The sequence below is a fragment of the Dasypus novemcinctus genome, chromosome 28 (genome assembly GCF_030445035.2).
Source record: "Dasypus novemcinctus isolate mDasNov1 chromosome 28, mDasNov1.1.hap2, whole genome shotgun sequence".
NCBI lineage: Eukaryota > Metazoa > Chordata > Mammalia > Cingulata > Dasypodidae > Dasypus > Dasypus novemcinctus.
This window is the reverse complement of record NC_080700.1, coordinates 26,165,277-26,237,365: the sequence shown is the minus strand read 5'-3', so window position 1 is coordinate 26,237,365 and position 72,089 is coordinate 26,165,277. Positions and strand designations below refer to the sequence as shown.

The window sequence follows — 72,089 nt, the reverse complement described above, 5'->3', positions numbered from 1 at the left end:
GTGAGCCTGAGATAAAAAGAAAAATCTTATAAAGATGAGTGAAGAAAGGTCCATAGCTATCTATTGCTTGAGTTGTTGGTAATGTTACATTATGGATTCATTTCATTTGTTGATTGTTTTCAATTATTCTCCCCATCAGAACACTTTTTTTGGGGGTAGATTTAAATGGAATGGAAAGTGGTATATTGAAAAATGCACTGAACTAGGAGTCATGGTGTTCACATTCTAATCCTCCATTGTTTATGGGGAAATTGCTTAAACTGTCCCAAGTTCTACAAAGGTTTTGTTTGCTTTTAACAAAATAAGTGATGGGGATAAATTAGATAGACTTCGGATCCTCTTTTAGTGCTAGTATTTTATGATCTTGAGGAACTCTGTATGGTTATATAAACAATTTAATTATAGAGATATTTTTTATTATTCAGCCCAAATTCATAAGCTATGGGAATATATTTCCATGATCTCTGCACACAGTGGAAGACAGAAAGATATATTATGTACCTTAGTGAAAGAAAAAAATATATTACTAATTTACTTATTCCAGTTGTAACTTTCTTTCCAAAGTCACAACTCCGTCTGAGAGCAATCACAAGCCCACACTTCCTCGTGCATTTTCTTTGAGGAAAGACAGCTTAACCAAGTAACATGGTAACCTGAATTGTGAAAAATGAAGAGCCTTCAAATTTTATGAATGACCCTGACTTACAGTTCCAAAAGCAAGAGAGTTTTCTATCTTTGAGTAATTAATGTATAGTAACCACGGAGCATGTTTACTTGTTACACATGCATTGCTCCAAATTATAAGGACATTGGAAATCTTTGTTATTACTTTGATTCTGAGTTGTTTCTTTAAATACATGCCTTTTCAGTTTCCAACAATACAGAATGATGGAATGTCATGAAGCTGCCTTACCATAAAAATATTCTCAAATATACTTTTCCTAGATGAATATGGGTCTTGTCTATTTGAACAGAGACATGAGGCAATAATATAAAAATGATTGAAATCATCTAAAATCAACTTATCACACTAAACTCTTACATGGGCTTAATGCATTTATTCATATGAACCAGTTTATCATATTGGGGGGTAAGTGGCTCAACATGGCTGAAGGGACATTCCAATAGAATTTTTTAGGTGTATCTGCAGCCCCTGGAGAAAGATGAGAGTGGAGTGGTAAAGAAAGGTCATAGAGACCACACAGCGCAGCTTCCTTTACCACCACACAGTTTGCCTTCTTTCCTTATCCCTGAACATTCAGTATGTAATGATAACATCATGCAAGAGAGACTCAGCGTGGTTGGGCTGATTCTTTCCTCCTGTGACAGTCAGGTCTGGACAAGGTACATTTACTCTACAGTCAGTTCTGTTCTGGGTCCTGTAGGAAGACAGCCAGTACACACAGACACACACATGCACAAACACACTCACAGATGTACAAACATGCATGGAAAAGGGTTTATTCCTCAGGTGGCTTCTATTGAAGATGTGGAGACATCTCAAAATACTTGGTAGTATGAATAGTAAAGACGAGTTCTGGGTCTCCTCGAAGGTGGGTACATTCACTTGTTTGTTGGGCAGTAAGCCCTGAAAGAAAGGTAATCTGAAAAGTTGTGCCAGGCAAAACATTTAGTTCAGGGATTTATTTCACTCTAAACCTTTGTTTTCCTCACATGGTGTAAAAAAAAGATCATGGCACTTAGGTTGAGAGGTTGAATTTCTTGTGCAATCAAGGGAGTTAAAACATTAGCTTTTTATGTTGTTTTTCTTTCATAATGTAATCTTTTATTTTTTCCATCTCAAAATTGGATTACTGTTCAGGTAAAATACTTTTCTATAGTAATCATTATTGTTGCCTGGGAACAAGAAGTTTGATGACAAAATTGTAATATCTTAAACATAAAATAAAAATTTTAATGCATACACATATAAACCACTTGAAGACAAATTTATTCTCTGTGTTGCAATATCACATATTCTTTCCTTCATGGATTGCTGCCTTATGTATGCCATCGTATGGCCCTGTTGCAGTCCTTAAAATTTGCACCCACAGATGTGCCCAACAGTAGACATCATGATCCAAAGTCAGTTGATAAAGCTGATAATGGAAGTTATAGGAAATAGCTACTGTGTAAGGTGGAAAGCAGCAGGTTTTGATTTTCAGCTGAACTACTATCTTTCTTTGTAGGATTCTTTTTCTTTCCCTTCCCATCTAAGATTCAATTATTCTTCTCATCTGTGTTGCACACACTATGATTGCTTCCGTTTAGAGCATTGCTTTGTGTGAGATTGAATGCAGTTGTGCAGTGATATTTTGACTCCGCACTCGATCTGCCTTGCTTGCTTATTTGAAAACTGCTGCTGTATGGTATTGGCATTCTCTCTCTGGAACTGTAAGAGTTATCAAAGTTAAAGTGAATGGGATTGTAAATCATTGCTGCTGTATTTGCTTACATAGTGAGAAAGATAACGGTCCTGACTGACAAGCGACATTAAGATGCACAATTCTTAATTGTTGACGTCTTCTTCCACAATGCTTTTCTAATCAAAATGATATTACACCTCTTTCATGGAAGTTTATGTTTGATTCCAAAGTTTTCTGACAAATACCACAAAAGCATATTAAGAACTTATTTTTAAATATGAGAAAATGTGAAGATTTCTTCTCCAGTTGCAATTTCTATCTTTTTGGAAAACAATGTGAAATGAGTTATTTAAAATGCCTCAGATTTTCATCCTTTCTCTTACTTTTCTGAACCCACAAGTATACACACACACACAAAGAACTTCGGGTATTTAAAGATGCATATATATGCCTATTTCTGAAGATATGCAAAATGTGTAAATGGTTTGGGGAAAGTTAGGGGCCATGGCGCTCAGAAAGTATGAAGATGCCCAGGACTAATTGATAAGCACATGAAACAATCATTGCTCCAGAAGGCAACTTTTTTGCTTAACATTTCTCAGTACTGGTTTCTTTCTTTTCTTTCCAAGACAGATGCTAGAGCTCTTGTCATATCTGGTCATGAAGGAGGAAAGGGAGAAGGATAAAACAGTATCTATCAATCGAGTAGTGAAATCCTAAAAAGCCTTTGCTACTTTACTCTATAGCTACATTATATATATAATTAGAATTTTTTGGCAATCCCAATTTAAAGGTGGGTTTGCAATATTTTTTTTAGTTTAGTTTGGCCATTATCACACATACATTTTGAATAAAAAATATGCTTATAATTCATTTAAAATAGTACCTCTAAAAAACTATTGTTCAAAGGCAGTAGAAAAATTGCCACCCAAGAATTCTATCTCCAGCAAAACCGTTCTTCAAAAAATGATGAAGAGATTCAGAAACATTCCCAGATAAAGAGAAGATGGGTTTCATCACCAATAGACTTACCTACAAAAAATGCTAAAGGGATTTCTTGAGGTTCAAAGGAAACAATATTGGACAGTAGCTAGAGGTAGTATGAAGAAATACTCTAGTAAATGTGACTATAAATGCCAATATTGGGAAACGGATGTGGCTCAACCAATTGGGCTCCTGTCTACCATATGGGAGGTCCAGGGTTTGATGCCCAGGGCCTCCTGGTGAGGGCAAACTGGCCCATGTGGAGTGCCGGCCCATGATGTAATGCGGCCTGTGCAGGAGAGCTGCTCTGCATGGGAATGCCGCCTTGAGTGGGAAAAGCTGCCCTGCAGAGGAGTGCCGGCTGACAGGGAGAGCTGGTGTAGCAAGAGGATGCAACAAGAGACACAGAGGAAAGAAAATAAGAAGACATAGCAGAACAGGGGATCTGAGGTGGCACAAGAGAGTGATCACCTCTCTCCCACTCCAGAAGGTCCCAAGATTGGTTCCTGGAGCCACCTAATGAGAATTCAAGCAGACACAGAAGAACACACATGAATGGACACAGAGAGCAGGGAAAGAGGGAGAAATAAATAAAGTAAATCTTTTTTAAAAAATGCCAATATTACTGTGTTCTCAAGTATGTAACTTCCCTATTTATTTCTTACATGATGTAAAATACATATGCATAAATCTTATTTTTGTTATTAGACACTCAAAATATAAAGAGGTCATTTGTGACGGGAATCTATAAAGGGGAATGAGAGGAGGGGCACAGGAGAAGATATTGTGCATACTATTGTAGTTAGGTTATCAATTCAAATTAGGGTTTTATAGATTTAGGTTATTAAATATAAGTCCTATGGTAATTGCAAAGAAAATGTCAAGAATAATATAGAGAATAGGAAATAAGAATGGGATCAAACTGTTTCAGTACAAAAGATAAATTATACACAAAAGAAGGCAGCAATGGAGGAAATTAGGAGTCAAATTTGTATAAGAACAAAAAACAAGTGATAAAATGGCTGAAGTAAACCCTACCTTATCAATAATTACTTTGACTATAAATTTATTTAAATATTCAAAGACAAAGACTAGTAGAATAGATTTTTAAAAAGATAAGCATGATCCAACTATGTAAGAGAACAAAGACACACATAAGTTGAAAGTGAAGGGATGGAAAAAATAATCCAGGAAAATAGCAACAAAAATAGAATTATGTAGTCGGTGCTGGGTTTAAGATATATGTAGGGGATTTGAATCTCTGGACTGATAATATGACACCCAGGCCCAGAGCCTCAACAGACTTCAGCTCCTACACTTTGATTTATTGGACTTACTCCACTCAGCTAACATGGAGTTGAAGAAGGTCAACCACCACAACATGGAGCCTAGAGTGTCTACAACTGGAAGCGGGAGGAGTGCATCCAGTACCCATATGGAATCTAAGCCCTCACTTGACATAGATGTGCAATGGACACAACCAATCCAATGTCCACAGAGAAAATGTGGAATGGGTGTGGGAACGGTAGCCATGGGGGCTGCTGGGTGTGGGGAACGGGAGGAAGAGATGAGATGTGGAGGCGTTTTCGGGACGTGGAGTTGTCCTGGATAGTGCTTCACGGACAATTATGGGACATTATAGACCCCCCCAGGGCCCACTGGATGGAACGTGAGAGAGTCTGGGCTATGATGTGGACCATTGACTATGGGGTGCAGTGATGCTCAGAGATGAACTTACCAGGTGCAATGGATGTATCATGATGATGGGAGAGAGTGTTGCTGTGGGGGGAGGGGGGGCGGGGGCGGTGGGGTTGAATGGGACCTCATATTTTTCATAATGTAATTAAAAAATAAATAAATAAATAATTAAAAAAAAAAGAATTATGGTGGCTACATTAATATCATACAAAATTGACTTTAAATCAAAATCTGTTACAAGAGAAAAAGAAGAACACTACTAATAAAAGGGTCAATCTGACAAAAAGATTTCATAAGTATAAACATTTAGGCACCCAATAACAGAGTCCCAAAATAAATGAAGGAAACACTGATAAAATTGGAGAGAGAAGTAAAAATTTCTACAGTAATACCTGGAGACTAGAAAGAAAATCAATGAAGAAACAGGAGTTAATAATATAATAAAGTAACTAGTCCTATCAGTCGTATATATAGAACATTACACCCCAAAACAACAGAATACACATTCTTCTCAAGTACATATGGATCATTCTACAGGACATGTTAGGCAACAAATTTAAGTGATTTAATCATACAAGTATCTTTTCTGAACACAAGAGGATGAAGTCAGAAATCAATAAGAGAAGGAAAATTGCAACATTCACGATTAGGTAGAAATAGCCAATGAACCATAGGAGAAATCATACGAGAAACTAGACAATTCAGAGACAAATTAAAATAAAAATGCAACATACCAAAGTGCATGGTGTTCAGCAAAACCAGTGTTCAGAGGGAAATTTGTAGCTGTACACATCTACATTAAAAAAAGAAAGATCTCAAGTCAATTACCTAACATGTTGAGGAACTGGAAAAGGAGGAGCAAACAAACCTAAAATTAGCAGAGGGAAAGAAATAATAAAGATAAGTACGGGAGTAAATGAAATGAAGAACAAAGGAATCAAGATAATAAACTAAGCAAAAGTTGGTTCTTAAAAAGATAAACAAAATTAACAGACTTTAGCTAGACTGACAAGGAAAAAAAGAGAGAAGATACAAATACCTAAAATCAGAAAGTGAAAACAAGAGGAGCAGATGTAGCTCCGTGGTTTGAGTGCCTGCTTCCCATGTATAAGGTCCTGGGTTCAATCCCTGGTACTGTCTTAAAAAAAAAAAAAAGTGAATAAAAACAAAAAGTGAAAACAGGAACATTACTATCAATATTGCCACAAATAAAAGGCTTATAAGAGAATGCTATGACAATTGTATGTCAACATATGAGATATTCTAGAGAAAATGGACACATTCCTAGAAACTCACAGCTTGCGTAAACTGACTAAAGTATAAATAGGAGATCTCATCAGACCTATAGCAAATAAAGAGATTGATTCAGTCATAAAAAACCTCCCCAAAATAAAAGCATATAAGCAGATGAATTGATTGGTGAATTCTATCAAACTTTCAAATAACAAACCTCCTGAAACCCCTTAAAAAATTGAAGAGGAAAGGACTGTTCCTAACTCATTCTATGATACTAGCACTATCTGATACCAAAGCCAGATAAAGACATCACAAGAAAAGAAAACTGTAGACAAAATGTTCTTATGACTACAAATGCAAAATCCCCCATAATATGCTGATAAATAAAATTCAGTACACATTAAAATAATTATACACCATGACCACATTGGATTTATCCCAGGAGTGCAAACATGATTCAACATAAGAAAATCAGTAAAGTAATACACCATATTAATAGAATGACAGAACATATCCATGAGCTACTTAACTGACACAGAAAAAGCATTTGGCAAAATCCAAACTCTTTCATGTTAAAAAAAATCTCAGGAAAACAGGATCAAAGGGTATTTTCCTCAACCTGGTAAATTGCATATATAAAAATTTCACATCTGACATTATAACCAATAGTGTAAGACTAAAAACCTTACCTGTAAGCTCAGGAACAATATAAGGATACCTTCTTTCAGCTCTGCTGTTCAGCATGGTACTAGAAATTCTAGCCAGAGCAATTAGGCAAGAAAAAGAAATAAAAGGTATCCAATTGGAAAGGAAGAAATAAAACTATCTCTATTTACAGATGACAAGATCATTTATATAGAAATTATCAAATAATAGACAAGAAAACTAACAGAGCTAATAAGAAAAATTCAGCAAAGTTGAAGGTCACAAGATTATCATGCAAAATCAGTTGAGTTTTATATAAAAGCTAATAAGAATCTGAAATGGGAATTAAAAACAATTCCATTCACAATAGCACCTAAAAGAATAAAATATCTTTGAATAAATTTAACCAAAGAGATGATGGCCTTGTATGTTGGAAACTACAAAACACTGCTGAAAGAAATTAAAGAAGACCTCAATAAAAGACAAGGCATTCTATTCTCATGGATAAGAAAACTTAATTTGTTAAGATGTCAATACTACCCAAAGTGATCTACATAGTCAAAGCAAACACTACCAAATTCCTGAATAAATGGAAAAGCCAAACTTTAAATGAGTATGGGATTGCAAATCATTCCTGAAAAAGAATCCCCAAAAAGTTGGATGTCTCACACTTCCTGATTTTAAAACTTATTACAAAGCCACAGTAGTCAAAATAGTGTGGCAGTAGCATAAAGATAGACATGCAGACAAATGGTATTGAATTGAGATTCCAGAAATGAACTCACACATCTTTGGCCAATTGATTTTTGACAAGAATGCCAAGTATATTAAATAGGAAAAGATTAGTCTCTCCAACAAATTGTATTGGGAAAATTGCATTTTGATATGCAAAAGAGTGAAGTTGGACCCCTACTTTTCACCATACACAAAAATTAACTCTAATGGATCAAAGATTTCAACATTAGAGCTAAAACCACAAATGTCTTGGAAGAAAATATAGGGAGAAACCTTCATAACCTTGGATTTGGCACTGATTTCTTGGATGTGATACCAAAAGCATGAGAAACAAAAGAAAAAAATAGATAAAATGAACTTTATCAAAATTAAAATAATTTTGTACATCAAAGGATATAATCATACAAGTGAAAAGAAAACCTACAGCATGAAAGCAAACAAACAATTGCTATCCATATATTTGGTAAGGGTTAAATATCCAGAATATGTTAAGAACCACTACAGTTCAACATCAAAAAAAGACAAATAACCTTAGGACTTGAGTAGACATTTATAAAAGAAGATGTACAAACAGCCAATAAAAACATGAAACCATGCTCAAACTGATTGGTCATCAGGGAAATGCAAATCAAAACCACAATGAGATACTGCTTCATACTCATTAGGGTTACTAATATTTAAAAAACAATCAGGAAATAACAAGCTTCAGTGAAGATGCAGGGATGGTAGAACTCTTGTACATTTTTGGTGGAATTGTAACATGGTGCAGCTGTTGTAGAAATCCCTTTGGCAGTTTCTAAGAAAGGCAAATGTAGAATTACCGCATGAGCTAGCATGGAAATGCTCCACTTTTGGCACACTAATTAACAATTAAAATGCATGGTCTAAAAGATATTTGTACACCAATAATCATACCAAAATTAACCATAATAACTAAAAGGTGGAAGTTCTAACAGATGAATGGATAAATAAAATGTGGTATATACATTCAATGAAATATTATTCAGCCATAAAAATGAATGAAGTTCTGTTGCATGTGACAATATGGATGAACCTGGAAGACATCAACCTGAGTGAGGTAAACCAGACACACAAGCACAAATGTTTCATCTCATTAATCTGAAATATTTCGAATCAGAAAACTCATGGAGTTAGAATCTAGTATATTGGTTACCAGGGCCTGGGCTGGGGGTAGAGAATGGAGAGTTAATGCTTAATTTTCACAGAATTTCCATTTAGTTTGGTTGGAATGTTTTGGAAATGGGTGGTAGTGATGGTAGTATATTATTGTGGATGTAATTAACATCTCTGAATTATACATGTGAATGAGGTTAAAAGAAGAAATCTTACAAAAATATATTCTACTAGAATAAAAATTTAAGGATAAAACATAGGACTGTATAACACAGTGAAACTTACTGCAAACTATGGACTAGAGTTAACAGTACAAGTATAAAAATGATCTTTCTTGAATTATACTGAATGTACCACACTAATACAAGGTGTTAATAATAGGGTGGCATATGAACTATAGTTAGTAGTACAATTTTAATATTCTTTCATCAGTTGTAACCAAAGTACCACACCAAGGCAAAGTGTCAACAATCGGGGTTATGTAGGTATACTGTAATTTTTACATGAATATTCTGTAAACCTACAACTTAATTTAAAAATATGACTATTTTTTAAGAGGAACAATCTACAGAGGAAACAAAAATTGGCCCTTATTGCTATACCCAGAAAATTTCTATGTACTTTTAAAAATAATTGTGTAAAAACAATACAGTGCTACAATTAGAAAAGTAAAAAGTGTCAACATCATTTTCTTGCACTTTAACATAATTTTCTAACTGGTTATTACTGGCATATAGAGAAATATTAATTTTTATATAATTTTTAACTATGTTACTTTTATAGTTTCTCTAACATTTTTTAATAGTTTTGGTTTATTCTCTCAGGTTCCTTGACATATATTTTTCATAAATTTACTGTAATGTAAATTTTGCTTTCTTCAATCAGTTAGCTATGTTTTTAAAATTTCTGCCTGTTGTCTCAAAATATTGACTATTACATTCAGAACTAAGTTAAATAATATGGTAATAATGACTATTCTTGTATTGACCCAAATGTCAATGGGAATGCTTCCAGTGTTTTACCATTAAACATATTTGTAGATTTTAATATTTTTATGTCCATATTTATGAGCATGTATGAGAGAAACAGAAAGAGAGACAAGGAAGGGAAGAGTTTAAGAAAAAGACAGAGAGGAAGAGAGGGAGGAGAAAGAGAGATTAAGAGAGAACAGAGTATGAAACTATCAATTTTAATTTTACTAAATGATTTGGTTGTTTATTTGTATATTCTTATTTTTGTTAATGGTCTTTAAGAATTTTCTCAAATGCTTTTACAGTTTCTACCATATTTCTTTTATCATTTGACCTAGTAATAAAGCATATTAACCAATTTTCTAAAAATAAAGCTTCCCCAAATTTCAGGAATCCATTTCCTTTGGCAATAATGAATTCACTTTAAGTAATTTTGACTTCATTACATTGCATTCATATTTTTTCCTAAGCAATCCAATTGAGATTGGTTGTAGTATTCTATTGATCTGTAATTTTCTGGAATCAATGGTTGCTGGCTTCTTAAAGAACTGTCAAAAATGAAAAGTGGTTTTCCGTATTAGGGGACATGGGGTGCTGTCTATATTTCTTTCTTTACAGTTTTAGATCTTTTGAATTTAATATTTGGGAAGAAAATGAGGTCTTTTCAGGTGGGTGACCATTCTTTCTATATCAAAGTATGTGGCTACACATATATTAGAAGTGGAAAATTACATTCTGAAATCTATTTCCAAGATTATTAATGTTAGGCTTTACTAATCATATTGTGCACTCTAAAAAAATTATGAGTAATGGCCAAAAATTAGTTACTGAGAGTGGTAACAGAAGTGAAAAAAATCTGTTAATTCTACAAGTAATTTGTGGTGCTTTGGGCAATTCATAGAAATTTCTTATTATTAAGTACTAATTAATTTGTCAGTTTGTTTGCTTTATGGACTTGCTGGATGTTCTCTCTTCTCATAAATATTTTATTACTTTGGTTAAGTAATTAAAGTGTCCTAAATGGTTTGTGTTTTGCTGTGTATGTAGCTAATCTATGAATTTCAATGAACTTGTTGTTAGTCTCTTTCAGGCAATCTATTTCTGAACACAGCAAGCTGAGCATTGGAAATGGCTTATAACTCTCCAAAGTCCTGTTTACGCCTATCACCCCACATTCCTGCCAATGAAACGGGAAACTCAGGGCAATTGTACCTCCTGTTGCTGCAGCTGCAATGAGATCGCCTTCCCTAATTCCTGAGTGCCTTTTATCTCAGGGAACCCCTCAGGAAACTGGTGCTCCATGCAGACTGAGCTCCTATAATTTCAGGGGCGTGAACACACAGAATTTGGGAGATCCTTCTGCTGTCAAGGAGCTGAATCACACATCATCCGGTGTTGTACTGACACGACTCCCAGGCTGATTCGTCTTAAAATGGGCTTTTGATTAATTTCCTTGATCCTTTATTTGAATTTTGCAATTACATTTGAGAGAATTAGAACAAGTTCTATAGATAAATATCATTGCCGGAACAAAGCTCATGGTGGGGGAGTTCTCGTTTTTCTGAAAAAACACATTCCAGAAAGGATGAAAAATGCCAGGCCTTGATGTAAAGAGCTAAAACATCTTGTAGACGACTGTATCCTACAACTAAGAACAAACACAGAAGAAACGCAATGATAATCTAAAGTATTTGTCACTCAGTGATTGCAGTTGTCTCTGGACTGTCCTTCAGCAAACAGGAAAGTGTCATCTCCATAATTCTGAAGGTCATTTCATCAGTTCTCTGTTGAGGAAATGATGGTTTCCTTTGCATGTAGGATTTATCCAAACCCTTTAGCAAGTCCAACATCATTCACAATTTATCCCTCCTTCCTCTTCCCTGCTTGGTTCTCTGCTCCTATCAAATGATCCTATTGATTTTTTATAGAGTAAAGAAGGTTTCCTTGCTCTCAGCCAGAGATTGGTTTATAAGTTTGTGTGTGCTTATTTTCCTTCATCGCATTTAGATTAGTCTGATATACTCCCACAGTAATTTCTTCCTTTCCTGAAAACTTTCATTTGTAACACCATTACAAATGCACTGTCACTCTTTGTCACTCCAGCTTCCAGTTAAAATGCATACAAGGTCAAATCGTATAATAGCATTAGCAGCGTGGCATTTTGTTGTTGTTTTAAATTTGCAATTAGAAGTAACACCCTGCATTTGGTTTTCACCTCCAGCAGCTCTATTAAATGACTTGTAAGTGGCAAAGATACTTATTTTTATTTTTTTATTAAAATTTTTTTGAAGATACGTAAATCACAATAAATGTAACATTAAATAATAAGAGGTTCCCATATACCCCACACCCCACCCCCACACTCCTGCCACATCAACAACTTCTTTCATGATTGTGGCACATTCATTGCATTAGGTAAATACATCTTGGAGCACTGCTGCACTGCAATGGATTATAGTTTACATTGCAGTTTACACTCTCCCCCAGTACATTCAGTGGGTTATGGTTGGATATATAATGTTCAGCATCTGCCCCTGCAATATCATTCAGGACAACTCCAAGTCCAAAAATGCTCCATATCACACCCCTTCTTCCCTCTTCCTGCCCTCAGCAACTACCGTGGCCATTTTCTCCACATCAATGCTACAGTTTCACCCACTGCTAGTCACAATAGTTCTATAGTAGAATACCAGTAAGTTCATTCTAATCCATATTTTATTCTTCCATCCTGTGGACCCTGGGATGGTGATGTCCTCTCCATCTCTATATTGAGATGGGGCTTAGATCCCACATGGTTGATGGATGGGATTCTCCTGCTTGGAGCTGGTTCCCTGGTGTGGTGGTTGACCATCTTCACTTCCTTGTTAGCTGACCTGGGTAAGTCCAATGAAGCAGAGGGCAGGAGTTGCAAACTCTGCTGAGGCTCAGGGCCCAGCTGGCACATGGACTGTCCAGAGATTCAAGTCTCCTGAGCATACACCAATTCCAGGGCCAACCACAGGTTCAGTGCAAGTGACAGAAGAGGCATGTGTAGAGAGGTTACATCTGAGTCCAATCCCATCACACTCAGGAACACAAATTACAATTTTTTCCTGTGCATTTTTGTGGAAAGTTCAAGGAAGAATATTTAAAACTGATAAAGTTGACAGACCTTGATGTATCTGTGCCTTTGTTCTTGGAAAACCATAATAAGGATGGCTGCAGCAGACTTCTTAGTGGTGCCAGCACCACCTGCAGGGTGATTTTTCACCACATTGATGTCTCAAGTGTGTGAGACTTGTGTTCTTGTGTATAAGCGCATGGGCAGTGTAATCTACAGCATTGCTCAATAGCAGCCAGAAAAGGAGATATATATTCCCGATACTTGTCTGGTCACTTCACCTCTGTATTATTATGGAAGTTATTTTTAGTGATGTATGAAACTTGTGTTTTTTCATATATAAATGAGTACAGTTAAATTAGCGTTGTGATAATGCCTTTTTTCATGTGTAAATAGTTAACTAGGCATACAAGGCAATACTTCTGGTTTATTGCAATGTTCAGTCCTAGTTTTAACTTTTATTCTTATAGCATTAATTTTGCCATCAATTTTATGTACCTTAGCTCTCAGTTAGATTTGCAGATTTGTACTGATAGCTTATATTTATGTACGCATATAATCATGGTATTCAGCATTGATGCTATATTATTTTATGTAAATGATAAAAAGATGTATGGAGGAAAAAATGCAGTGGGGCTTGATTTGTTCCTTCTGTTATTGAGATATGTTGTGTTGCTTTCTTCCCCTTCTCTGTTTCTAGTTTCTCATCCATAAATTAATGTCATCAGAGCAAATGACATATCAGCTTCCAGGTCTAGTATCTATGTGCCTTATTTCTGTGAATCAAAATCTAGCCAGGATTCTTTTGGGAAACAGAACCAACAGGAGATGCACATAAATATTATGAGATTTTAGTAAGAATTGTGTTAAGCAGTTGTGGGGATGAGCAAGACCAAATTCGGTAGGGCAGGCCACAGGCTGGGAACTCCACTGAAAGTTTTTGATGAATTCTTCAGGAGAACCTGGCTGGCTGAAATAGAGATGGGAACTCTCTCTTCTGAATGTGGCTGGAAATCAACACTTCTTCCTTTAAGGCCCTCTGTTGATTGGATGGGACTTCTCTCATTGTTGAAGGCAGTCTCCTCAGTTGATTATGAAAGAATCAGCCACAGATGTAATCAACTTACTGATGATTTAAATCCATGAAATATCCTCATAGTAACAATCAGGCCAGTGCTTGACCGAACAACTAGATACTGTCAGCTGGTCAAGTTGACACATGAACTTAACCATCACTTTCCAGCTTTTGTCATCTTGACACCCATGCACATTTCCTTAAACCATACTTAATCTCTAGATAAAATCAGCAACATCACAATTCTGCCTAACAGTACTCAACTGTCCTGTGCACAATCATAAATACACTTAACTTTCCTCAGAACTGCCCTTGGATAACATTTGCTCTTAAACTTGATATCCCATAACTTAAATACTACAATGTACACTTAATACAACTTTTGTCATATGATAAGGGGACAAATTATGGAAGAACCCAAAGATATTTGCCTTCTTGATATATACCAACATGTGCAAACTCATAACAAAACAAAGAAGAATTTTTCATAACCATTACTGTCCTCATTTCTGTAATTGGTCAGATGGGCATGGCTCATGTTTATAACTACCCTCCTCCTTCCAATTGTGAGGGCTTGACAGAAAAGACCTAGGTTCCTTTGAAGAGACAGTTCGGAGAAATATGGATATGCTAAAGGAGCTTCTCATGAGGACTTAGAAGGAAATGATGGATGTATTATGGGAAACCGGAGGAAAGACAACTCTGATTTTCAAATTGAGTTCTAATGTTGGTTTCATTGTTTCTGCATTAGACATCTAACAAATATGAAATTATAAAATGCTGAAATATACTTAATATTATAATGGCATTAAGCATACTTTAAAACTTCTTTCAAAAATCAAATAAAGTAGGCACCTCACACAACAGGAGTTCAATCATTGAAACTGATCAAGTTACTGAAGATCTTTCCCAGTTAAAAATTCATAAATTGAACATGAGTGTTAATAGAAATGATCTTATTTATATAAATACATTACTATTTTTATGAATGTATATGAATATTTGATGAAAATGACTGTAAAGGGTTGGAATAAAATTTTCTTAAAATGTCACTGTTTTTAATTATGACCAATTCATTCCTACACATAATTACAAACCTTGAAAACACATTTATCTCAAGATTGTTTTTATTTTCTTTCTAATTGCCCCTTTGTAAATTTTTGTTAACTTATCCTTCCATTGAATTCTTAGAACAATGGACACCCTGCTTAAATTAAGATTTAGTTAAGATATTTCAAACAAGAGGATGATGTGTAGCTATTTATTTTGTTGATCCTGTCATCTTTCATAAATATTCGACATATAAAATAAAGAAAAATCTTATTTGTTAGCTCTAGAATTATTCTAGAGCACCATTTTTCTTTGGTCTTTAGGTAATTTTCTTGTGGGAAAACTATGACTTCTGATCTTTCTTGGCAGCCTTATTTTTATATTTATTTATAAAAACCTGAAAATTTCTTGAAAAGGTGAAATCATCTATTCCAGAAAGAACTAAGGAATTTCCAGGTAAAGTGATATTCTGTCAGCTCAGCTTACAAAAAGACAGATTTAAAAATAAACATGAGAATTTACGTATTAAAATGGTTGTTACTTTATTTAGGGATGATTTCTGAATCTGCCTGTCTTGCTCCCATTTTGCTGCCATTATACATGGCGTGTTTAGAAGAGCTCCAATTTTTCCTTTGGAGCCTGGAACACATTTCTCTGAATAATCTAAGTAGTGGCAAGCTTTTTCCTTTTCTTCTTCTTTTTTTTTTTTTTTTTTTTTTTTTGTGTGTATATCCTTTAGAGCAAAAGGTGCTGTGGAACCTGTACAATATTATATGAGAGTGGACATTATATGTGTTACTTCATATATGTCTTATAAACTGTTCTGGAAGTTGGCCATTTCCCTCTAAAATGTTATAAAATTACTTTAAATGGCAGCTTCATTGTTAACAAGTATATAATCTTTGAAAATAAATAGTCTAAATTGTGTTGTAAATTATAGAAAATACTCAGTTTGGCTTAAATCATAGGAAACTTCATGGAATCCAATGACCATAGGGATTGGCTGAAGGCATGGCTCAATGTAAGGATTCAGATGTTACTATCTGGAATTGTTTCTATCGCTCAGCATACCTTCAAATCCATTGACTTTAGTCTTAAACACCACTTAAGCCTACAGTTTAAAGTTCAGTTCCAGCCGAGAAGAATGTGCCTCTACCTGGTAGCTTCAGACAAATTCTGGGATTCACTCTTCCGGAATCAAATTGGGTCCAGAGGAATGGAATTACACTATTTGACAGAGTGTGGGTCATGTATCTATCACTAAATCAATTTCTCTAGGGGAATTTAATATTCAATTGACCAGAACTGTGTCACATTCACCTTCCACAGGCGGCATTGGAATTCTACCCCAACAATGGGACCAGAAAATCAGGTTACTCTTGTTCCCTCAAAGCAAGGATCACTATTAACTATTAAGGGAAGTGGGGTGGCAAGAGCAACTGCGGCTGGGGCGGCTTGCACCCCGACGCTGACGGGGGGGTTTGGAGGGGTCAGCTGGCTGCAAAGGCGTCTGAGGCTGCGGCAGACAGCCTCAGAGGGGCTCTCAGGCGTGGAGGACGCGCGGCGAGGGGAGAAAGAATGCCGCGGAGACCAGGTCTGGTACGCAAGTCCGGTTTATTGCGGAAGGGGACATAGCTTTATAGGGTTAGGGACTGCGTGGAAGGATTTGATAGGTGTGGGCGGGTACTGCTTCCTGATAGGTGATTGTAAGCGGTTGCTAGGCAGAGGGCTGGCGGAGAGGTTTGGAATAGGAGAGGGGAAAGGGGGCGTGAGAGCTGGCCGGATGTTGGGCTAGGCGGGAGATAAAAAGGGGGAGGGCAGCACCAGCCAGCCGTTAGCAGCAAAGGCCTAGTCAGGCGTGGTCACCTTATCTAGGCCCAGTGGGCAGAGGCGGTATCACTTCTTGCCGCACCGTTTGCTACTGTGGCAAGCCGGGCGCCCTTCCTCCCACAAGCAACCACATATCCTACCAAGTGGTGCATTTGAAACCAAATTTCTTCAGCTTATATTGCTTCAAAACAGCCTTCCGTTATTGGATAGTAACAAATTATACGTAAACTTAGATATATAACATTCTGTAAAGTAGATCTAGTTTTGAAACTAGTTTTATTGAAGCAATCGAGGAATATGTGGATTCAAATTCATACTCATAATAAAATATCGTCTCCTCTCTGTTCATCATGTGCAGTAGAACAACTACACATAGAGTTTTTCTCATATTTTTCATTTTAGGAAAATCACACTCATTTGTTAGGCACAGCTCAGGGTTTAGAGACTCACCAAATATGATTTGCAAGTTTGGTAAATGGCATTAGCTTTGAAAAATATAATCTTAATTTTGTTCATTAGTCTCAATATATTTACAATCTCTAGGACACTCCTTGTATTTTCATACGTTTATTTTAAATGTTTCACTGTTTAGGGCCTTCATTTATCCTTGCATTTTCACCATGGACACAGGTTATTAACTTGGGAAATTTATTTCTATATAAATGACAATTTAGTGTCCATTTCTGTTTCCTATACGCTACACTTAGATTAATTCCCCAACCATTCTATAACTTAGGGAAATCATTAAACTACTCCCTATTTCTCCTTTTTCATTATATTACCACTTAATTTCAAATATTCTACTTTACTTAAATATTCAACCCATCATCTCACAAAGGTGTCTTAAGGGGATATATAGAAATGAATTAAGGAGATAGAAGAGGATAGTTTGGCCTTGTTTAACAATGAAGCAAGTGTCAGGTTTTGGGGAATTTTTTTCATAGTTGTATTTTTTAGTGGGTAGATTTATATCTAATGCCTCAAAATGTGCATCACATTTCTCCAGATTTTTAATATTAATATATAAAAATATACTTAAATATAATAAGATGTATCTGCTTGGGTAAAATAAGTTAGTATGTTCTTCCTCTAATAGTTTTTATTTTGTTGTTGTTGTTGTTCTCTCTTTATTTCTTTTTTAAATGTTACATTAAAAATATATAAGAAGTCCCCATATACTCCCTACCCCCCTCACCCCACTCCTCCCACATCAACAACCTCTTTCATCATCGTGGCACATTCATTGTCTAATAGTTTTTGAAAAAAATACAAACTGCTGGATATAAAATAGAAAGCCAATTTTTAATTTTGTTGTTATTTCATTGAGTACATTTTTTTAGCCTTTCACATTATTTACATACTTTAAGTCCTACTTAAAAGTTTTATATTAGTAGATAAATAAAAACAGAGAAGAGGAAAGTTATTGCTGTTGTATGCAATTTGTTTTCATTACTATAACAGTTAAACCTGTAAAACATGCATTAGTTACTGCTAATGTACAAAATAGGAAAAATTCTGTTTCTACAATGTAAAACTTTTTTAAAAAGTTGCTTCAGATAAGGAGAGAGGAAATATATTTTATAATAATATACCATTGTTATTTCCTTTCAGTACTTTGAAAAGTAACCAGTCATCAATTATGGGAGAGATAGAAAATTCTCACCAAAGACCCACATGATCCTCTACATTTCCCGGGTTTTTGTGTGATACCTGGAACCCTTGGAGCAGTCTCTGGCCAATGAAGTATGAAAGGTACAAGAGGGTAAAGAAGAGGATATTTCTTCTATATTTCTCTTCCTCTCCCACAAAGACGTTGGGGGCCATGTTTGACGTATGGCATAGCCATAAGATAGAGAAAAGCTGGTGGCCTAAACATATTGTACTTCACTTGAGTGAGAAATACACTTTTATTTGTTAAACTGTTAAGGTTTAAATATTTGAGTACCCCAGCTGCTAAAATTAATCTAGATATATATATCAAATTTTACTTTAAAGTATTTTTCTATTTGTAATCATAAGACTATTCTATAAATAGATATACAAAAATACTTAAATGCCTTATATAATTGTAAAAACAGAAGAAAGAAGCATTTGACAACCACTTTATGCCATCTGGAGTTCGTATGTTGTACTTTTGGTGTCCCCCAAAAATTGCCTGGGTAATTTCCCAGGGGCTGTCAAGTCTATGAGATTGCTTCTCCAAGTAAATGCGCCAGCCCTATTATTATTGCAGAAATCTTTGCTAATACAAAAGGTGTAAATGTTACCTGACATTGCATTATTTGCACTGATTAAGAGTGATCAAATTTTGTCTTAAGTTCATAAGGGAATTGCATTTTATACTCTATCATTTTTGTTCTTTTGCTTATCTCTATAATAGGCTAGTGCTTTTCTCTGAATTATTTTTTAATATATTTTTATTAGAGATGATGTGAAGTTATAAAACAATCATGCATATTGTGGAATTCCCATACAACACCCTTCAACCAACACACTACATTGTTGTCGAACATTTGTTACAGATTATGAGATAATATCATCAGATTATTTCCACTAACCATGATCTATAGCATACTGAATTATTTTTAATTAAGGAACTTTCCAGATGTATGAAATATTATGAAAAGAAAGTAAATTGGTTAACCCATTACCTAGGTTAAAACATTGTAAAGAATTACAAAGTTCGAAACAGTAGTTTTAAAAGTTCTCATGTTTTCAAATTTTTCAATATTAAACCTTGTGACTATGAAAGTGTGAAAATAGTATATATAGTTTTGCCTCTAAAGTTTTAGCATTTTGATTTTCAATTTCAGGTTTTCTTCCAGTCTTTTGTTTTTAATTTTGGTATGGATCTGATTTTCTTTTTTCAGAGGTATAATCCATTTCCCTAGAAGTTAGTGGTTATCCAATATTAACCTATCATTTTTATAACCTCCTCTGATACATATCATTTCATATAAACTTATCTGATTTCACATGTTTACCTGTTTGCATTCTATAGCCTATACTTGTCTTCAGAGACTAATACTACTGCTGCACACTGATCTTCTAAATCTTATAGATAGAAGCTTCTCTTGCAACCAAACATAACTTAGAATAATACCAGGAATAGAATTCTGGAAAACATAGTTGCAGCATAGCTAAGATGACACAGGACAAAGCGCCTCAGCCTATATTTTTCCTTTCTTATCTGTGATGTGGCTATCGAGATTATTCAAGCCTCAAAGAATCTATGAAGTATTTAAGAATGGGGAAGTTTATGAATTTTATTTAAATATTTGGAACTATATTTCTGTTAACTTCAGATAGAAATGAATATTTTGAAAGAGAAGAGAAATCTTGAATCACATTTTACAATTAAAATTTTTAGATTCATTGCCCTCTTAAATGAGTGCTGTTGAGAATTCTTACATTGGCATGTTTGGACATCTCCACTTGAATATACAATAAATAAATAAATAAACATCTCAGACTTAACAGTTTCAAATCCAACCAAATGATCTGCTTTCATGTTCTTCCATGTATTGGTAAATAATCATTTTTTTCAATTGCTTGGGCCAAAATCTTTGGTGTAGTGGTTGTTTCCTAACCAATTCCTCATACCCAAATGCAAATTATTTTGGAAGTACCTTCAAAATATTAAACAACTGGATCACGCTGTACCACATCTACCTCTGTAACACTGGCCCATGAAATTATCACCACTTAATTGAATTGTTTTAAGTATTTCCTAAATAGTCATTCTTAAAAACTAATTCAGGGCATCATCAACAGGGCCACATACCCTGGAAAAATCTCCCTCAGAATCAGCTAATAAAAGGACAAATCCCACTTGCTTAGAAATTTGGGGGACTGTAGAGACTGGAGAAGGACGCTACAAAAGCTGAATTGAGGAAGAAAAATCTACAAAAGCATGTAGAATATTTTCATATTGGACCTGCCAGTCTGTTCTCTTCCCCCTCAGTGCAGCAGTGGCCTGGGACCCTACTGCTCCAGACACAGACTATAGAGCCCCTCTTAGCAGAACTTTAGAATCCCATGCATATCCAAGCTCAGAGACCTAAGTTTGCAGAGATCCAGGGCTGAAAACAAGCTCCGAAGCCCTGCTGCATATAAAAGGGCCCTGGGAGCGGGGAGGGGAGAGTGATTGCAGCAGAACTGTTGGCAAGAGGGGTGCTTACTAAATCCAGTTTCTGTTGGCTGGACTACCCAAATGCAAAACAAACTTTTCTGTCCTGACCCACCTTTTCTGGATTGACTCCAGCTGGCTTCCCAGGTGGAATACCCTAACAGAGAAGAAGAAACCAGAGACAGAAAGTCATTGCGAGGAAAGATAAACTAAGCAAACCTAAAAGGGGATAAACTGAACTACTCTTAAGAAAGGATATTCCCAGAACTGAAAAGTGTAAGGGAAAGGGGAAAATCAGAGAGTGGGAGAATTTAAACAAATCATAAGAACTGGAGAGAAAATTCTACATAAAAACAAACAGTAAATCAAGATCTGCAGGGAAGGAATAGAGTAAAAGGAAGTTTTCTCCTGGAGGCAAAATTATTCCACAAAATTGTAGTCATAAAAATTGTACCACATAATCAAGGTAAAAATCAGGTGAAGAAGAGCCGAGAAAAGCTGAATATTTAAATATAGGCTGCTCTAAAGGTCTAGAATAAGTTGGACAAAGAATCAAAGAAGAGCCTTAACACAAAGCCAATTAACAATAAAACCTTAGACGAGAGGGAGACACTGACCTTCAGAGTTATCTCACCAAGATAATCAGATGCCTACATATCAGCAAAAAATTGTGAGCCATACTAAGAAACAGGAAGATGTGGCTTAGTCAAGGGAACAAATTAAAGCTTCAGCGTAGACTCAGAATTTGGAACAAATAATAAGAATTTCAAACAAATCTCCTAAATTGATTCAAGGAGATGAAGGAAAATATGGATAAAGAACTAAAGCATATCAAGAAGAAATAGTGTGAATAAAAAATAATTTGAAAATATAAAGAGATATATAACAGAAATTATGAGGATAAAAGGCAAATGAGTAGAGATTAAAATTTTGAAATGCTGTGTTCTCATTTTCATTCATCTTAAGATATTTAGTGATTTCTCTTGCAATTTATTGTTTGACCAACTGATTGTTCATGAGTGTGTTATTTGTCTTCCTGTTATTGATTTCCAAACTTTATTCCATTATGGTCAGAGAAGATGCTTTTTAGAATTTCAATCTTTTTAAATTTATTGAGATTTGTTTTGTGACCCAACATGTGGTCTATGCTGGAGAATGACCCATGTGCACTCGAGAAGAATGTTAACCCTGATGTTTTGGGGTGCAATAGTCTATATATGTCTGTTAGGTCTAGTACACTTATAATATCATTAAAGTACTCTGTTTTAATATTGATTATTTTTCTAAATGTTGTCTCTATTTATGAGAGTGGTCTATTAAAATCTCCAACTATTATTGTCAAAATACGTATTTCTCCCTTCAGTTTTGTCTCATGCATTTTGGGGCACCTGGTTAGGTGTATAAATATTTATGATTGTTATGTATTCCTGGTGAAATTGACTTTTGTATTAATATATAGTTTCTTTCTTGGTCTTTTATAATAGCTTTTGACTTAAAGTCTATACTGTTTGATATTAAAATAGTTACCCCAGCTCTTTTGGGTTACTATTCGCATGGAATATATTTTTCCATCCTTTCACTGTCAACCTGTTTGTGTTTTTAGGTCTAAGTAGATCCTCTTGTTTAAAAACTTAATATTTTCAATTTATATTTACATCTATATTCATAAGAGAAATAAGGGAAATTGATTTGTAATTTTCTTTTTCGTAGTATCTTTATCAGGTATTAGGCTTCATAGAATGATTTAGGTAATGTATCCTCCTGTTCAGTTTTTTTTGGAAGAGTTTGAGTAGGATTGGTATTAATTCTTAGAAGGTTTTTGATGACCAATTCAATTTCTTTACTTGTAACTGGTCTTTTGATAACTTCTTGTTCTTTCTGGAGTTAGTGTAGTTTGTTCATGTGTTTCCAGGAAACTGTCAAGTTCATCTAGCTAGTATAACTTATTGGCATACTGTTGTCCACAGTATTATTTTATGATCACTTTTATTTCTGTGGAGTCAGTAGTAATTCCCACCTTCATTTCTTGATTTTAATTTATTTGAGTCTTCTCTCTTTTTCTTATCATCATAGCTAAGGGTTTGTTAATTTTATTGATCTTTTAAAAGAATCAACTTTTGGTTTTCTTAATGCTCCTTTTTTTTTCATTATCAATTTCACTTTATTTTTGCTCTAATCTTTGTTACTTTTTTCCTTCTGTTTGCCTTGGGATTAGTATGCTGTTCTTTTTCCGGTTCCTCCAGGTGTACAGTGAAGTCTTTGAGTTTAGCTCTTTTTCCTTTTATCATGTAAGCATTATATGGCCATAAATTTATATGGCTATACATTTCCTTCTCAGCACTGCCTTTGTTACCAGGAGCTGGGTTGGGCATAGAGAATGGAGAGTTAATGCTTACTTTGTACAGAATTTCTATTTAGGTTGACTGGAAAGTTTTGAAAATTGGTGGTATGAGATGGTGGCACCTTATTCTGGGTGTACTTAACAGCACTGAATTATATATGAGAAAAGAGGAAATTTTAGGTCATATGTATGTTATTAGAATAACAATTAAAAGATTCAACGTAGGACTGTATAACACAGTGAACCCTATTATAAAGGATGTACTATAATTAATGGAACAAGTATTAAAATGTTCTTTCATGAATTATAACAAATGTACCACATGAATACAAAGTGATAATAATAAAATGGTATATGGGAAAAACAACCTAATCAAAACTATGGACCATTATAGTTGGTAGTACAGCTTTAATACTCTTCCATAAATTATAACAGAGGTATCACACTAATATAAACTGTCAACCATCGGGGTATATTGGAATGTTGCAATTTTTAAATGATTTTTCTGTAAACATACTTCTCTAATTAAAATATAATTAAATACATAGATAGAAACTAATTCAGTCACTTCTCTGGTCAAATCCTTCCTGATATTTCCCGCTCACTTTAAGTGAAAACACTATACTTCACAACATTCTAAAAATACTGTGCATTATGGCCTTCTATTATCTTTATGATTTTTTACCATGACTTTTACCATTACCTGGCCCATTACCTTTCTGATCTTAACTACTTTCTTCCATCTTTATTCCATTGCAAAGTGGACTCTGAAGATTATCTTCAAACCCTGTGATGATCCTCCCTCAGGGCCTTTGCTTTAGATGTCACCATCACTTATTTTCTCCCAAATAATCATGATATTCTCCCATTCACATCTTTCAGGTTTTTGAATACTTTGTCATGTTCCCTTTTGCATTTATGGTATATGTAATTGGTATTCTCTTTTTTTCTTGGTTGGTCTGGACAGAAGTTTTTCAGTTTAGTTGATAAAAGTCCCAAAGGCTATGCAAAACATTACTAAAACTAATAACTTCGTTTACCATTTTTGTAGGATTGGAGGTGTCCAGCAGACCTTCTTTAAAGGAAATGTTGCAAGAAGTTTTACAGGCTGAAGTAAAACAATGCTAATTGGAAACCCAGATATACAAAGAATGCTGGAGAAGGTAAAATTATATGTAAAATTACCAGAAAAAATATCATTTGATAATTTCTTTGAATTATAATTGACATTTTAAAGCAAAAATAATAACAATCAGTTGTGATGCCTTTGAGATACCTAAAAGTACAATTTACAACACCCATGGAAAATTGATGGAAGGAGAAGAATAAGGTACACTATTTCAATGTCTTTACATTATACATGAAGTAGTATTTAAGGTGGACTGTGATAAGAAAAGATGTACATTAAAAACTCAAGGGTAGCCGTTAAAAAAGAGAGTTAATAAGCCAGTACTGAAGATAAAATGAAACTAATACAAATATATAATTAATCAAAAAAGAATGTAGAAAAAGAGAAAAAACAAGTAAAGAACAGATGAGACAAATAGACCAATAGTAATATAGTCAAATTAAGCCCAAATATAAAATAATTACATTAAATTTGAATGAATTAAACCCTTCAATGAAAAGACAGAGGATACACAAAATAGTAGTTAAACTAAATGTTGCTTGCCAAAACAAAGTCACTTTTAATATCAAGACACAGATAAAAGGTAAAATAATATGAAGTTATATGACTTGTATTAACTAAAAATCAGAAATCTGAGTTGGCCATGTTAATACATATAACTTTATATTTAATGGTGAAAGTCTGAGTGTTTTTGCTTTACTGTTAAGAAAAAGACAAGTCCGTGGTCATCATTTTATGCTTGGAATTAAACTAGAGCTCTGGGCCAGAGCAATAAGACAAGGCAAATAAATAAATGACATATTTCTTAGAAAAAAAATCCATCTTTATTCAGAGGCGACATGTGCATCTACATAAACAATTTACAAAATATACTATAATAAATAAGTATATTTAGCAGGATTACAATATGCAAGGTCAATACATAAAATTTAATTATAATTCTATGTAGTAACAATGGACAATAGAAAAAGTTTAAGAAATACCATTTCAGTTGTTTCAAATATTATGAACTGCTTAGTGTTAAATTTAGCAAAATATGTAAAAAACCCATCCACTGAAAGTTACAAATCACTGCCAAGTGGCATCAATGAAGAGCTAAATAGGGAGATATATCATGTTCAGTGATGATAAGACTCCATAATGTAAATGTCATTTTTCTTGAAATTGGTCTCCAGAGTCAACATGATCCCATCCAAACTCTCCACTGCACTTCCTTTTTTTTTTGTCCTTTCTTCATTTTTTAAAATAAAGTGTAAGCTCTTTCTAAATTTAGAAGTGCAAATGATATAGACTAGACAAAATAATTTTGAAAATTATTAATTTGGAGTAAATATCAGTATATTTCTTGAGCTAAGTAATAGTAATTAAGAGAGCAATATTTTGGAACAGAAATAGAAAAATAGACCAATTGAACACAGTGCAGAAACAGAATGATATATACATGAAATTTTGTTATATGAATGAAGTGGAACTGAAAACAGGAAAAATTTTTGTGGAAAATTGGGTCTATCCAACAAATACATACAAAGGAAAACTTGCAAATAGATCCATAACTCCAAACAAAGTTTCTATGAAGGTCTTAGTTATCAAAGGAAAAACTTTAAAAATTTCAATAGAAAACATGAATGTGTATCTTTCTGACCATGAGATAAACACTAGCTATAAAAGAATAACCTCTGTTTATTAAATAACCTCAATATTATAAAAAATGCAAGTTGTCATCTGGCAAAGGATTAATATCTGGACTATTACAGATATTACACTAATACAGATTGACTGTCAACAAGGGCCAATAGAACAATTTAAAATGGACAAAATACTGAGGAGGAATTTTACAAAAAGGAATCATAAATTCCTAATAAATACAAAAAACAGATAAATAAATATCCCAAAGAAACAGTACTTTAAATGCATTTTATTGTCAAAAATTAAGAAATTTGACAATATTTTTGTGTCATGGCGAATGTGGATCAGCAGAATATCTCATACTTTGCTGATGGAAGAATAAGCTCATACAATTACATTGGCTACAATTTAATTCTAACTTGTAAGTCACATTCATTCATCATGGACTCTACTTCTGTAAACATACCAAAGAATATTTGTTGCACATAAGTACCATGAAAATAGTACAAGTATGTTTGAAGCAACTCTGTCCATAATAGAAAAAGAAAACTTGCAGCTACAGAAATGCAAATCAAATGGAAAATAAATAAGGAAATGGTGATTTATTATACAACAGTGGAAACTAACCTCTTTCTAAACACAAAAAGTTGACACCTACTAATATAATGCAGAATGAAAAAAAGGCAATATAATTTCCAGTGTCTTTTTCCCTTTCATTTTTAAATCTCTTAAAAATAATCTAAAGCCCATCTCAAAGTCCTCAAGATTGGGGAATGAACAATGGACTTAAGTAGACTTATTATTATTTTGATGTAAATCAGTGGCCACCAGAGGTTCTGAGGGATGGAAGAGGGAAGAATAGGTGTAATATGGGGGCATTTTTGGGATATTGGAATTGTCCTGGATGACATTGCAATGATGGATACAGGCCACTGTTTATTTTGTCATAACTTACAAAATTGTGGTGGTCCAAATGTAAACTATAATGTACACTGTAGTCCACGGTTAGTAGCAATGCTTCAATTTGAGTTCATTAATTTTAACAAATGTACCACACTAATAAAGGATGTTGTTAATGTGGGAAAGTATGGGAAGGGATAGAAGTGGGGCATACGGGAATCCCTTATATTTTTTATGTAACATTTATGTAATCTAAAGCTTCATTAAAAATAATTATTATTAAAAAAATAATCTAAAGCTTCTTTAAAAATTAAAAAAAATATTAAAAATACACAGACCATGTAATGATTTTTAGTTGCCTTAATTGAATTAGATTGAAGTTCATGATTCAATAAAAATTAAATAAGTTTAATAGCAAAAATGTTAAGAGCATAGACCTCTGGGAAAGAAATACTTGTATTCTATTGACATTTTCAAATTCTTATCTGTGGGAACCTTTGCTATGTATTTAATATCTCTATGCCTCAGTTTCCTCATCTAAGACTGAAAAGAATAATTGTAACTACACTGTGCTTGGCATGATATTCACTATCATATTAACTCCAAGTGGCGACCATACCTTGTCAACTATATGGATTCAAATGAGAATTTAACTCAGGGTATGTAATTTCAATATCAAATGTTAAAATATTTAATATAGTTTAAAATATGTGACCAGCTTTGTGCCATTTTATGTCATTTATATTTATCACTGCAAATATTTTAGAAAATAATCTCTGCCATTTTATGAAGAGAGATTGGCTTACTATTGTAACTTCTGTTTAAGAAAAGAGACATCTGATTTTATTGATAGAGTTGCCCTACAGACCATCTCAAAACATGTATTCATATTTTTAGCATAATAACCAGTAATCAAAATCAACTTCACTGATTTTCTAAGGTAAGATACGGATAGGTAAACCCTTTCATGAACCATACGCTGTCTTATATATTGTAGACAATTTAGAGGAAAATCATAGAAAATTTTGTTGATTGGCTGAAGATAACATGGTACTTTAAATGTATATTTATGGACAACTCATCTACTACTTTAACACTTTCAAAAATACTAAGATATTCAATACTTCATTGGAGGTACTTCCACTTGAATAAGAAGTGTCCCTAAGCTTACATTTTTATCACAAATCTTCTGTTTGGTATTTTACAAAATTGAATTAGAGCTAGTCCATGAGTTGCTTATTACTGAGATTCATTAAAGCTCCTAGGCTTCCACTGGTAGTCTGGGAATTAGCTGAAAACTGGACGCTGTGGTTCTGGATGAACCTTGGCGGTGGACTCTGGGCTCTGAGGGATGGAATGGTCTAAGACACTCAGCAGCATCATGCAGGTGAGCTTCATGTGCCAGCACTGCAGTCAGCCCCTGGAACTGGACACATGCTTTAAGATCCTGGACCATGTCACCACCCAGGAGCTCACAGCTCCACCATGTGCCACAGCCCGGGTGAAACAAGGAGCGACCCAGGAAGAAGGGGTAACACAGGAGAGGAACCACTTATTGAAACTCACCAGGATGGTGTCTCTCGCCGATTCATCCCCCCAGCCAGGATGATGTCTACAGAAAGTGCCAACAGCTTCACTCTGATTGGGGAGGCATCCGATGGTGGCACCATAAAGAACCTCAGCTTAAGAGTGAAGGTCCCTGGGAACCTTTTGACATCATGTTGGGTCGGACAGATGTGGATCACCCCCTGTGTGAGGAATGCCCTTTTAGACCAGTGGGACACCCAGCTCAATGTCACTGAAAAACGAGTGTCAGAACTACAAACGCTGTTTGGATGATAGTGAACAACTGCAGATGGAGCTAAAGGAGCTGGCACAGGAGGAGGAGAGAGGCTGATGCAGCAGTTGGAAGACATGCAAAAGAGCTGCAAGGGAGTGGCAGAATATCTCGAGAAGGTCCAGTCTGAGATTGAGAATCTGGATTCCTGTGGGATGGAATGAGATTGACCCTGTTTGGGACCAGACAATGATGTTGCTTCATGCCCTGGCCAATCTGAAATTTCAGAGGTAACGCCTAGCTCCCTAGGAAACCAAGCCTATCCGGAGGCTCTAAGGAGCTGCCATTACACTGCTCTGGGGGGTTGTGGTTTTGGGGACAAATTTGATCATGCGATGGTGGCTTTCCTGGACTATGAGCAGCAATTCAAAGGAGAAGCTGAGAAAGACAAGACACATTTTTGTCTTTCTTACAGGATGGATGTGGGGAAAGGCAAGATTGCTCCAAAATGTGTTCATCAGTTGTAACAAATGTACCACACTAATGAAGGATGTTGTTAATGTGGGACATGTGGGAGGGACAGGGAGCGGGGCATATGGGAATGCCCTATATTTTTTATGCAGTCTAAAGAAATTAAAAAAAATAAATTCTATAACAAAATAAAAAAGATGGAAGACACAGGAGGCAGCAGCGGCTCCTATTCCATCAAAAGCAGTTTAAATCTGAGAAACAGTGGACCAAAGCTCTCAAGTTCACGCTGACAAATCTTAAGTGGGGTCTTGTTTGGGTATCCTCACAGCTTTGTAACAAATTACTTTTTTCTTTAGGGAGAAGTTCTCTTTTAAAGGTTTTACATTTTGCTTTGTTTGCAAAATAAAAAAGTGTTAAATTGCAATTCAGGTAATATTAAAGAGCACATGTTTATAGTCCAAAATAACAAAACAAAACAAAACACCACAAAAGCTACTTTATTTAAAATATCACTTGACAGTTTCCAGAGCTGCAACATGCCATATATTGTCATAGTTTTGATTCTTAATTACATGCCTTTCTTGCCTTCCTTTCCCTCAAAATAACTAATTTAAGTTTGTTTTTTAACTAAGAGTTGAATTGAGATCAGTGCTTTCTCACTGGATTTTATCTCTCTCATCTTCATGCATTTACAATATGAAATAGATGTGTGAGAGACACACTTGGAAAACATGGAAAAATGACATATAAGCTTTGCCTTGTCACCATGTGATGTGATCAGAAGCTTGAAACTTAATATTTCTCACTCAGTTCTACAACTGAATGCATACTCTGCTCTGTGTTAGAGCTATCAGATGGTGCTTGATACTGTTTGAGACATTCTGGAGAGATTTAATTATTTGTAATAAAAATTTTCTGCAGTCTGGGGGAAAAAAAGCACCTAAAATATTTCTAAATTTTTTCATCAAAGTATTTCTCTTTCTCTATTAGTTTTCCCCTGTGAAATTCACTTTCAAATTGCTTAAGTGTTCTATCTTTATATAGCAAAATGGACAATTTTCACTTTTTAACAAAAGGTAAAAATTAGCATAAAGGCAGTTAAATATGTAAAATTTTTAATTGATAAAATGGCCAGCACATAAATATCAGCCACATTCTGCTGTCTTTCAGCACCTTCAATGTATCAGAGAATATTGTCGAATGTTGCAATTTGACACCTTACAGTTTTCTGTAAAACAAAATATGCTGAATGGATCTGAATCTGCTGAATATTTTTGTTTATGCTATATTACAAAGGTCTGCAAGGATTTCCAAAATTTTTTCAACAGGCAAAGTATAATGTAGGATTTTGAGATAAAAATTACAATCACAAACTTACATCAATAATAAATGTTAATAAGTACAAAAGAGAAAATAATATCAAGAATGAAAAGTGTTTTAAAATGAAGCCATGGTGGAAGCAGCTGTAGCTCAATCAGATGAGCTCCCATCTACTATATGGGAGGCCCTAGGTTCACGTCCCAAGGCCTCCTTTTAAAGGCAGTCTTGCCCGCAAGCTGCAGAGTGCTGCCCAGCCCACAGATGCCATGGAGTGCCACCTGGCCACAGGCACTGCAGAGAGCTGACTCAGCAAGATGATGTAACAAAAAAGGGAGACAAGCAAGAACACAGAAGAGCCCGCAGTGAATGACAATGGAGATCAGACAGCAAGCAAGCTGCAAAGGGGGAGGGAAAATAAAATAAACAATAAAAAAAAATGAAGCCATGGTACAACCAGTAAGATGACAGCAGCGTAAGGAGCTGCTAGAGTCAGCTCCTGCTACAGGGCAGTTAGTAAACACCCAGAGCTATCTAGAGCTAGCTGGAGAACATATTTGGGGACTCCAGGAGCAGAGGAGCACCCTGCTACATCCTTGAATGAATGGAAGGAGGAGACTGTCCATCTGCAGGGAAGTAGAGTGCTCCATGTCCCAGAGGCCAGTGCCCATACTGCACTGGAGGCACAATCCACCTCGGGAGCTGTTCTGCAGCTGGAACTGAAAGCTCAACTTCCCAACAATGGTGGAGGAAGAGATGGTTGGACATCAAGATCAGCTACTGCTGAGTAAATTCAGTGGGCTAGAGTATAATCCTGAGAACAGCTAAAGTTTGAACCTGTCCAAGTCAGAAAGAGACTGGAAGTCTCCATCTTCACTCCATACCTCACATGAGGGGAAGTGGAGTGGACTGAAAATCACAGTGCTGGAGGGACCGGCATCCAGGTCAGATTGCAGATCTAACTTAAGGTCCAGCCCCACTGCCAGCAGGGAGGAAGCTGTGGGAACCTGCACCAACCTCTCCAAGAAATTACCTGCCAAGCCTCGGTGTCCTACTTTGGTAGCACAAGTCACCCCAGAGCTATTCTGTGACTGGAATTGGAAGCTGCATTTCCCAAAAATGGGAGGAGAAAATGGTTGGCCACTAATTTTGGCTACTGATTAGTAGAATTGGCTAACTAAGATATAACCCTAGGAACAGCTGGGGTGTGAATCTGCCCAAGTCAGAAAGAGGTCAGTAGATACCATTTTGACTCTGCCCCCAACCTGAGAGGAAGCCAGGACCAAAAGTCACAGTGATGGTAGGAACCAGTTTCTTTCACCCAGATCAGCCTCCAGCCCTAGCTTAGGCTTCAGCCCCACCTCTGGCAGGGAAGAGGCTGGTGGGCCCTGCACTAACCTATCCAGGTAATAGCAGGTAACTTTGGCTGGCACAGACTGAATAATTGGAAGTCTACAGGGGCAACTGTGGTCATCTTGGACCCACCCTGCATAGACTGCTACCCACACCTGTAGCTCCATCCCTGCCCCAAGCAGGGGAATAAGGAGTGTGAAGCCTCATCAGTTTCTCTGGATAACTACAGTCTAGGCCTGCAAGACATGGATTATTCCACACAGGTATGACTCTGTCCTACCCCTGGCAAAGGAGAAAATTGGGAGAAGCTTCCTCAATCCCTGAAGCAATGAGGGCAGCTTGAGCCTCCACATCTTGTAGCACCAACTACATCCTTATAGCACCTACTACATGACCAGTAAGGGAGAAAGGGCAGGAAGCCCTAAACTAAAGAAAAAACTGCACCAAGAATAAATACTCTAAAACCAGATGCCAAGACGCCAACAAAAAATTACAATCTACACCAAGAAACAGGAAGACATGGCCCAGTTAAAGGAACAAGATAAGTCTCCAGATGACATAAAGAAGTTCAGAAAACTAATCATAGATATTCAGACAAATCTCCTTGATAAATTCAATGAGATGGCTAAAGAGATTAAGGGCATTAAGAAGACATTGGATGAACACAAAGAAGAATTTGAAAGCACAGATAGAAAAACAGCAGATCTTATGAGAATGAAAGGCACAATAACTGAAATTTTAAAAAAAACATTGGAGTCATATAATAGCAGATTTGAGGAGGCAGAAGAGATGATTGGTGAGCTTGAAGAAATGGCCTCTGAAAGTGAGCATGCAAAAGAAGAGATGAAGGAAAGAATGGAAGAAGTTGAACAAGGTCTCAGGGAACTAAATGACAGCAAAAATGTGCAAATATACATGCCCTGGGTGTCCCAGAAGGAGAAGAGAAAGGAAAGAGGGCAGAAGGAATACTGGAAAAAAAAATAGTAGAAAATTTCCCAATCCTATTGAAGGACATAGACATCCATGTCCAAGAAGCACAACGTACTCCCATGCAAAAAAATCCAAATAGACCAGCTCTGAGACACATACTTATCAGAATGTCAAATACCAAAGACAAAGATCGAATTCTGAGAACAGCAAGAAAAAAGCAATGCATGACATATAAGGGATACCCAATAAGATTAAGTGCTGATTTCTCAACAGAGACCTTGGAGTCAAGAAGACAGTGGTATGATATATTTAAGATACTACAAGAGAAGAACCTCCAGCCAAGAATCTTATATTCATCAAGATTTTCTTTCAGAAATGAGGGTGAGATTAGAATATTCACAGATAAACAGAAACTGAAAGAATTTTTAACCAAGAGACCATATTTTCAGGAAATGCTAAAGGGTGTGCCTGAAAAGGAGGCTGAAAAGAAAAGACAGGAGTGAAAGGACTGGAAAAGAGTCTACAAACAAAGATTATATCAATAAAAGTAACCAAAATCAAAAGAGTGATGAAAATAAAATATTACAGTTAAAACTCAAATAGGAATAAACTGAAGCAATGATGGAAAGCACTTGTATTCAGAAAACAGCAACTCAGTGTCAAAAGAAATCAAAAAGCCCTAAATAACTGGGAGAACATTCCATGCTCATGGATTGCAACACTAAATATCAAAAACATCAATTCTACTCAGATTGACATACAGATACAATGCAATCCTAATAAAAATTCCAACAGCATTTTTTGAAAAAATTGAAAACATGATTATCAAATTGGTTTTAAAGGGTAAGGAGTCCTGAATAGCCAAAAACATCTAAAAAAGGAAACGCGAACTCTCATCTCTAGACTTTAAATTATATTACCTAGCTATAGTGGTAAAAACAGCATGGTACTGGCATAAAGATAGACACACAAACTGATGGAACCAAACTGATGGTTCAGAAACAGACCCTCACATGTACAGTCAAGTGATTTTTAATTAGCCTGTTAAGCCCACACAGCTCAGACAGAACAGTCCATTCAACAAATGGTGCTGAAAGAGCTGGATATCCATAGCCAAAAGAAGGAAAGAGGACCCCTATCTCACACCTTATCCAAAAATTAACTTAAAATGGATCAAAAACCTAAATATAAAAGCAAGAAACATAGAGCTTCTGGAAGAAATTGCAGGAAAATATCTTCAAGCCCTGGTGGTAGGTGGTGGATTTTTAAAGGAGATAAGAGGAAGACTGAGATGGACTACTGATGTTTAATGTGTGTAGAAGTTTTAATTAGCTTTAATGTAAAAGTGTGGGAATGTATAGAGTGCATGGTAACAAATAGTGAGTAACAGCTATTTTATAAATGGGGTGGCTGAAAATGGTAGTCTAGGGATGTAAATGCCAATTGACAGAATGCTAGAGAATAATCTAGGAACTGAATAGTACAGTAAACCAAGAGGTAGATGAGAATTGTGGTACAGATGCAAGGATGTCCTTTGTGAGCTAGACCAAATGTACCTTATTACTGCAGGATGGTGGGAATATGGAGAAGCACGAGAAAAATACAACTGGGAGTGACCTATGGACTGTGGTTAGCAGTAATAATGTAATATGCTTACATCTATGCTAAAAATATTCTGTGTTGATAATGGGGAAGTATGGAAAATATGTGTCAAATGTACACTATGGACTTGGTAACAATCACATGATATTATTTTATCTGTAACAAATGTTCCACCACAATGTTGTGTGTTGATAGATGGATGTTGTTTGGGAACTCTGCACATGTGCATGCTTGTTTTATAAGTTTACAACTTCTGTAATAAAAATTTTTTTTTACATAATAATAAGGTGGGTTGGGGGAAAAATACAGCAAGGTGTTGGTGGAGGGTTGATGTATGTGACCCCTGTATGATGTTATGCATATTTGCTTTGTAAGTTCACAACTTTTACTATACACTTATTGTTTATGTATGTTCATATATAAATGATATAAAGATAATAATAAGGTTGGTTGGGGAAAAATACTTTGGTTAATAGTAATATTTTCACAATGCCTTTTAATCATTAGTTTAAAATGTTTAACAACAATGCAAGGTACTGGTGGTAGGGTGAGTTATGACAGTACTGTATGATGTTATGTATGCTTATTTTGTAAGTTCACAACTATTACTATACACTTATTGTTTATGTATGTTTTTGTGTGACTGATAAACTTCAATAATTTTTTTTTTTTCACAAAGAAAGAAACTATAGTGGTTTGTGAGAAGATGGTGGCGGAAGCCCCCAAAATCAGTCCCTTCACTTAAACAACTATAGAACTGGCAGGAACTCTCTGAATTGACTATATTAGAATTTTGGAGTCTAGTAAAGTACAGAAAAGAGCAGGATGAAGAGGTTAGTAGATTTTAGTGAGTTTTGCCTTTTGTAATAGTGGCAACCATCACCCATCCATCAACTTCATGGCCAGCAGTTATGGAACTACAGTTCACATTCCTGGTGTGGCTTGCTGGTGCCAAGGTAGACAAAAAGGATCTTGTCCTCTAAAAATTGTGTTTTTTTGTTTTAATAGCTGAAAGTGTTTTGATTGGGGAGGGGACATGAGGAGGTTGGCCATTGTTTCCACACCCACAGGAAGAAGCAGCAAGCTATTGAGGAAATTAAAACACAGTGCGTTTTCCTTTTCCTTTCCCTGTTCAGGAGCCAAAAATGTTTGAAAATATTCAGACAAATAGCTCCAGTCCTCAAAAAGTGAAAATCAACAATACCTGAGGAGTGGGAGTATTAGATTTCCAGAATTACCACAGCATAATACTCAAAATGTCCAGTTCCCAACAAAAATTACAAAGCATACAAAGACACTAGAGTGTATGGCCCATTCAAATATAAAAAAGAAGTGAACAAAAACCATCCCTGAGGAAGCTTATTCACTGAAACAATTAATAAAATATATTAAACCTACGGTTTTAAATATGTTCAAGGGAAACCAAAGCCACAAACAAAAGGAAATTGTGAAAATAATTTTTGAAAAAAAAGTTTATAAGTAAAGAGAAAGAAAGGAAAAAAAAGGAACCAAATAAAAATTTTGGAAGTAAAACATAAAATAATTGAAATGAAAAACTCACTAGTAGGTTTCATCAGTATTTTCGAGCAGGCAGAAGAGAGGATCCATGGACTTGAAGATAAAACAACTGAAGTTAACCAGTCTGTGGAACAGAAACAAAAAAGAATGAAGAAAAATGAGCATAAAATGAGGAACCTGTTGGACACTGCCAAGTATATTAATATAGGCATCTAATAGCCCCTGGAAGAGGAGCGAGAAAGGGGAAAGAAAAACAATATCTGAAGAAATAATGGCTGAAAATTTTCCAAATATGAAGAAAGACATCTGTATATACATCCAAGGACCTCATTGAACTCCAAGCCAGATAAACTCAAAGACACCCATAGTGAGAAACATTAGAGTCAATTTGTTGAACCCAAAGGCAAAGAGAAAATTTTGAAATCAGGAGGAGAGATGTAACTTGTCACATGCAAGGGATACTCAATAAGATTAACAGCTGATATCTTCTTTGAAATGTTGGAGGCCAGAAGCCAGTGGAATGATATTTTTATTTATATTGTTAGTCAATGTTCTATATAGGGTAAAATTATGTTTCAATAATGAAGGCAAAATTAAAACATATGCAGGTAAACAAAGGCTAAGAGAGTTCTTTAACAGTAAATGTACTCCATAAAAAATGCTAAAGGGAATCCTTTAGGCTGAAAGGAAAGGACAGTAACTTCAAGCCATAAGAAAATGGAAAAATAATCTCATAGGTGAATATAAAAGTCAGAATTGCTGTACTTTTAGTTTGGTTTGTAAACTCTTTTGTCTGAATGATTCAAAAAGAAAATATAGAAATTAATGGAATGGAATTGAGTCCATAAACATTTACTTTTACGGTCAATTGATTTAAACAAAAGTGCGAGTCAATATGGGGAAAGAATTGTCTTTTTTATCAAATGCTACTGAGAAAACTAGATATCCAAATACAAATGAATGAAGTTAAACCCTTACCTCAGAACTTATACAAAAATTAACTTAACCTGGGTCATACATCTACCTTTAAGAGATAAAATTATAAGATTCTTGAGAGAGAACATAAGAGTAAATTTTCATTTTCTCAGATTTGGTAATTTTCTCTTATAAATGACACCAAAAGCAAAAATGACACAAGAAAAAAAATAGATAAATTGGACTTCCTTAAAATTAAAATCTTTTGTGCTTCAAAATTAGCATTGAGAAAGTAAACAGGCAATTCATGTGTTGGCAGAAAATCTTTGCAAATCATTTCTGATAAGGGACTTTTATCCAGAATATATAAAGAACTCTTACAATGCAACAACAGAAAACAATGTAAAAATGGTCCAAGGATTTGAATAGCCATTTTTTCCAAAAGAGAGATGCAAATGGTCAATAAGCACATAAAAAGCATGTTCAATATCCTGATGAAATATGGATGTCAATGTGAATCAAAATCACAATGAGATACCACTCACAACTGTTAGGATAAAAAACAAACAATAAGTATTGGCAAGGATGTAGAGAAATTAGAACCCTTGTACATTGCTAGCGAGATTATAAAAGGAGACAGTCATGATGGAAAATAGTTTATCAGTTACTCAAAATGCTAAACATATGAGTTACCAAAGACCCAGCAATTTCACTCCTAGGTATATAACGAAGAAAACTGGAAAAGTATATCCAAATAAAAATGTGTACAGGAGTAATCATGGGAGCATTATCCATAACAGGCAAAAAGTACAAACAATTCAAATGTCCATCAACCAAAGACTAGATAAAAATGTGGTATATCCATGGAATGGAATATTATTTGTCAATAAAAAGTGATGAAGTATTGATATGTGCTACAGTGAATCTCAAAAACATTATGCTAAATGACAAAAACCAGTCATAAAAGGCTGAATATTGAATGATTCCATTTATATGTGCAGGATAGACAATTCCAGAGATTAGCCTTGGTTGAGGGTGGGACAATGGGAAATGGCAAGTAATTGCAAATGAGTGTGAAACTCCTTTTGGGGGCCATGCAAATATTCTGAAATTAGATATTGGTGATGTCTACACAGCTCTGTGAATGTACTAAAAGCCACTGAAATATACACTTTATAAGGTGAACTATATGGTATTTGAATTATATCCCAGTGAGGCTATTATCTTAAAAAACAAATTGGAGCCATATCATTGAAGTGCAGATATTTTTATTATTTTACTTTATTTCCTTGACCAGTATATATTGGATTATGTATTCATTGATCTGTTTTTCATTACTCATTTAGCAAATATTTGTTGTTCTATAATCAGAAAGAAACTCTACCTTACATAAAGGTATACACATTTGTTAGCAGCTCTGTTTTAAATATCAAGCACCATACTTTTACTTCTACTCCAGACAGCCCTGCAATTTCCATCAGCCACTGCTTTGAGATTTAAATCCCACCCCCCCCCCCAAAGAATAGGCAAGCTGATGAGGATAGGCCTGCTTACCTCACAGAGCTGTGCCATCTGTTGGTAGACCCTATTTTAGGTATGTTTATATGACGTAAGCTTTCTAACTCTGCCCCTTGCTGAACCAAATTTAATATTAGGCTCTAGAAAAAGCCCTCGAAAGTGAGAGTGCATGGCTCCCTGTTACAGGAACTAAAGGAGCAGCTTCTAATATGTCATGGTTATTACTTGTCAGCCGAGAGGTCTTGTCACACACACATCAGAACTTAGGAATCTTATTCCACAATATTTTCCGACCAATTTCAGATGTACCAATGCTTTCTCAGAAGGCAGACTGCTTCACCTGGGCTCCTTGCAGAATGAAGCTAGCATAATGAGATTCTGTACAAAGAAGGCTCACTTCGAGAATTCCAAAGCCCGTAGAAATGCAGCTCCGGAACTGCCTTCAGAAGCGTATAACCTGTCACATAAGGTGCATTGTTGTTTATTTTATAATGAAGATCAGATGTTCTTTTATAACCAGAATTCCCTTGACAGGATGCCCTAGGATAGTTCAGTCTTTACAGGAGTATGCATGGGTGTTAGCAGAATGCTCTGAATTTCTAAATTCTTTGGCTATGTTGCATAAAGGAATTTAAGGACACACCAAAAGGTCGGCAAGGGAGGAAAGAGTTTATTGAGAAATGAAGGAAAAGAAAAAAGGTACATGCCCCAGACATGGGTGCAGGCATGCTGCGGGCGAGATGAGCGCAAGTGGCCCCCAGGCTAGGCCTTTCCAAGGTTTTTCTTCCTCCCCTTTCCTAATGTGGGGCTCGGGCCCCAGCTGCTTACTGCTCTGATTGGTTGCCTTATGATCCCCACCTGTTAGTTTTCAGGGGACCAATGGGAGGTGTACGAGAAAAATGGCACTCACTGGGATGTGGAGACTGATAATTGCAGGCAGAAAGTTCATTTAGAAGGTCTCCCAATGGAGGGGGTCTGAAGAAAAGATTTCAGACCCCCCGCAGAGGCAGTCATGAGACTTGGGAGATGGGTGAGAAGGAGATGAAAGTTTTTGAGGGGGTTTCTGTGTAAAAGAAGAATTTGGTAAGATGAACAGGATTGGCAGAGGGAGGGGTAGTTCATTCACTGGGACATGGAGACTGATGATTGCAGGTAGACGTGAAGGAAAAAGAAAGCTCGAACGTAAGAATTCTTAGACCATTTACCACTGCGCTTGCTAAAGTTCTCTAAGTTTTGGAGAACCTGGAAACTGGAAATGCCATTTACTGGCCATTGACTTTTATTATTTAATTTGTATTGTGGCCACACAGAGGTTGAATAGAAAATGAGCCTTTTAGGTCTGATGTCTCCTTCTGGGCATAGAGTTTTAAGGTAATGAAGGAGACTAACCAGCAGCGTGGTTTTTGGGACAACTGAAATTGAATTCCCCATTTTAGGTGGCACAGGTGAGGCTAAGGGTCTCTAGAAAAAAACCAGAGGGGATTCCAAGTGAGGCAAGTGTCCCCAAATCAGTTGGAAATCACCCAAGGAAATGGAAGACTATGCTTGGAAATGGACGTCTCTGGAGTCAAGGGTCTCTTCGCACGAAACGCGGGCTTCTGCCTGATGTGACCCTCAGGGACGGTGAGGATCACTGACCTAGTGCTAGGATTTTGGGTGAGTTTTCCTGGACAATGGAAAAAGAGAGAGAGAGAGAGCAGGATCCTCTGGTGGAGAAATCCTTGACTCACCCAGCTATGATTCGGTGTCCAGTGGTGGATGGGATTTTTGGAAGTACAAAATACTGACTCTGTGGGAAGGGATTCTGGGGAACAGGTTTACGTCTATTTCATCTAACCATTTCAATTCATCGCAAAGGGTGATAACCAAAAATTCTCTTGGAAAGTAATAGTCCCATGATGTTCTCTCATAATCTGTACCAAATGTTCCACACCAAAAGGTGTTGGTGGATGAGGTGTTGTATGGGAATTTTGCACATTATCCAGGATTGTTTTGTAAATTCAAAATTTCTTTAATAAAAAATTATATTTAGGGAAACGGACTTTGGCCCAGTGGTTAGGGCGTCCGTCTACCATATGGGAGGTCCGCGGTTCAAACCCCGGGCCTCCTTGACCCGTGTGGAGCTGGCCATGCGCAGCGCTGATGCGCGCAAGGAGTGCCGTGCCACGCAAGGGTGTCCCCCGCGTGGGGGAGCCCCACGCGCAAGGAGTGCGCCCGTGAGGAGAGCCGCCCAGCGTGAAAAGAAAGAGCAGCCTGCCCAGGAATGGCGCCGCCCACAGTTCCCGTGCCGCTGTCGACAACAGAAGCGGACAAAGAAACAAGACGCAGCAAATAGACACCGAGAACAGACAACCAGGGGAGGGGGGGAAATTAAATAAATAAATCTTTAAAAAAAAAAAAAAATTATATTTAAAAAGATATATGATAACGTGGCCTTTTCTTCTCTCATTAAAAATATGAGAAGGTTGTGCAAGATGTTCTCTGAGTCCCCTTTTGCTTTCGACATTTTACAATTATATGATGGCTATACCATCCGTCATTGCGGTGTGCTGTGATGTGACCATGTTCTCTGGACTAACTAGCTATATGGATGGATTGATATAATGATATAACAACTGTTGCAAAAGTTGGTAAATGTGGGTAAGTGGGTAGGGGTATGTTAGAGTCCTCTGTTGGTTTTTGTATTATTCTTTACAACAGTTCTGTAAGTTTGATATTTTTGCAAAACAGTATGTTAAAAAAAATCAGTGCCCAATGAAAGCCAATTCTATTGACTTTATAATGGAACACTATTTCAAGTTATCAGCACTTGGCAATATCTATACAGAATCATTCATTGACGATTTAGGAAAAGTGTTTTACTGGGAAATGCTTTGTCTATACCTGCTCTGCTTATTGGTAGTCTACAGATTAATCATTTCTAGAATACTATTATAATTGAAGTCACAGAACCAGTGTCAAGAAAGGTCCCGAAAAATGTTCCAATTTGACATGACACATTTATCTTTCTTTCAGGGTTACTTGGCAAAAGATAGAATCATTGGAAATATTTTTCTCTTGGATAATCTAGCTTTGAATTTTCATTACACCACTGGGAGTAATACTATAAGGAAAAAATAAGGAACAATTCACCTCTGGTTTTGTGAACCACCTATTAGTACTGTCTCCAGTAAGACAACTGAATCACAAGAATACACATTTCTTGTTAAAATAATCTGTTACAGAAGTGGGCAAGCATATTATTTATGCCAAAAGTCTCTGTCATTCAATAGTATTTGTGACATTGTTACATTAATGTAATTTAAATCCTACAGTGATTTTGCCAATAGTATTTTCCACCTCAGTAAAGCACTATTTTGTTGAAGATTTTATCATCCATTAATAAGTTTACTGCTAATCAATATAATATAGTTTTAAAAAATTAAGACTAAGTTTTGTGAGAAACAAAATTTTGAATGGAATTCTCTGTTGAGGCCAGTTCGTGGGTTCTTATTTACCAAAATCAGAATGTAACAGGGAAACTCCTTGAAGCAAGGGACAGAAAATGAGTTTTCCTTCTCAGTTTCAACATTTGAAAAAACTCTTGCTTAGAACATACTCCAGCCTAAATGCAGCACAGGTATACAGCCCGCCATCTACAAAGAACAGCTGCTGCCATGTCAAATCAGTCTCTTGGGACAGTAAACCAATCCCTAGTTTAGTCTTTCTCTTCTGTTGTAATTCTGTAACTGAAAATCAATGCATCCACAAGGAAATGGAATTGATGGAACATTATCTTTTAGATCCAAATGCTCTTCTTTTTTTCATCCTTTTAAGATAATCTCTGTCATCATTGCATAGCCTTACAGAGCAGGTTCAAAGTAAGAGAGAGTACCAGATAATCTAGGCAATTTGTTTTTGGATTATCATATATTTAGCATAGAGTGAAGCAAATGAAAAGAGTTTTGCCTGCCTGATTGGATGATACAGAGCTTGGTCAGTTTAATTCTCATTTATTCCTTTGGAAACCCAGAATTTGAGCTGCTGAAAAGAAAACAGCCTGTAAACAACCCACCCTCTATCTCATCTTTAGTACTTTGTGACAGTTCCGAAAATTAGGAGGATGTTTATATTGTTCCTTCACTCTATCAATGCTTTGTCTCAGGAAAGTTCCGTAGACTAGTTAATACATGTGGACTGGTTTGTCATTGATGGCCCCAGAAAATTTTGTTCTTAAGCTAATCCATTTCTATCCCTGGGCCTTTGATTTGATTCAGTTAATGGACCTTGATTACGTCACTTGATTGAGATCAGTTTTGGCAGTTGGACTAAATCAGTGAGGTGTGACTCAGATTTGGTTTCCACCCTCTTTCTGGGTCTTATAGAAACTGAGACATGCAGAAAATGGAGCTCTGCCATTTTGACGAGCCATGTGAGAGAAGGACTCCAGGTTCACCAACAGCTGCCGAAAGATAGAGAAGTCCTGAGAGGCTCAGGGAGAGAAATCCAGGGTGAGGTGGCTGATCGCCCACTGCCGAGCTCAAGGGGAAAGTAGAGAGAGGCCCGCAGACCCACCAGCTTGCCTCGTCATGTGACATGACGCCAGGATCCCCAGCAGCTGACCTTTGGTGAGAAAGCATCTCTGATGATGCCTTGATTAGGGCATTTCCACAGTCTCAGAACTGTAAGATTTTTTCCCAGAATAAAATGCCCATTTTAAAAGCCATCCCATTTCTGGTGTATTGCATTGGCAGGCTTTGGCAAACTAAGACAGTATGAGTGACTGATAATTGTTTATGTCGCACCTTCCCAATTTCTTATCTTTGGAAAGGTGATAAACTTCTAATCTAAAATCATGATTTTTTAATTGAAGAATTTTAGGAAATCCCGTCTGGCCAAAAGTATGTTTAGAAGATGGCCACTTGTTTTGCCCACTTACAAGAAAAGTGCTTTCCTAACAGGTACTCTTTCTTGCTTCAGTCCATAGAGTAAATTTTTCAAATGCTGTTGATTTTCGCATGGAATTTTCTATTCAATTTTCACCCTGGGCTAACTTTAGGAAAATATAGATCTCCCTGTACTTATTTATGTGTTATTCATATGTTGTCTTTCCCATGACTTTGGTTCTCGTGGGGACTTAGAGATAACAGAAGCCAGTGACTATTAAATTTTCAATTTGTGATATTTATGCTTCATTTGATCTTTAAAAATACTTAACAGAGATTCTAGTTCTGCAAAAGTGATAATTCCAGGTTTTAGAAGACTGACCTTGGTAAATTAATCATATTGAATAATTATCTCAAATCAAAACCCAAGTATTTGGTCCGTGGCTTTAGTGTTTTAGCTCTTTCTCAAATATTGCTAATTTAAGGATTGACCTTAACTTGCCAGTACCCATTTCATAAGGCTCAGATGTGAAGCATTGCAGTCTACATAATGAAGAAGACAACTTCCAAACAATACAGTTTTCCTTTGCTCTGTGATGGAGATTACACATTTAAAAATCAGAAACATAGAAATGTGCACACATTCACCTTTCCTATTCAAAAGATATTGTTGTGAGTTTTAAACTGTCATTTGGCCCTTTGTATTTGTGACTCCTCTTCTTAAATTGCACTCTTCCTTTTTCTTTGCTTGACAGGATTTTTTTGTGTCCTTCAGTTCAAATAGTCTCTTTCTAACACAGCCACTTTTCATCATATTTTCTCTGTTTTAATTTATTCATATCAATATATTCCTGTTTTCATTTACCTGATCTTTTGTTTTCTTGTTTATTGTCTGTTTATCACCACCCAACCCTACCCACATTCAAACATAAGCTCTATGAGAACTGGGTTCTTCTCTGTAGTGCTTGCATTACTGTGTCCACAGAGTCTAGATGAGGACAGGCACATAGATGTTGCTCAGTGGTTATTGGCTGGCTCAATGGCTGGGATCCTATGAAATTTGCATGGATTTTTGATGAAACTTATGCAAGCACCACAAATAATTATGTCTTCTGTTCACTTCCTTATCATGGATGGAGCACTGTGATCAGGGTGAGTTTATATACGGCAATGAATCCATGGCTCACATGGTCATTTTATATATTTAATTTCTATTATATATATTATATATATATTTAATTTCTATTATATATATTTAATTTCTATTGAAAGCAACAAAGTACAGATCTGGAAATCTTATGTTCAACTTTGTTACATGTCTACATTTATTAACTGAAATTAGATGATATGTATAATTATGCTAGGTTGAGTTGTGTATCCCAGAACAAAACATGTTCCCAATCTTGCTGCCATTCCTGTCAGTATGACAGGTGTGGTCATCTGAATCCGGATGGGTCTTTATCCTAAAGAGAAAGCCACAGGGTGAGCTGGAACCTGGAAGTCAGCAAGGACCTAGAAGAGAAAGGAGAGAACATCGCCGTGTAATGGGAAAGCCAAGGAACCCGAGGATTGCCTGTCAGTCAGAATACTACTGACCCTGGAAGGAAGCAAGCCTCTAGCCTCTAAAACTGTGAGCCAATTCAATTCCTGTTGTTCAAGTCAGACCATTGTGTGGTATTTGTCATAGCAGCTGGGAAACTAAGACAGTAAAATATGCTATATTCTTATAGCACCAATCCCCATTATTTGTGGATTCCATATTTGTGTATTGCCTACTTGTTAAAAATTTTCCCAGCCAGTCATGGTCATGCATTGAGTAATGAAAATTTGAGTCACTTGACAACACATTGTCAACTGAGGAAGAGCAAGGCAACAGTCTGCCTTCTTGTTTCATTTCTCATACTGTAAACAAGTGCCCTGTTTTTGCATTTTTGTGGGTGCTGGGAGGGATTCGGTATTTAACATGTTCCCCAAGTATAGTGCTGAAGTACAGTCTAGGGTCCCTAGGGGTCAAGGACATAATGTTTCTTAAAGGGAAAATATATTTTAGATAGGTTTTATTCATAATGAGTCATGGTGCTGCAGTTTGTGCCGAGTTCAATGCTTACAAATCAACAGCATATACTAAAAAGGTGTCTTTAAACAGAAATACTCATAAAACAAGGTTATATATATTGATTGGCTGGTGAAAAATGTGATCAGAGGCCTGCAGGAACCTAACACTGTATTTTCCCTAGGAGCAGTGATCTAGAATACACTAATTTAGTGTTCTTAGCAACTTTATAGGGCATAATTATCGTAAATAATGAGAATCACTGCATATATATATATATATATATATATACACACATATATACAAGTGCCTATTATACACACAAAACACACACACACATAATATTTAACACCATATCTATGTCAGGAAAAGAAATTAATAAGAGTTATAAGTCAATAAACTTATTAAATATACTGGGTTGACCAAAACAAGTTTAAAGCCCAGTTTTAATCCTTTCAGTCCAACATCTTCCTTGGTAAACAAATGGCCTACCTTGGTGACTGAGAGGGCAAGTTTTGGATTCAGGTATCTGGGAACAAGTCTGCATTTACTACTTGCGAGTTGGGCAGTCTCTTTGAGCCTCAGTGCCTCATTTATGCAATAGTAATATTAACCACAGTTACCATGCATGATGCACTATTAAGTGAATAATTCACATAGGTTGCCTCAAGTCTAATTTATTCTCAATACATGTTGTTATTACTGATATTATCATAATGACTGGTATCTTAGTCATAGACATTTTTATATTTTTACTGCTCCATGGTAATTTCTGTCACTTCTTTCTTTAACTTAAAGGTATAAAGCATACGGTTGGGCACATAATCTGGGTGATGACGATGCCTTGAACCTCAATAATGGGCATAAGGTTTTGATAAATATTGGTAAGCATTATCTTCTTATAATTTAATTTATTTTTTATTTTTATTATTTATTTATTTTTTTCTCTTCCCTCTCCCACCCCCGGCCCCGGTTGTGTTGTCTGTTCTCTGTGTCTGTTTGCTGCGTCTTCTTTGTCCGCTTCTGTTGTCATCAGCGGCACGGAATCTGTGTTTCTTTTTGCTGCATCATCTTTTTGTGTCAGCTCTCCGTGTGTCACCATTCCTAGGCAGGCTGCACTTTGTTTCGTGCTGGGCGGCTCTCCTTACGGGGCGCACTCCTTGTGTGTGGGGCTCCCCTACGCGGGGGACACCCCTGCATGGCAGGGCACTCCTTGCGCACATCAGCACTGTGTGTGGGCCAGCTGCACACGGGTCAAGGAGGCCTGGGGTTTGAACTGCAGACCTTCCATGTGGTAGACGGACACCCTAACCACTGGGCCAAGTCCGCTGCCTATCTTCTTATAATTTAAGAACCATAATCAAAGATGGTAGGCAAGCAATAAAGAAAGATGGTTTACCTAGAAAAATTGGATCCATTCCCAATCTCTCTAACTTGCCCTTATGATACTTTAGTCCTACTTAGTGAAATTCACATTATTTTGAAATTTTTTACTCATTCATTTAATAAACATTTAGTGCACATCTAATCATGATTTGCCCAAACTGTCAAATAAAAAGTATGTTTTTTAAATCCTTCCTCTCCTCAACCTTTTTGTGACCAAACATTTATTTTCTCTTTCTTCTTTGAAATTCTCTCCCATTTCTGCTTACCTGCTCCTTGCTTTCAGATTTAGTTTTTCCAGATAGTAGGAGCTTTTGCCTCTGTGAGTTTCTTAAGGATATTCTTCAAGGTTCTGTCCTCAAAGCTCTCCTCTTCACGTAGTTTTTCAAGGATTATACTTCTGCTGCTTCCAGTCTCCCGTTTCTGCACAGCTCCACGATCAGTATCTCCAATCCAGAACTTTCTTCTAAACCCTGAAGCCCCATTCACAACTTTGTAATATACTTTCATGTCCAGGAAAATAGTCCATCTTTCCCAATAAGTCATTTTTTTCATTTAATCAAGTCAGCAAAGATTTAAAAATATAAACTATTTTTATATTTTTATAAACTATTTTTATATTTATATTACATCCTGATAAGGATGCCATGAGTTTATGAAACTTCAAATTCCTTTGGAAACGAAAGAATTTTGACTATATGTGTCAAAAGCACATAAATATTCTTAATGTTTATGCCATTATTTCTAATTCTAGTTATCTAGCCTAGGAGTATCAGAAATATGGACAAATTGATGTAAAAATTCATTCATTACAGATCTATTTTTAACATGAAAATTGGGAAGAATCTACAGATCCATTCTTTGGGTGTATTTTAATAATATGGGGAAATGCCTGGTATATAAATATTGAGTGAAAGTAAATAGTGAACACAATTCATCTTCATTAATATTTCTAAATAAATGTATATGGATGCATACACACACATACATACTCATGGGGGGGGGAGGGGAAGGAATTGAAATGAATAAGCCTAAATTGTTAACAAATTTATGGCCAGGAATTAGGATATTGTTAATTTTCATTTTCTTCGTCTGCATTTCTCTAATTTCACATTTTATAATCCTAATGGAAATAAGTTGTATTAAAAATATTATGGAATAAAGGGTAGCCTCACATTCTGGAAATACTTCGTGTTTTATAAAAACCATCTGCTTTCTTAATCTTTTTGTTCAAGCCTGAACAGCTGGAAACCCACTGAGTTTGCTCTATGATTCATTTGTGGTATAATTTTAGGGTTATTATTTTAATGCTTATATAGTGTGGTCCATAGATTGTGTGGAATAGCACATTATAGCTCTCATTTTTAGGCATGGTCTGAGAAAAAAATGAATGGGCACGTAAGATAGTGCATGCTGAGCTCCCAGTATGGGCATGCCCAGTTCTCTTGGAGAGGGCATGGAGATAGCTTTCCTTCTGTCATCCTTCTGAAGCTATAGGAAGAAACAGAAGGAACAGAGTAGGAGACTCTGAAGTAAGACTGGGAAAGTGATTGATGCTACCAAGAGTTATGAAGAGTGGAAAGGTAGAGGAAACCCAGCCAGGTATTTTATTTATTAGATTGCCACATTCCCCTGGGGAGTTAGATATATTATTATTTTCCTTGTACAAATGAGGTGAAGGAGGCTCAGGGAAGTTAAGTAATTTTCTCCACATTACATGTCTAGTAGGTGGCAAAGCTGGGATGTGATCCCAGATGTTTAATTCAGAGCTCGCACTCTTGTCATTGTACCTGCTGCATCAGGGGGGTATTATTTAAAGGCTATTCTTTCCAACCTCCTATCACCACCATGGGAAGGGCCATAGGCACGTACCCAGGAGATGGGGGGTGGGGGTGGGGGGACTCACAGGAGGGAGAGGTAGCCTGGAAGGTATTTCCCTAATACCACAAATCACAAACTTCTCACAATTGTGTCTTACACTTAACTGGTCAACTTCCTTCCCTGCAACAGTTTCGATACACTGTTGCCAAAATACAGCCCTAAGCTTGCCTTTACACAAAGACATCAGTAGCTGAGAGAGTAGAATCCTAAACCAGCCTGGCATTCAAATCTCTCCAAACCTGTCTTCAAACAACATTTATAACACTATTTCTTACAAATTCTCCTGTGCGCATTCTCTAAACTAGTCAAATGAACATTACTTTCCTCCTCCCTAAACACACCTGTTTCCCCCCTTTTAGGGACTGTTTTCATTTCCTAGACTGCTCCAGGAAATACCATGACATAGTTTGGCTTAAACAATGGAAATTTATTCACTCACAGTAGAGTCTGGGAAAATGTCCAAATCATGGCATCATCAAGGCGATGCTTTTTTTCCAAAACCAGCTGCCAGCGATCCTTGGCTTCTCTGCCATATGGCAGGGCATATGGCAGTGTCTCCTGGTCTCTCACATCCCTTCCAGGTTTCGTTGATCTCAGGTTCTTGCTTCAATGGCTTTCTGTCTCTCTCTCTCTCTCTGTATTCATTCCGTTTTTTTCTAAAGATCTCCAGTAACAGGAGTTAAGTTCCATCCTCAATGAGCTGGGTCACACTTTACTGAAGTAGCCTCTTCACTCATCAGAAGGTTCTATGTACAATCGTTCCCACCCACAGGAATGGATTCATTTAAGAACATGTTTTCATGGGATACAGACAGTTGCAAACCACCACAGGGAGAAACTCAAATTTGTCGCTCTGCCTGGAAAGGCCCTTTCCCTCATCTCAACATCTTTCTATTCCCAGTTGGGAAACGTTTTTCCATCTTTCATGCTCTCAGAGTATTTCATCTAATGACTTTCACTGATACCGGTCACTTTCTGCATTATGGGATGGTAGGAAGCCCCCTGACAAAGCACAGACTTCTAGCGCTTTGGAATTGGACTCAGAGTCCTTGGTTTGGAATTGGACTCGAAGTCCTTGGTTTGCATACTGACACTGTAGCTTATGTGACCTTAGACAAAGTATTTTAACTTCCCTAAGCTTCAGATTCCTCATCTGCCAGAATGGGGGGATTAGTCCTGATCTCACTGAATTGTTGTGAGGGTTCAAAGTGATACTGTCTTGTACCTCGCATATATGGCAGATGCTCAAAATATGTAGGTCAAACCTATAACCACTGTTACATTGTTCAATTGCACTCTTCTTAAATGCTTTCTCTGTACTAGCTCATTTGATCTCTTTAGCTAATCTTTGAGGTAGGATCTATTATCACCATCCTCCTCATATAGAGATTAAGTGACTGGTACATAATCGCACAGTAAACAAGGAGCAGATCAAGATTTGGACTCTGGAAGCTTGATTATACAAGCTGCACTTTTAGCCATGTTTAAACAGCACCCTGTCCCCAACCCTCCTGGACCCCAGGAAAAGGGAGGAGATGAGGAAATTCATTTCTTATCCCTGATAGCCCACTAGGCAGCAACTTTGGGTAATTTAAAAAAAAAAAAAAAAAAAAAGGAAAAGAAAAACGAAAAAAAAGGGCAACATTGTCTATTATCTTCTGGAATGTGGAGACAGCATTTTGGTTCTCTTCTGTAGCCAAAGTAGTCAATAGCAGAGAGCAGATGGGAATAGAGCAGCTCCCAGCAGTTCTCATTTGCAAACAAATGAACTCCTTGTACTCCTGCAAATCTACACCTTTTTCACAGCGCTCACTTGATAAATATGCAGCCACGTTAATTATTGAATTATTCTATCAGGAGAGGGTAGCGCTGTGAGTAAATCCTGGGTATTTTAACTAAATTTTCCTCTTTGACTCTTAAGCTTTTAAAAGCTCAATAAATCCGTCATCTCCACAATTGATTCTACAAAGCCCTGCCTCCCTTGGCTAGCTTGACCAATCGAATCTCCTCGCCTGTTCTTCTGTCCTTGCTAACGACAAGAAAAGTGCAGGACACACGTCTTGTTAGCTCAGCCCCAGGGAAATATTAGCAATTTTTCATCTCCCTTTTCTTATGCAGAAGATTTCACGGGCAAAACATTTTCTTGCTGTGGATTTGCAAAATCTGTGAGATTTTTGCTTCATTTTATGTAATCTGCTTTATTAGGGCAAGACCAAAGTCTAACTATTCTGTTCGAATATAAATATTCAGGGAATCGCAAATCCAAACCAAGATGAAGCAAAGACGTGAGCCCGCTACAAACCTCCTGGCACTACACATAGCATAATTAGAAACGAGGGAGCGTGGACTCTCAGGTATCCACGAACTTTTGAAACATTGTTTTCCAAGGAGCTCACCGCTCTCGGTATTTTACACGGGGGAGGAAACAGTGTTGCCATCGCAAACGCTTGGGGGTTGCTTCTCCTAGCTCTTCCCCCCCCCCCCCCCACCCCCCGCCCGGGTTGTGTCACATTGCAGTATCTCTCTGTTCCGGTGAAAGACCTCAAATGCTTTCTTTTCTCCTCCTAACACAGCTGAGGATGCAATTCAAGAGGCAGTGGGAACTGTAGCTTCCCCCGATTGCAATTAGTCTGGTGCGCTTCCCACCAGCTCGCCCACGTTTCCATCTCTCCCGCGGTGAGACCGAGCACCACGCGCAGGGGCTGTGCCCGCTGGGGGAGCGCAGCAGCCTTAGCCCCGCGCTGGCCACCCCACCCCAGCCTGCGAACCGGTTAGGGGAGCGCTAAGGGATTTCCCCCTCCTTGATCTCGCCCTCCCCTCGCCGCGTGGCGGGTCTCGGAATCGAACTTGACCGCCTGGCCGCTTTTTCACGGTCGCGATGAGCTGAACGCGCGACGCAAATCTCCTCTCCACCTGGTCTCTCGGGAGAAGTAGAAGAACCCCGGCAACGTGGAGCAAAATTAACAAGAGTGCATCAGATTCATTTCCAGCACCCCTGAGATGGGAGGGGGAGAGGGGAGGAGCAGCAGCTCTTTGCTGCGAGCGTGCTGTACCCGCACCCTCTCCCCGCGCTGCGCAATGCCTCTTCGGGTTTTCCCTAAGTCCTTAGGTCCAAGTGCAAAGTGAGCATTTATTTACTGTAGGAGGACAAAGAAAGCAGATGGTAGAGGAACCACTTTGAACGATTACTGCAAACCAACTCCAGTTCTCTGCCCTGTTTCTGCCTTGCTTTTCGCGTGTATATTGGTTACATTTACCAATTAGATAATTTAAGCACAGCACTAAGGCACTTTAAACAGACAAAAGGCTACCTGTGCTCAGAATGCAGTTCCCGGCCTTTCTACCAGTCCCGGGCATGCCTGCTGCTGGAAATGAATCAGAATACCAAACAGAGGGCTAATTGACAGGGCTGTGGAGGCTGGAGGTAAGCGGCGACTTAAAATAAGAACGATTCGCATCAGGAGAGACCGCGGAGAGCTCCCGCGCGCGGAAGCTGCAGCCTGGGCCCCCAGGCTTGCTGCTCGGAGCCAGCAGATGGTAGCAGAGCTCGCGAGCTCAGGCCGCCCGTGGGGTTTTCACCGTGGGAAATGCTCCTCGTTCATTTCCCTCGTCTTCACTTGTCAGAGGTTTCCTAAGTGCTGTCTGTAGAACAAACCCTGAAATTGCATCGTTTAATCCATACTCACATATTGCCAACTTTTCTCCCTTTTACCGCTCATCAGTGGTATTAATGCCGCGGAAATAGGGGCCCCTGGGCGCTTTAGGCAACCCTCTGCAAAAGGGAGGGAGTCCTAAAAAGCAGACACGCTGCAAGGGGATAGCCAGCTGGCCTGAGAGAAAGAAATGGATTTTAAGGGAAAAAAGAGAAGCACGTGGAAATAAATCATAGAGTCTGTGTATTTAATCCCTTCCCCTGCTCTTCCCGAATGCCTTTTCTTTGCATTCGATACATAGAATTTTGTTTGTTTGGTTTAAGCAGTGTTTATTTAGACCACCACTTGAGTAGGTTCTCTTCTTTCATAAGAACCTCCCTAATATAGTGGTTTTAAAACACATTTTCCCAGAATATATAATCATAAATTGATGTCATGAGCTGAATGTCACATCACAATAAATAAGACCCGTAATACATCAGTTCTCTTCTGTAAGATATTAGTGGTCTTATGATCACAAAGATGTGGAATTTTCTGGGAAACGATAGGACGTTGGAAAAGTGATGGCTATGGGCATACCACAGGTTTAATTAACTTAGGGATAAATTGATAAGATGTAAGAGAAAAAAAATGCATTTCTTTCCTCAAAGCTTTCTAAATTTCCCAGAGTGTAAAGAAATGCTTTGCTTATAAAGGTTGTCATGATCTCCCAAGACTCTAGATGGTAGTATAGAATCGCTCTTTAGTTTCTGTATGACCATTTGTTACCATCCCTCTTTATTTTCTATTTTTCAGAGTGTCTGGTGTGGTCGTATCAGAAAATAAACAGAAAAGAGCAAAAATAAAGTAAAAAAAGTCAATATTGTCTATGAAATCAATGGGAAATCCACAACATCTGAGGTTGATGAGATAGATGTTCATACATGTGTTTAATTTAGACTTCATATTTAGATTAATTTTCAGTGGAGTACAGCAGGCTAAATGTTCTAGAAATACTTAATGGCATTATGCTGCAGCATGAATGAATTATGCTAAATTGAAATGAGATTTTCATGAAACTTACTAGCAAATAAAAGGAGGCATAATTTGTCACGAAGTAGGTGACATGCCTTCTTTCTCTGGGTTTAATGTGTGAAGGTGCACGCCTGCACATTTTAAGTTCATTTTAATGGAGAAGCAGTTCTTTGCGTGGGGACATTCCTGTGATTTCCAATACAGGTGCACAAATATATGCCTACACACACATAGACCAGATTTCCCTAGAAACACCTATACCATATACACTCTTTTAAAAGTGTAATGTTGCCCTTTCCAAAGGAAAAAAACAGTTAAAAACTCCTTTCCTCCTGGTGGGGTGTAGTTAGGTGAGCAGAAGGAAAGCAGGTACAAAACTAAAAAGAGAGTAAAGGATGACAGTGGAAATTTCCACCTGACTATTTACAGAGATATTCCGTCAGAGAAAAGGTTATTCTCATAAATTACGTGGCAATGACACTTGGGAAAGGATCTTCATTTAAGTTTGTACATTGTCCATGGTGAATGGTAAGCCACCGCCATTGACCTTTCAAGGCATTTTGGGAGGGACATGTTTGAAATGTGTGACGTCAATTCTTTTTCCTTGCTCTTGATTTTATTATCCCCAACCACCTCCCTCTTTTTCACCTGCTACCACTAGTTTCATCTTTATTATTCTAAAGACTCAACTGCAATCCCTTCCTTTCCTTTCATGGAATAATCCCCTTCCTTCTAAATTACACACAGACACGCACAAACTTACGCAGCTAGCATGGAACATATACTCTGCCCCAGACCCACCAAAATTAATACTATGTTATGTGATCTGATTGATACCTAAACCATTCTTCTGAGGAAGATATTATCCACACTTAACCAATAAAAAAATTGAGATTCTGAGAAATTAAATAATTAGACCCCAAACTCAAAGTCACAGGTGATAGAAATGAAAACCTAGCCCCTTCTGTTCCAGCCTCCAACCTTAGGCTGCTAACAACTATACTATAAGGCCTTATCATATTGTATGCAAATCCATCTTATGAAGAAGTGAACATCAACAAATACAAATCGACAAATTCAAAACTCTTCTCTGGTTCCTTTATCCTCACCCATCTACTTACTGAATCATCACTATCATCAAGTAACTTAGCAAAATCTCCATAAGTGTCTGTAAGGGCCAGGCACTGCTTTTTTTGGGGGGGTGGGAGCTCATAGCCTGGGAGAGAGCCTCATAAACCTGATGAAACAATACCAGGTACAGTAATTATGTACAGAGAGATGGACCCTTAAATTAAAGCACCTTCAGAACATTCTTCAAAGACTAATCTATACTTATTTCCCCCTTACACCTCCTGACTGAGATCAACACAGTCTGGCTTCTCTCTCCATCATTTCTCTGAATCTTATCTCTCAGAGATCAATGAACCTCTAATTGCGGGATGCGGAGCACATGGGAGCTTGTGGTCAAATCTAAAATCATTAACTGGCCAAATTTGATGGTAAGGTACTAACAGATGCAACTGGGTCAGATAAATTTCTGGGGGAAGAAGCATAGATTGGAGACATCGATTGAAAAGTTAAAGGTGGCATGTCTACCCGTGTGCCCTCTTGACCTTGAAAGTTGCATTATCCAAATCCTGTTAACAGTGAACTACAGTATTCATGACCTTAGTTGGGTAGTCCCTTAACACATAACTGCGCATTATCTTTTTTTCCTAAATCAAATCATGGTCTGGCTTTGGGGGTACTTCTTTTATAAAGATACTGAAGGAGGAATGGATAGTGCCTCACTATCCTAATCGATAATCCCTGGGTCCCAGTTATGTTTTCTTTATCACAAGTTTTTATTCACTCTTCCTGTAGTCTCATGGAAGACGACATTTGAGAAGATCACCCATTCCCCTGATCAATTAGGCAGAAGCTGTTTGCAGCACATCCAGGTGGGTGTGTCTACACTCAGATAAATTCAGAAAAATCTCAGGAATGGCCACCTAGTCCAAGCCTCTCCCTGTTTCATTGGGCTCATTTAGAAACTGGCTTACTGGGCTTTGCCTGTGGAATATATCAAGTAGCAGCAATGCTTCAATATGTGTTCGTCAATTGTAACAACTGTACCACACTAAGAAAAATTGCAGTTAATGGGGAAAAGTGTGTGGGGAGGGGCAGGGGGAGGTATATGGGACTCCCCTATTTTTTGATGTAACCTTTATGTAATTTAAAGATTTTTAAAAAATATTAATAAAAATGAAAAAAAAAGAGAAATGGACCACTCATGCCTGTGCACCTTTCAAAATGGCAATAATCCAATTTTTACAATTAAAAATGGGAAAATAGTAGTTGTGATTAATTAAGAGCAAGTTGTGAATGAATTTAGGATATCTCCTTTTTAAGCAAAATACATTGTTGCTGAATATGAGCCAGTGTTTGTCCCACTTACTGAAAATATTTAGACTTTCTTCTCTTTTCCATATCCTTACCTAAACCCTTCTACCATCATTCCCTGTTGGGTACATAATAAGACCCTGGGGTCCTGTCATTGTGACTTGCAGGACTGAGAAAGGATGGGTGAAACCATAGTATAGGATGGGCTTTGGTTGAAGGCAGGGAGCACACAGGTTGGAAGACAGAAGTATAAACAAGAGCAAAGAAAACAACAGTGTCAGGTCAGATGTCGAATGTCAAAAGCAGATTCCAAATTTAAGTATCGGGACAAATCCTTAAACCTCAGGCTAAATGTTGGGTCTTCTCTGAAACCTTACCTGATTTGCACTTCACTTTCTGCTGTAATGTGAACATTTTGAGTGTGTGCACGTGTGCACTGGCCAGGTGTGCTGTAGTAGCAATAAAACCCCAAGTCTCAGTTTCTTCCAATAACACATACTTATTTCTTGCCCACATCACATATTTGGTGACTATAGATCCTCAGAAACTGCTGTAAGTTTGCTTGGTGTTTCTTCACAGAGTCACTCATTCAGAGATCTAGTCTAGATTAGAAATTAATGCCTCTCAAGGCTTCTCTTCCAGTGGGGCATACACCAAGGCTACTCACATTCCACTGACCCAAACACATCTCCTTGTGAATCCCAAAGTCCATGAAGGGTTATCTGTTTCTCCCATGGGAGTTTTGCAGGTGGTTCTGTAGCAGACAGAGATACATGAAGATTTTTAAGGAGAGAGAAAATAATTAGGAACAATAATAGAACTTACTCCAATGTGTATATTACCCTAAAATTTGTTGTACTGAATTCCATTTGTTCCTGACGCCTCTCTGAGTTCAGCTACCAAAACTGTTGGTCAATGCCTATCACTTAGAAGCATTAGATAGATGTTGATTTAATTGAGTTGAACTGAGTTCTATTGAATTGAAGAAAATATGTGATGAGAGACACCAACTCTCATGGTCAAATGAGTATGTGATTTGGAGCACATGAACTGAAGATCAAATCCAGTTCCTCCTCATTGTAGCCACATGTTTTAGGGATGTAGCTTAGTATATATGTGTCTTACTTTCCTCTTCTGGGAAACAAGGAGCAAGACCTGTCTTTGAGAGTTGTGAAGATTGCAAGACAATGACTGTCTACATAGCCAGTACTTAACCTACATAGGAATTTTAATGGATAGTTATATACTATGTGGCTTCTTTGAAACTCAAGGTCATGGTCTCTGTGTGTATATCATTGCCATGTCTTCTAAAGTATCTATCGCTGAGTTTGGCACTTGAAATCTCACATATCAGCATAGTTATCATAGGTTTTACTTATTCTCATTCCCCCTCCACTCCCCAGAGGTTGTTTTTGTTTTTATTTTGCATAGTTACCTTTTCCAAAATTAAGGGAAATTCCTTAATCCTAGCTTTGCTAAGATAACTTTGAATTATGACTACATGTTGAATTTTATCCAATTCTATTCATTTGTCTATTGTGACAGCCTTAGTTTTCTTTTAGTGTGGCAAATTACATTAATTGATTTCTTAATTTGAAACATATTTAGAATATCTGAAACAAACTAATCTTGAGCATAACATTGTCTCTTCATATATTTCTAAGTTGTATTGCATGTCATTGTGATTAGAACTTTTACATGTATGATAATGAATCAGTTACAATTTAATTCCTATCTCTTATTGTTCGTTTTGGTATCACTGTTTTTCTATCCTCAGAAACTAGAAAATGCTTTCTCAATTTTCATTGTCTGGAAGAGCTTATCTTCCTCAGAATTAATTTTATCCTGAGTGGTAAACTTTGTTAGAGCAGCATGGTTTTGGTGGTTCACTTGTGAGAAGAATTTAAATTATCAATTGAATGCAATTACTGGATATAGGACTCTTCATATTTCTTTATTTTCTTTAGTCATTTCAAAAAGTTGTATTACTAAAAACTTGCTCCTTTCCTGTGTTTTAAAATTTATTTGTGCAAATTTGTTCATAATATCCTTCATTATTATTATTATTTTTAATTATTTATTTATTTTAAAAAATTACATTAAAAAAATATGAGGTCCCATTCAACCCCACTGCCACCACCCCCCACTCCCCCCACAGCAACACTCTCTCCCATCATCGTGACACATCCATTGCACCTGGTAAGTACATCTCTGAGCATCACTGCACCCCATAGTCAATGGTCCACATCATAGCACACACTCCATCCAATGGGCCCTGGGGGGATCTACAATGTCCCGTAATTGTCCGTGAAGCACCACCCAGGACAACTCCACGTCCCGAAAATGCCTCCACATCTCATCTCTTCCTCCCATTCCCCAAAACCAGCAGCCACCATGGCTACCCTTCCCACACCCATTCCACATTTTCTCTGTGGACATTGGATTGGTTGTGTCCATTGCACATCTATGTCAAGTGGGGGCTTAGATTCCACATGGATACTGGATGCACTCCTCCTGCTTTCAGTTGTAGACACTCTAGACTCCATGGTGTGGTGGTTGACCTTCTTCAACTCCATGTTAGCTAAGTGGGGTAAGTCCAATAAATCAAAGTGTAGGAGCTGAAGTCTGTTGAGGCTCTGGGCCTGGGTGTCATATTATCAGCCCAGAGATTCAAATCCCCTAAATATATCTTAAACCCCAGCACCAACTACAATTCCAATAAAGTAGCATGCAAGTCTTGTGAAAAGAGATCCCCTCTGAGTCCAATTCCATCACGCAGAAACACAAGCTCCAAAGAAGGGCCATCTGCCATGGCAGTGAACCCCATCTGCCATGACCATAGAACCCGTGGGTCTCTTTATCCCTCAAAAGAACCAATACCTGGGGTGGTATCTACTTTATCTGTCTCTTAGACTCTGCTCAGTTGTGCATAAGGGCATTCCTTCTGACAACCTCCAGACTCTTTTTTAGAGACTCATAGCCTTATAATCTCATTTCTCCTTTCCATTTCCCCCTTCCATTAGGTGAAACAGCATTTTGAAGTCATGTTATTATATGTAAACAGGGATATTCTGCTGATCCGTATTGAACCTTTAATTCAAGGTCATTTTCTAGTTGCATCTTCAGCTGGTATGTGGTAGTGATCTCTCGGTGCCAGGGAGGCTCATCCCCGGGTGTCATGTCCCATGCTGGGGGGAATGCACTGCATCTACATGCTGAGTTTGGCTGTGAGAGTGGTCACATTTGAGTAACATGAAGGCTGTCAGGAGGAAACTCCCAGGCACAGTGCTACTCTAGGCCTTGTTCTTATTGCAGGTGTATAGGCTCACAAGCATAGCCATTAGTATCAGGAGCCCACTGTTGGGCCCTCCTTCCTTCCTAGTTCTTGCAGTTGCACCTGGGGGACTGCCGCTGCTCCCCCAGGGTCCACGACAGTGACCCCCCAGCCAGGAGTCCAGTACCCCCCCAGCTGTTGTTTTTAATTGTTTCCACTATGAGTATATCTAGACATTGCTATATACCCTGGGCATATGCCCTGTATAACTCCCTGTCAACCATATATATCCTGTCAATAACATCCTATATCAGTATTCCTCCGCTGCCATTGTTGAACCACTCTGTAATCCAAAACTTCCTGTAAAGTGAATCCCAACATAATGTCAGCTTCACAAGAGTCTTAGATCACCAAAATTCATATATACAATATACAGTACTTTCCCAGATCCACCATAAAACCTTTTCCCTTCCACAGCGATAATCTTTAACTTATTGATATCATATTTCCTGAAACTGATGTACAGCATCTATTGTATTTCTTCCTTTTTATCTGTAATGTTGCCTGTTTGCTCTCTCCTAAAAATTCTAAGTATTAGACCAACAGTATGTATATTTTTTGAACTTTGCGGTCCAAATTACAATTTTACCTTTGTTAATCATTTCTACTCCATACCCATTATCACTGATTTCTGCTGGTATCTTTTTAAATCATTTCTTTACTTTTTAAAATTTATTTTATTGGTTATTTCTCACCCTAAATTCTTATGCACATCAATTTTCAGCCTAGATGCAGCTAAGCAGTGATCCGAGGTATATTTATAGCCATAAATATATGTATATACATGTAGAGATCTATTTTTTACTTAAGTAAAATTGTTTAATTGCCAAATATTTGTTTGTATTTCTCTAGTTATATTTTTTATTTGGTTTAGTTTAATTGCAGTCAGTAAGAGGATTTAATTTTTATAATGTAACTTTTTTGAAATGTAACATGGCTTATAGATATTTATATGATTAGTTTTGTAAAAGCATGGGTTTAAAAAATAATGTTTCTTACTGTTAAGGAATACGATTTTCTCTATATGTTCTTAGTTTTAAGCTTATTCATGGTCTTAATCTTATTTTTTCACCTTTTTCTGTTTTAGAGAATTCTTTCATGTAATGAAAGATATGTCATTTCTTCTTGTAGTTCTGTTAGTTTTTGCCTTACATTTGAAGTATATTAATGAGTACACTCACATTGAGAATTGTTTACTTTCTCTGGTGAATTGTTTATTTATTACAATATAGTTATCCTTTCTTACAGAATTGGACCTTATTTTTTAAAGTCTATAGAGCGTTTATATAAATTATTTGCCTGATGCGTACTCTTTCATCCTTTTGATTTCATAGTGTCTGTTTCTTTAGGTTTCAGATCTATCTCTCCTAAAAAGCACAGAGTTTTAGAAGTATAAAATTTAATCATATAATCTTTGTCTCAACTGGAGTATTTAGTACATTTATTTTTGATGAAGTTAGTCATTTATCTGGATTTATTCTACCATTTTATTTTGGGTTTTCTTTAACATGTTTTTCCTATGACTCTTTTCCTTTTATACAGACAGTGTTTGTAGAAGCACACTACAGTTGAATAATTATGCGCTTAGAAACCAGCTTTATTTTGGAATCCCAGATCACCTTCACAGGAGCCATGATTTTTGATGAAGTATTGGCTTCTGCACTGTTGAGTTCCCTCATCAGCTAAATGGGAATGGGAGTATCTATCTCATATGTTGGCTGTTAATATTAAATAAGATACATTTTGAAAATTGACTAAGAAAGTCCAGTCTTACTATAGGTGTCCTTTAGTATACACCTTCCTTCAGTCCATCTTTAGTAGGTTGAGCAGCATGGCTGCTGAAAGTATGATGAACACGTGCTCGCTGAACAAAAAAATTGTATTCTGCATAGGTCACCCTCTTCCCAGTAAAAATAATAAGAGAAAAGCAAGATAGGAGCACTTAGTGTGTAACACTTTTCCATTTAAATCTTGAAACAGAACCAAAAGAGTATTTTTTAAAAATTTATTGACATGTAACACTCATACAGAAACATACATATGCAATAAGTGTATAATAATAGTCGCAAACTTACAAAACAAACACATATAATATCATACAGGACTCTCAAAACTCACCCTACCACCAATAAATAACTTGCATTGTTGCTAAACCTTTTAAACTAATGATTAAAGAGCATTATCAAAATATTACTACTAAACAAAGTATTTTTCCCTCAACCAATCTTATTATTATTATCTTTATATTATTTCTATATGAACATACATGAACAATTAAGTATATAGTAAAAGTTGTGAACTTACAAAGCAAACATGCATAACATCATACAGGGGTCCCTTACATTATTTTCAGCTGTATTTCCCTTTCTGAAGATCTCTTCTGCTAAACCCTTGATGTACTTGCCCATGCCCTTTTGAAAGCAGAGTACCTTCCGCTAACCTGGTAACCCATATCCAAAACGATAGACTGCCAGTGGGTGGGGGAATAAGGCTCAGACCACCCTGCCGTCGCTCCTGGAAACCACCTGTAATTCATTCACATGCCCGTGCCAGATGAGCAGGTGATTATCTGCCACTGATGTGACTGGAACCTGCTTTGGAGCTATGATGCTTCCCTGGAAGGTGAAGGGACCATGGCAATGCCTTAAGGTTTCTGTTCCTCTTCTCGTGGCTTATGGGTCACACCTCTCTTTAGCTAGTGAACTCCTGGGTGGAGAAAGCCCAGCATATCCGTTATCACACTTCACACCAGTTAGAGCCCTGAAGTGGGTGGAAATGGAGGAGCCTATCATTTGACACTCCTGGGCTTCCCTGATCGCCTGCACTCGTGTTATCAGAGTCAACATGTCTGAAATAATGTGTGAACATTGGTAAAAAATAATATAATTTGCTTGTGGTTGCTCATCTGAGCAGTACTTTTACCAATCAGCGGTCCCTTCTGGGATTAAAAATGAGAAAACTATGAGCTGATGATATATCTGAGGCCAGCCAAGAAAGTATAAAACTGGTAAGCAGTCTGCAGAAATGAGAAGGAAATCTCAACAGCCCGATAAATTCTGGGCTTCATTATTTGTTATTCATCACATAAAAAAACACAAATAAAAAGACCTGACCTTTTCCCTGGCAGCGGCACAGCTCTGACAATAGTCAATAGTAACAGCTAATAGTTGTGCAATTTAAGATCTGCCGTGTAATGATACATTTGTAAACACAATTTTTTTTTTTCCCAAAGCAATGTGAGTAGCAATCTACTGGCAGCAGGTATAAAAATAAAATATCTCCTTCCTGCTGGTTGTTATCCTTTCTCCTATAATTAGGATTCATGGGAGATTCATCCAGGGAGAAACGAGGCCCAGGTTTGTTTTGGAGGGAGCAGAAAGAAGGGGAGTGAGTAGGGGATACAGGTGTTTTGTGTTTTCTGGGTCCAGGACCTTAGCCAGCTAAAAGTCTGTAGTTCCAAATATGCTGTGTTGACTGTTCAGAGGAGATCAATCTCTATGTTTGCTGTGGAAGGAATGTAAAAAATATGTGCCTGTTGGTAAGAAAGTGGCATGGGTGGCCATGAAATAGCTAATAATCTAGCCTGCAGAAGATTCACTTTCAAGTCAAAGATATGTTATCTTGGTATATGATAACTCCTCATATCTTATTTTTAAGTTATTCTTTGCTACCCCTTTTGTAGATACAAATACGCTCATGAAAATCCTCTCACAAGAAGTGAAACAGCCCTCCTGGTAATTTTAAAGGTGTGATTTTATAAGCTCACTAATTTCTCCATGGATATGAGCTGACAGTCCCTATTCTGATAGCAGCACATCTGGTCCTTCGTCAGGAAACCTGCCAAAACCGTCAGAAATGCTTAAGGCAGGGTTTAGGCCAACTGCACGCCATCAATTCAGTTAGCAAAATAGGAAAATAAAGGGAAAGGAGTGGTGTTAAATTATAGGCGACGCTTTATCACCCTCCCTCTGTACATTCACACACATGCACACATGCACATGTGCTACTGACTAGAAGCTTTAAAAATCAAATGCAACCAAAGAGCATGTTTCTTTTCTATAATCTATGCTTTCCCCATGCTCATAAACATACAGACCTGCCTACAGATGCTTGTCTCTTCCAGAGCTGCAGATAAAGTTGAATTCACCCTGGCTCTTGCACTCAAAGAATCAGTGCAGTGGGAGAGACAGGCAAGTGAATGAAAACATATGATCGCAAATACATTGAACAGCTCCAGAGAACAGGTGGCAGCAAAAGTGCGGATCTATGAAATGTGACCTCTAGGATGACGAAAATTTTTCTAGAGAAGGCATCTGTTGAGATGAACTTGCACAGATTCTGTCAAAGTAGATGCAAGAGTCTTTGGATACATAGACCTGAAATTGCAGCCTGAATCAGTGGTATAAATGCAAGTTGTGTACCATGTCTGGTGATGACATGGAGCAATGGAACAGGATAATGAATATGGTAGGGAGTCAGAAGCCAGGTCATGGATTTCCCTGCCTCTTTGAAGAGTCTGAACTTTATTCCATAAAAGAGAGCCATTGGAAAACTTTTGGCTGTGGAGCAGCATCTGTCTGGTGACATTTTGCAGAATAACTTTGGGATGGTAGGGTGAGGATGAGGGTAAGGCTGTGGATGCTAGGATCAGGTATGAAGCATTGGTTGGTCCAGTAAACCATGATAAAGGCCTGAGTGATGAGTTTAGCAGATGGCATTGGTGGCAGCCTTGAGTGTACATTAACCAATAAACAATTGTCTGTACCTGCCTTTATTTATCTAAGCCTTTCTCTGGGCCCTCTAGCCAACAGGGAAGTGCCTTCAACAACTGTTGGACAGAGTTGGCACATAAAATGCTACAACTTTTTTTATGGCTCAAATTGGGATTAGTGAGTGTCATGTTTTACACTGGTTCCCAGAATTCTACAGCAAAATTAACCTCTTGTACTCATAATGGCAACTTGTTTTATTGGCTACCTTTCACTTCCTCTTCCTTTTCTACTCATATTGATCTTGATTGATATTATCTCCAAATTTAACACTTGTGCTTGAATTTCTTTTTTAGTATCTTTTGTTTGGTGAACCTAATCATTAACAGAAGAGAAGGTAGGGAGAGGCCTTCTATGAGAAATGTTAAGGAGGATGAATTCTTAGAGCTTATTTAATGTTTTGATGCATAGAGTAAGGGAAGGGAAAGGACTGGGATGAATTCTAGGTCTCTGGTTTGAATAATGTGTGAATGGACTTGCCATACACCAAGAATGGCACATAGAAGAAGAGCAAAGTTAAAATGAAAAACAGGTATTTAAGTTTGGGATATGGAGAATTTGAGGATCCATGCAGACATTCAAAACAGATATTTATACCTAGAGCAAAGCATTTATATTTATAGCATATAGGATCAAAGCTTAGAGGGAATTCCAAATAGAGATAGATACTTCTGAGCCATTAGTATGAGGTTGAAACCATGGGAGAAGAAGAGCTAGCCAAGGTGAAGGAGGAGAAAGAAAGCTAAAGAATAATCTAGAGTTGATAGTAACACATTATAGTGAGTAACAACTGGTCTATAAATGGGATTGTGACTGAAAAAGTTAGTCTGGAGAGGTAAATGTCAATAGAAAGAAAGCTAAAGAATAATTTAGGGACTGAATAAAACAGTGAACTCAGAGGCGGTTGAGAATTGTGGTTAAGGGTATAAATGCCAGAGAGCCCTTCTGTTAGCTACAGCAGATGTACATCACTATTGCAGGGTAATGGAAATATGGAGAAACATGGGAAAACTACAATTGGTGTGACCTATAGACTGTGGTTAACAGTAATACTATAATATTCTTGCATTAATGCCAAGCTATACTGTGTTAATAATGAAGGTGTATGGAAAAAGTGTGCCAAATGTATGCTATGGGCCATGCTTGGTGGTAATAGTCTGATGATATTATCTCATAATGTGTAACAAATGTTCCACCAGGGTGTGGAGTTGTATGGGAAATCTACACATCTGTATGATTGTTTTGCAAGTTCACAATATCTGTTACAAAAATACATTAAAAAAATAGTATGGGTTGGGGGAAAAATACACCAAATGTAAGATAAGGAATATAGTTGGTAGTAATATTTTGATGATGCTCTTGTATAGTTTGTAACAAACGTTTCACACCAATGCAAAGAGTTGGTGGAGGGTCGATGTATGAGAACCCTGTGTGATGTAATGTATGTTTATTTTGTAAGTTTGCAATCTTTTACTATACACTTATCGTTTACATGTGTTCATGTATGAATAATATACTTCAAAAAATTAAAAAAAATAAAAATAAAAATAGAAAACAAACAGAAAAACAGTCTTGACCACTCAGTTGCAGAAATGCCTTGGTAAAGTCAGCTATCCCATCTCGGGGGTGTTGCTTGAGGGGTGGGCAATGGGAGATAGTGGTGATAGAAGATATGCAATGTCAGGGAAGGAATCTGTGGAGTCTATAGAAAAGGACTATTTACAGAAAAGGGAAGGAAGCCTAAGATGCATAGTTAAAATGTAAGAAAAGTATGATGATAAAAATGTAAGTGCTAATATAAAAACAAAACATTCTTGAGAACCAGAATATCTATCCACTATGTATCATTTTACCAAGGGAATTAGTAAGATTTGGACTCAGGAGTCATTCTTTGATTGGTAGCTGAGAACTTACTTTCCTGAGACAAAAGATACACATTTGTCTCATTCTCTTCCCCATGTGTTATATTGTAGAGACCTGTGTGTAGCAGACTTGTGGCCAGTTACCCATTCCTCTTACTAAATTGATTCCTCCTTTATGGAATGTGTGAACCTAGCCACCTGGGTTCACCAAAGGTAACTAGGTAGATTCTAGCTCCTTCAGAGGGCAGCAGTATGTATGTAAAAAATCTAGATTAAAAGGAGAAGGACAGGTTTTGGGGGAGAATTTTGGCTGTCAAGTTGCTCAAATTTTATGGGGGCACTTTCATTTATTCTGGAAATTTGATTGAGCAGCTGCCATCCTCTTCAGCAATGGTTATCTTGTACCCTTCTATGGAAACACAGGCATTTTTCCAGCTCAGATCCACATTTAGCAGCAATATTAATTTCAGTTTCTCACAGTTGCAGCTGTGAATAACCAAAAAGGTCACTTTTCTATACTTGAAATATAGAACACATAATAATCTTCCAGTAGATTAACTTAGTGATCAAAACTGGAAAAGAAAAGAAAACACTTTTGGGGGATGAGGGAAGAAAGACAGCCCTTTCTTATCCTGGAATTACCCACTGGGCACATCTTATTCACGGCAGACCTTCTGTAATCCTCATTTGATACCTTTATCCAGAATTTGTTCTGCCTGTATGGGAAAATCCAGAACTATGCCTCATAGTTACCAAACTCTTTACAGAACACATCTCTCATTTTAAGAAGAGAGATGTACACTCCAAAACACTTGTAGGGGATTGGATGGACTGTACAGCTGAAGATAGTTGCTACCACTTATTGATTTTTTTCTCCTTTAAGTCTCTAGGTTCCTTTTCTTGTCTCCATGATCAAGCACAGGGCCATCTTAATTACTCAAAACACTTTTGCTGACCTCTTGTCACTTGAGTAACTTTTTCCTTCCATTTTCCAAGATGTTCAAAACATAAACATTTTTCCAGTTACCATTTTGTGAAAGATGCAAAGATTATGTAACCCTTTCTATCAAATCCACCACAAAATATTCCTGTTTAACCTTAGTATCTTAGTCCCTTGACATTCCTATTATGCTTGTTTGGGAAATTCAGCCAAATGCTTGAAAATGTTTGTTGAGCACTTACATTATTTTAGCTACTACAGGTTTGAAAATACACACATGTGGAGCAGATGTAGCTCAGTGGTTAATTGCCTGCTGCCTATGTAAAAAGTCTTCAAACCCCAGTACCTCCTAAAAAATAAATAAATACATGCACACACACACACACACACACACACACACAGTAAAGGAGGTCACATTTTAGAATTTGTATGGAAAAAGTCAGACATATGCCTCGTATTGTTATCATAATATTTAAAAGGCAGGCATAAAGAGCCATGATTCAGGAAACCAGGAGAAAGTCAGTTGGAGGAAGTCAGTAGTGTAGAGGCTTTGAATGAGAAACATGTAACAATGAATGAAATGCAGCAGGGTATTCCAGATAATAAAGATTCACAAGTATCCATTGGATTTGTCAATTCATGATTCCATTTTAGAAGAATGGTGGGGCTGAAATCAGACTGCCATTGATTGGTAAGTTGTTGGAAAATTAACAGATAGTGGTAGTGGGATGACTGGATTCTTGAGAAACTTGGCTCTTAAGTTTACATAGAGTTATGAAAATAGTTCAAAGGGAATAGAGGGGCAAGGAAGGGTTGCTATAGTGTGTTAAACACACTTGAGAAAGTTTATAGGCTAAGAAAATGTAGGTGTAGAGTAAGGGAGATTTCAAAAATGGAGAAAATGGTGCTGTGTGGACTAAGAGGAAATAGGGGATGGGACCAAGAACATTAGAATATTGGGAGAAAGTCTGACATTGCATGTGGAAGACAGCTCTTGAATGGTGAAGAAATGTGCTAATGTAGAAATCTTTAGTGGGGAGTAGAGTCCAGGAATTATAATAGTTCTTATCTGCTGACTGACTTTGAAATTGTGGCTATAGAGCTTGGAAGCTAGAGGAAAGTTAAAACAAAACAAAACACAACAAAAACTGAGGAAGAAAATTGGCCAGAGAAAAGTAAAGGGGTTTTCAGTCTCCTATACGCTCTAGACTGCAAGTTATGAGAAATAATAACACATAGAGCTGGGTGAATCCTTCCAGCTGTGTACAGGCGTGAAGTATAAGAGCAGAGGAGTCAGATAATTCCAGACCTGGGAGTTTACAGGGTGGGCAAGTAGTGGATGAGGAATATTAGTGCCTTGCAGTATTAGTGAGAGTGGTTTAGGTGGTAAGCCAGGCAGTCTCATCTGGATGGAAAATTAGTGTGCATAGGAAGCAGCTGATATATTGGTTTTAAAGGAAACTATCAAAGGACTTTAATATTAGATAAAAACTAATGTAAATTGGACTAATGGCATAGAAGTTCTCTAAGGACAGGGGGTTGTGATCAGAGAGTGATATCTGAGGGGAAGAAATTACACTCAGCCACAGAAGTAAAGTGTCACAGTTCAGATCTTTCTTATTGTTTCATTAGATTTATTGCTATGTATTTTACATATTATGCTATGTATGTTTTATTTATTTCAATTTCCATTTGATCATTACTAGTATATAGAAATACAATTTACTTTTTATATTGAATTTCTACCCTGCAACTTGGTAAACTCAGTAAATCTAGGACATTCTTTGTACATTTTATCTGATTTCCTACATAGATAATGATGTCACCTGTGAATGTAGTTCTACTTCTGTTCTAGTATGGATGACTTTTATTTCTTTTTCTTGCCTGATTGTACTGGCCAGAACATCCAGCACAAGGGTGAATAGAAGTTATGGGTGAAAATATCCTTGTCTAATTTCTGGTCTTTGAAAGAAAATGTCAAAAATGCCCTTAATCAGGTTGAGGAAGTCCCTTGCTATCCCTATTTTGCTGAGAATATTAATCAAGAATGGGTATTGGATTTTTGTTGGATTATTGTTCTGTGACTATTAAAATGATTATGAGGTTATACTTTGTTGATATGGGAAGTTCCTCCTCTGAGACATCTCTGGGAGATTTCTGAAAATTAACCCAATGTAAACCTGATTTTCCACTTAATCATGATTTATTTGCCTTTTTATGTATTGAAACTGATAAATTATAGGTAAATTTATAAATTTATTTATCAGGGTAATGGTAGTATCATAAAAGGCATTGAGAAGAATCCCTTCTACAATATTCTCAAATAGTTCCTGTAGAATATTTTTTGATCTCTGTTTTTGTTATGTCTTTTGAGGAATTGACCCCCTTGTTATATATAATGACCCTCCTTATTCCTGGTAATATTCTCTGCTGTGAAATGCTTGTCTGGTATTAATACATCAGGGACAGATTTTTCATTGAGTTAACATAATGCAACTTCTTCCATTGTTTTAATTTTTGTCAATTTTTCTTAGTATTTAAGGAGAAATTTTTTCTAGGGAGCATATAATTGGGTCTTGTTTTTTCATCCAATCTTGCAATCTCCGCTTTTTAGTTGGAGTATTTAGACCATTTACATTTAATATACAATTGATATAGTTATATTTGAGTCTATCATCTTGCTTTTTGTTCTCTGTTTATCCTACCTGTTCTTTGTTTCAATTTTTTCTCCTTTCTTCCTTCTTTTGGATTTATCAAGTATATTTTTATGATTCCACTTATCTCCTTTGTTGACTTATTAGCTATAACTCATTGTTTTGTTATTTTAATGGTCACTTTAGTGTGCTTGCACTATGTTGAAAATGTCCTGATTTTGCCCTGGCTATTTTTAAATATTTTCTCATTATCCCTGGCTTTGAGCAATTTGTTTATGATATGCCTTCAAGTTTGCTCCATTTTTCTTATAGTTTGTTACAGTTCTTGGAAATTATGAGTCTGTAGTTTTCTTCAAATTTCAAGAACTTTCTGTCATTATTTTTTAAAAAATTTTTATGCCCTCTCTCCCTCCACTCCTTTAGAGACTCTGATTACATGTTTTTTTAGACCACTGAAGTTCTCACAGCTGACTGATGTTCAATTCATTAAAAATAATTTTCTTCTCTTTATTTTTCATTTCAGATAGTTGCTATTGTTATGCTTTCAATTTTGCTAAACTTTTTCTGCAACGTCAAATCTATTTTTTTTACTCATCAAATATTGCAGTTTTCCATTTCTAGATGTGATATTTGAGTCCTTCTCATATCTCCCATGGCTATACTTTGCTACTAACATTGCTACTATATTTAATACATGTCTACTGACTCTTTACTATCCTCTAAAGGATATTTCATTGTAGCATCTTTGCTAATTATAACTTCTATATCAGTTCTGTTCAGTGTAAATTAATTATTTTCTCCATTATGACTCATATTCTTCTGCTTCTTTGTGTACCTGGTAATCTTTAAAAGGATGCTAAAAATTATGAATTTTGCTTTATTTAGTGTTGTATATTCTTGTGTTCCTATAAATATTCTAGAACTTTGTTCTGACGTGCAGTTTAATTTTTTGGAAACAGTTTGATGCTTTTGGTCATAATTTTATGATTTATTAGGCAAGCCTGGGGCACTGCTAATATTCCCTACAACTGAAGCAAAACTTTTCTGAGTTCTCTCTCCAATGCGCCATGGAGTATGAGCTTCTTTCTCCAGTTTGGCTAGTAGGTACAGGCACTATTCACTATTCTCCTCCCTTTTTGCGCTTTTCTTCACTTTATCCTTTTGGATGATTATTTCTTTGGTTTAAAAAGTTTTAACACACATACATTGATGAGTACTCTGCTAAATACTTGAAAGGGACCTCTGCAGATTTTCAGATTCACTCATTCTTGTCTCTGTCTCTCTCCCTCTCCCTCTGTCCCTCTCCTTCTCCCTCTCCCTCTTGGCCCCCTCCCCAAAATACACACTCATCTTCAATATTCAGGCCTATAGCTTTTAGTCAGGCCTATAGCTTGTTCTCCCTAAGGTTTCTGTTCCTTCACCTCAAATCAGGTAATTGACTACATTCTTCTAATTTCTCATTTCCTTGCTCTGTGCCCTGCACATTTTATCAAGACATTAAGCTGGAGTGATGATAGCATCTCCTCACCTTTTTTTTTTTTTCTGTTTATTAGGGATCACTGTCTTTCATTTCCTGATGTCCACAGTCATGAAAATCATTATTTCACATATTTCATTTGTACTTTTTGTTGTTTCTGGTGGTAGGGAAAATCTAGTTCCTGCATGTCCATCTTGGTGGGACATGAAATTGCCATTATAATTCAATTAGGAAGCAAAATATCATGGTTCATTTGACTTATGGATGGTTTTGTATTCCTTCCATTGGTTTTGCTTTTGATCAATATGCATTGATTCCAAGAGTTAATACGGTTGTTGCACACACATTTCCCTTGGAATCTCTATAACTTCAATCAAAGTGAATGCTCTTAGTAAGGTAAAACAACATTCATCATCCCTATGAATTTATCTTGAGACTATAGACTATGTTTAATGGAACTAAAAAACCGTGCAGAAGAGTTAATTGAAAGAAACACAAATTTTTGCTGAGATCTGGAAAAGCATATGATGGTCTGGTTGTGGATTGTTGCATAATAAGTCCATCCGAAATGTAGTGGCGTAAAAAGGCAGCCATCGTTTTATTACTAACTCTCATGGTTCTGCATGTTGACTAGGCTCAGTTAGATGGTTTCCATTCAGAATCTCTCATGCATTGGCAGTGGCTGAGAGGAAGTCATTTGGAGCCTTGCTGACAACTGTGGAGATTGATCCTGGCTGACATATGGTACTTGAGGGCAGGCTGTTAGAATGCCCACACATGTCTTATAAATGTTTCCCTCTCTTCCTCTTCATGGCATGATGGATGGATTCCAAGAATGAGTGTCTTCAAAGGACCCAACATAATCTCTATTGCCTAGTTTCAGAAATCACATACTCATAACCTTCCCAGTAGCCCCAAGCCCACTCAGATTCAAATTGAGTTAAATCTTGATGGGAGGAATATCATTACCACGTTGTAGGAAGGGTTTGTAGATGGGAAATCTTTTATTGCCTTCACAGGAAATAAAATCTGGCCCAATAATCTTTAATAAATTTCTGGAATACAATAATTATCATCATAAATGTAACACTAGGAGCAGGAATGTCTAAAAAAGTAGTTCTAAAAGCTTATTTGGGTTTCCTAGACAGTAAAATAGGACAGAGAGTTTCTCTTTTCCTAAAAGGAAGGCCTGATGCAAACTTCCTATGAGACTAAGCCATTTTCCCACAGTATTGGAGCCTGTACCTTCCCACAGGCACCATATTTCCAGGTGCTGAACAACTGATTTTCCTAGATAACTCCTGTAAGGGGTTGGCACTCCGTATCCAGACTACTTGGGGTGCCAAGCAGCCTGTGTAGTCTCCCACTGATAAGGATACTTCATTCTTGCCCTATAGAAGGGTACATTATCACAGCACCATGTCCTACTAAGGCAGGAACCCCAGATTCTCTCCTCATGAGATGACTGGAGA

General features: G+C 37.0%; 1 pseudogene; it reads left to right on the top strand.

Annotated features, from left to right (window-relative positions):
- Positions 1 to 28,300: 28,300 nt before the first annotated feature.
- On the top strand, positions 28,301 to 28,950 carry LOC101435217 (beclin-1 pseudogene; annotated as a pseudogene).
- The last annotated feature ends 43,139 nt before the right edge of the window (positions 28,951 to 72,089 follow it).